Source organism: Gouania willdenowi, chromosome 1 (assembly GCF_900634775.1).
Source record: "Gouania willdenowi chromosome 1, fGouWil2.1, whole genome shotgun sequence".
NCBI lineage: Eukaryota > Metazoa > Chordata > Actinopteri > Blenniiformes > Gobiesocidae > Gouania > Gouania willdenowi.
In genome coordinates, this window is record NC_041044.1 from 2999067 (window position 1) to 3071155 (window position 72089).

Consider the following 72089-nt stretch of genomic DNA (forward strand, 5'->3'; position numbering starts at 1 on the left):
TAAGGCCTCAGTAACCACAAACAAAATAACATCCCAAAGCTTCACACTGCAGAGGGGAACCAGACAAGGCTGTCCACTCTCACCTTTGCTTTTTGCAATATTCGTTGAACCTCTCGCAGCAGCTGTACGTCAGAACTCTGTTATTAAAGGAATCCACTCATCCACCTCAGAACATAAAATTAATCTTTATGCGGATGATATTTTACTCTATTTGGAAGAACCCCAATCCTCTTTAGAGGAAGTATTTAATCTAATAAACAGCTTCTCTAAATTATCAGACTATTCCATTAACTGGACAAAATCATCAATCCTCCCTTTGACAAAAAATTCATGGAATCCTGCAAACCAAAATCCACAACACCCCTCCACCACAAATACAATTAGATACTGTATCTAGGCTTAAATATATCACCAAACTTAAATGAATTAATTAAACTAAATCATGATCCAATGTTGGACAAAGTCACAGAAGATCTGCGGCGATGGAACAATCTCCCCATCTCACTACTTGGCAGGATAGCCTCAGTTAAAATGAAAATTTTACCAAAAATAAACTACCTGTTCTCAATGATACCACTAAAACCACCAAAACAATGGTTTCAAAGATTAGATTCTGCAACTACAAAATTCTATGCTAGAAATAAAAAACCTAAAATAAGCCTTTCAACCCTTCAAAAAAACAAAGACGAGGGTGGTTTAGAAGCCCCTAATTTCATGCATTATTACTTAGCAAACCAAATACTATATTTAACAGAATGGCTAAAACCAAAAGAATACTACAACACCTGGCTAGAAATAGAACAGTTAGACTGCAAACACATTAAACTCTCTGATCTCCCTTTTATCACTGCGACCATCAAACATCACAACTGCTTTAAAAACCCACTAATTGCCTCCACACTGACTGCATAGTGGAAAGCCCTGGACATCACAAATGTTTAATTAAAAACTAGTATACTGTCTCCAATCTGGCACAACCCCGACTTTAAAAATAAAAAAACACCACTTTATCTGAAGACATGGGAAGAGAGTGGAATCACTCATCTCCAAGACCTCTTTGAAAATGACAAGCTTAGGACATATAATAATCTAACCCAAGCATTCGGTATAAATACATGTAAATGTAACTTTCTACAGTACTTACAAGTAACAGAAACAATAAAGAAAACTACTCCACTAGACTTAACTACTTTACAACCTCCAGAACTGGCTATATATATGAAAAAAATCTCAACAAAATCAAAAAAACTCTCAAAAATATACAGAGCTCTCTCGATCACCAACTGTAATTACTTACCAATCGCTAAGTGGGAGGCCGAACTCTCAATCACCCCGAGCATTGATTTCTGGACAGAAATTTGTCGTAATACTTTTAAGATGACGAAAAACACAAACCTTCAGCTAATTCAATACAAGGTCCTCCACAAATCCCACATTACCCAACAGAAAATGCATAAAATGGGCTTCTCCTCAACAGACATCTGCTCTCAGTGCACCCAGAATACAGCGGATTCCTATTTACACGCCTTATGGCTTTGCTCCCCAGTGCAACACTTTTGGATTCTAATTACTGAAAAACTGTCCTCCATTTTGGACTGCAGAATTCCTTTATCTCTAAATCTTTGTCTGATAGGAGACCTGACAATGCTTCAACTTCCAGCAAACCGATCACAATCAGTCCTTGCGGCACTAGCCATAGCAAAAAAAACAATATTACTAAATTGGAAAGACAAAAAATCCTTAAACATAAACCAATGGCAAAATCTCCTCACAGAATTTATCTCCATGGAAAAGATGTCTGCTCTCAGAAAACAAAACAAAAATAATGTGCTTTGAGGAGCGTTGGACTCCTTTTTTAATTGCATTAAATCTAAATTTTTAAAGCCTGATGATCTAGCCTGCAAGCAACTGCCAGCACCACTTTTTACTAACGCACTAGTCCAACTGTAGGCCTGGGCCGCCTTGGGCCTCTGGGGTAGTCTTGGCCAGGTTGGCTGGGGAGGGTTGCCGGGGTGCCTGGCTGCCTCGGCGCGGGTGTGCATTCCTTCTGGGTGTTCACAGGGTCCCAGGGCTGTTCGATTTGGCGCTGTTGCCCCTTGCATGCGCATCTGGTTGGCCTCTGGGGCTGGAGCCCTGCGTGCTCCTCTGCCGCTCCTTCCCCTTGCTCCCTGTCCCCCTGTCTCGTCCTCCCCCCCCTCCTCCTTTGCTCTTGCGCCCGCCATCCTGTTGGGTTGGGTTTGGGGGGCTCCCGTTTGCCTGGGGGCTGGTGGGGGGGCTGTTGCTCCCGCCTGGGGGCGGGCGGTGCCGTGCCGGATGGGTTGGCTGGGGGTGGTCTCGTTGGGGGGCCTGGGGTGGTGGGGTCCGTGGCTCCGGTCCGGGGGGATCCGGGGTGGGGGTGGCTTTGGGGGTGGCTGCTGCCCGGGGTCGGCGATTGCCTCCTGGGTCGCTGGGTGGCGGGGTGTGGCTGTGGGTTGCTCCGTCGGCCCTTGCGGGTCCTCGGCTTGGCTCCCTGGGGCGCGCCTTCGCCAGGGATGTCGCTTGCGTGACGGGCCGGGCGGGGCCCCCCTCCGGTGTGGCCAGTACGGCTAGTGGTGTGGGGTGGGGGGTGCTATGGGGCCTCCCCGGGGGTCGTGTTGGGTGGGTGTGCGGGGGCGCGGCGCGTGGCTCTTGGCCTGGTGGATCTGCGTCGGGATTGGCTGGTCTGCTGGCTGGGCGCACCGGGCGCCGTGGGCGCCATTCCGGGGCGGGGGTGGATGCGTGGTCTGGGTGTCCGGGGGCGTGCTCTCCTGTCATCTGCCCGTGGACCGACCGCGGCTCGTGGCGGTGCTGCGCAGCCTTGGGTGGGGCGGGGCTGGTGGCCTGGGGCCCGCTGTCGTCCGGGGTGCGCTGGCGTCGGAGGGGTGTCTCGTGCCGGTGCGTGGGTCGTCGGGGGTCCCCTCCGTGGGGGAAGGGGGGCTCTACTGGCACCGTTGGTGTGGGATGGCGATACCGGGCTGGGGGTGCTTCGGTACCCTGCTTGGCGGTAGATGGTGTCCTCTTTCGTCGGGGGGGCCGGGGCCGCCTTCCGGTGGAGGGTGTTGTGTCGTGGCGCCGGGTGGGCCTGTGCTGGCCCTGGTGCGGGCACGGGCCTCCCCCCTGCTCGGCCGCTCTCCTTGGCGGCGGGGGGGCGTCGCTCTGGGCCGGCGTGCGGCGGGGGTCGCCCCCTGGGGCACCGGGGGACGGGGTTGGTGCCTGGCTGCGCCCGGGGGTGGGTGGTGCCGCCGTGCTCCGCGGGGCCGTCGCAGTCTGGGGGGTGCCGTGGGGGGGGTCTCCGGCTTTGCTGCTCCGGGGCCCACAGTGCCGCTTGCCCGTCTGCACCATCTACCATCTCGCGTGGCCCGCCATGCGGATGGGCCCGGCTCGCACCGGACAGGCCTCCTACATGTACACTTCACCTCACTCCCAGCTGGTCTGGCCCATTCACAATATGCACCACACACCCATACCCAACCCTTGGGGGGCTGGAGGGGGCCGCCACCTGTGTCACTATGTAGTGGCGTGGGGGCGGCACTCCCACCTCTAGTTACCCTACTAATCCCTCCAATTTTAATCACACCTCAACATGCCACCCCCCGGAGGGTGTATCCTCACTTACACCCTCCGGCCTATTACACCACATACACATATATCCACAGAGGCAGGATGGGGAGCACCACTCCCCTCCATCCCCCTTCTTTTAATTACACCCCATACATTCACTGAACACACACACTCACACAGGGGATAGGGAAGTGCCTCTCCATTGGGGAATGGAGAGGCACCATAACAAGGTGGTGGGTTGGTTCACATATTTGGGCCTCTCCGGTGGGGGCCTGGCCCCTCTGTTGGTGGCTGGGCCACTGCATAGAGTAAAAATACATCAGGATGGTGTGGTCGGGCGTGGCGGTGGGTCTCGGGGGGGTTTTGCTGGGGTCTCTATTTGCGGGGTCTTTACGGGCGGTGGGGTGGGGGGTCTGGGGGTTGGGGGTTGGATCGGTGGCGTGGTGCGCTGGGTCCTTGGCTCCTTGGGGCTTTCTCAGGTGTGTATTGGGGGGACGATGGTTGCCTCTCGGCTTGGGATCTTGGGGGCGTTCGGGGGGCTGCTTGGCCGTGGGGTGGTCGCCGGGGGCCCCTAGATTGCCCGCTCTTGCTGCTGGCCTGGCTGCTTCTTCGGGCCCGGGGGCGGCTCGTGGGTTTTGCAGTGGCGGTTCTTGGAAATACATTTGTCATGGATGCACTGGCCTCGGGCTGTGGGATAACACTCATACTGGGCTCAACCACAGACACGTTGTTCCCAAATACCTGTTTTATGGAATTTCCACTCACTTCTTCCTCTGTTCACAGCCACCACCATTATTCCTAAGCTGCACACTGGTTACCAAACTGGCTTGATAACTCAACAATAAGCACAATATACACAACCACAATTTCACATCGCATCACTTGAAACCTATCGACTACTCCCCACCGATTCCATTTCCTATCTTGTATCCCTCTTCCCAGTTAACTTCCCCACCCCTCTCCAACCCCTCACCTTGGTGTAACACTGCCCTCTCTTTTTTACACCCTCCCTTTAATAAAGTATTTCTTACCCTTCCCTAGGGAGAGCTGGTGATGGTCACAATTATGCAATGAAATAAATAAATTTATTTAATTGCAATAACAAAATATGCATTGCTGTTAAAAGATTGCACTTCTTGTAGTGTTAACCTTCGACAGAATGTGCAGACAAGATGAAAAAAAAAAAATTAAAAAGTGTTCATGAAATGTTTTAATAAATGTCAGCTTAATTCTATTTATTATTTATATGTTTGAAACTATTTTTGCTTAATGAATTGTTTAAATTAAATCTTAAGCTTGATTCAAAAAATGTATTCCTTATTAAATGTTTAATTAGCCTTTTTGTTTTAATTCATTTTATTGTTATTTTCTTTTTGGATTCTTGTTTTTTTCTCTTCCTTTCTTTTTGTTTTTCCTTTTTGTTTTATAAGGAGTTCATGAAAAAAATATTTTTTTTTTGTTTAATGAAAAAAGTGTTTGTGAAATGTTTGATCAAATGTTTGTTTTATTGAAAATAAAAATGTCAAAAATAAATGTTTGCTTAATATATAAGAATAAAGTGAATGATTAAATATTTGTTGGTATTAAAAAAGTGTTTATGAAATGTGAACCAGATAACATTGAATTAAAATATGGTTTGAACTTTTTACACCATCTTTTTTATGTTGTCCACCATTTTTTTTTAATGTTTTGTATTTAATGTATGTTTTTGGAGTTGAAGCTTTGTACGGTGACCTAAGGACCTTTAAAAGGCAACATTAAATAAAATGTAGAATTATATCATTTATATGGCTCATTTCTGCTGCGACCACCTCCAAAAGCTGCTGCAAAATTTCCCCATTACAGAAAATATTAGTGTCATCTGCATTTAACACAAATTAAAAAGGTTTGACACCCTACATTGATCGTTAACTCATTGAGTGCAATTCACGTCTATAGATGTGAAGTGTGTTTTTCGGCTGAGGTTGCTAGGAGACAGTGTGCTACATGTGTCAGTACTCAGAACAGACCAGGACAGGCAGAACATGGGTCCTCTATGTGATAATAAGAGAGAGTTTTTATTTATCTTGTAATGTAAAAGTAATAAGTATATAAAAATCCAACTGGATATCTACTGGTTTATAACAGAGAAACAGAGAAAACAGAGGTTAGATGAGAATGTTTATTGGTCTCGTAGAAACTGGGCCACAAACTGGAGGACAGCTCTCTGCTCATTCAGGTACGTCCGGGTCTCCCACAGCATGTTCACCAGGACCCCGTCGTCCACCTCGTTCAACATCACCTCCACAGACAGCTGAGGACTCAGTCTGACACACAATAATGCACTGGATTAACACACACACACTCCTCTGTGTTATTAACGGTTCATAACAACACAATAAAATCACACATGTTCAGTAGCGATGCAACATATTATCAGCACAACTCAAAAACACGCTAACAAGTGTCCAGAAATGGTGGAAAATGTGGTAAAATGGGATTTTAAAAACAAAAGAAATTGGTTAAAAGTTGCAAATTAGAAAAGGGAAAGAAAAATAGGTAAAAATAGCTCAAAGTGTTAATATTGGCTTAAAAGTGACAAAAAAATGGGGAAATGAAATTTATAAATCACTCAAAACATACATTTACAATCCCAATTCCCAATTGGGAAATCATGGCACCAGATTTAGAAAACACAAACTAATTATTTTTAAATAGCAAGGATTCAACCTTTTAAATAGTACACAAAGTGCTGTAAAATAAGTTTACTGGATGTAGACGTGATTTACGCTTGTGTTGAAAGGATCAGGCACTGACACTGGATAACAGTGGATATTATTCAGATGAATAAATAAATATGGTTATCACAGATTCATAGAACAATAGACCAGCATTTTACTGACTTTATAGATGGACCCTAAAAATCTCTCCCCTTTATTCAACCACCTTCAGGTACAGTGGGGGTCCCCGCTCTCTGGGACCTTTATTTTGGGGGTAAACCAGCCCTATTAAAAACAAACACACACCTTCTGTAGAGTGTGTCCGTCATCTCACAAAAGGCTCTGGCCCTGTCCACAGCGCATCCATCAGAGTCGGTACACTGAACACACACAACAGTAGGTTTAAGGGACACACACTCCATCATCATCGTCATCTTCATCATCATCACTGTACTCACACAGTCCATCAGTATCTTCAGCAGGTTATTGGCTGCTTTTAGACTCTTAGCGAGCTTCACAGGGTTGCAGGACTTGAACAATTCCAGTGAGGTCACCTCCACCTCAGGAGATTTACCTGGACACACACACACACAATCGTACGTACCAACATTTCCACGCTAAGTACTATATTGGTTTTATCAATTTATCAACAATTTATCAAGAAATGGTACAAACTGTGTCCACACAAACCCTGGTGGTAGAACAGTGAAACTACTAAGGGTGTGAGAAAAAAAATTTCACTGTCCAATTAATGTATCAATCCAAAAAAAAATTTAATAAAGAAAAAAAAAAACGTTAAATTGCGCTAACATTAGAACAGTTAAACTCCCAGTCACTAGGTGTCAGTGAACGCAACATCAGATCTTGTTGAACTACATCAATGCACAGCCCTAGAAACTACACATAAAGTGTTCAGTTTATTAGCAGTATGAAAAACCACATCTCACACATGTTCTCTGTTTCTTCTAATAAATGAAATATATCATTAATAATTTAGTGCACCATTTGAATAATTGGTGTAAAAGGTTATGAAACACAGCGTTGACAGGACAAGTTGATGGTGCTGAGTTGTTCAATGTGGGCTCTATTCTCCCATATGTGTCAGTCAGCAAAGCTTCTGTCTGCGTGCTATTCTTATCAAACTTAATTTGGTCACTGCGTGCCTTCATCCCAGTTACACACTCTGGGTGGAGTGACCATAAAATGTGGACGTTCCCATTCAAATCCGGCCTTACCCCTTATCTTTAACTTTTCATGTTTTTTGAGAGGAACCAAAAGCAGCACAAATTGTCAGTTTGACTGAAAAAGCTACTAAAAGATCTATAAAGCTACTAAAAGATCTATAAAGCTACTAAACAATCTATAGAGCTACTAAAAGATCTATAAAGCTACTAAAACATCTATAAAGCTACTAAACAATCTATAGAGCTACTAAAAGATCTATAAAGCTACTAAAACATCTATAAAGCTACTAAAACATCTATAAAGCTACTAAAACATCTATAAAGCTACTAAACGATCTATAAAGCTACTAAAAGATCTATATAGCTATTAAAAGATCTATAAAGCTATTAAAAGATCTATAAAGCTACTAAACGATCTATAAAGCTACTAAAAGATCTATATAGCTATTAAAAGATCTATAAAGCTACTAAACGATCTATAAAGCTATTAAAAGATCTATAAAGCTGCTAAAAGATCTATAAAGCTGCTAAAAGATCTATAAAGCTACTAATCTACAGATCTAAAAATCAGGCTGAATGTTTCACTCCAAGAGAAAACAATGGGATGTTTACAGGAAGTGGGGCCGTGTGACATCATCAATCATGTGATTACAGGATGAAGGAACAGAGGCTCTAAAACTGTGAAGTAGTCCCATTTTTAAAAGTTAATAAAATGAATATGATGCATAATAATGTTTTGTTAGTTGTAGATTTACTAATAAGTACATTTCAAAGATTTAAGTCACATTTGTAAAAACTGTGGAGGATCCTTTAACCTCTAACCACACGTTTATTTCTCAGTAACAGGAACCAACTTATTGTTGTGAGTGAGTTGAAGGTTAGTGCTGCTGCTGTTTTCTACACATCATTAAAAGTCTTACCTGTCCCAAGGGACAACACCATCCCCAACTTCTTGGTGTCCTTGCCCTGAGGGAAAGATAAATTAAAAAAACAGCTCTAGTATTTATCAAACATACGTGAGCTTCACCTCAGCATTCAGAGTTTTGTTGTACTGATGGATTTCTGCCATGGCGTCCAGCGTGGGGTTATTGGCCAGCAGCCCGCCGTCCAGAAAACGTCCCATTGGTTGGAAGTAGGTGGGCGCGGCTCCACTGGCTCGAGCTGCTCTCCATACCAGCTGATCTGAGAGGAAAGGGAAAGAAGAAGGTGAGCTATAAGCAGAGGTGATGTGACGAAAAACAAATACTTTGTTGCTGTACTTAAGTAGTTGTTTTCTGATATCTGTACTTTACTTGAGTATTAATGTTTTTGGTGACTTTTTACTTTTACTCCTTATTTTTTTAAAAACAAATATATTCCTACTCCACTATTTTAAAAATGAGTTTGTTACTTTTAAGACCTTTGAAGATGACGTCATGACATAAAAAGATGCACAACTTTCAAGGCATGTGTGTGTGTGTGTTTGTCTGTTTGTGTACACAATAACTTAGTTATAAGTTATGAACGGATTTTGGTGAAATTTTCAGAAATGTTGATAATAGGTGAAGGAACAGCTGATTCACTTTTGGTGATGTCCTGCTACCAAAATAAAACATATATACCGTATTTTTCAGACTATAAGGCGCACTAAAAATCCTCTCAAAAATCAAAAGTGCCCCTTATAATCAGGTGCGCCTTATGTATGAAATTAATATGTCAAAATGTTTTAGTGCAACTATAGTAAACTATGAAGCTTCAAAGCTTGATGGATTTTTGGCACTTTAGGGCTACCGTAGTCAGGTGCCTCGTGGAGTGATATGTACCTGTATTGTTCTGTATTTTATGTGTTAAACCTGAACAATGTTGAGAGTTACTGTTAATGAGTTGAATAAAGTTTGACTTATCTGACCATTTTGTTTCGTTTAACGCGTCTTATTAATAATAATAATAATAATAATAATAATAATAATAATAATAACAACAACAACAACAAACCGGTGCACCTTATAATCCAAAAAATACGGTATTCCTTTCATTTTTCCATGCACACTGTGGAACTCCTGTTAAACATTGTTTTAGAACAGGGGTTCTCAACTGGTCTCACCCTGGGACCCACATTTTTCTACGGCCATTAAATCGCAACCCACGTTTTTCAAAAATAGGTGTTTTAAACACACATTCTCTTCTTTAAATCATAAATCTACATATTTTCCTGTGCAACGTGCACTTCACAGCATGCCCATCATAAGAAAAGTTTCTTTCAAAATAAAAGATATGTCCAACATGAGAGACTTTAAGTATTTATTTATTTTTGACCAGCTGTTCGCAACCCACCCAGTACAGGTCCGCGACCCACTTTTGGGTCCCGACCCACCAGTTGAGAATCACTGTTTTAGAACACTGATGACGATTTGGAACAGTGTCTCCGTGGATGCATACGGATCCGATCGTCCGTTTTCAAAAGTCTGCGCTAAACGAGTGCGGGTTAATTTGAGTATTGAAGACGAGTATAACTTTTCTTTAACCACCTCTGACTTTAATGATCTGAAGCTCAATTTGCAGCAGAACTCAGCACAGATTGATTATTCAGCCAAAAAGTGAACGGATTTGACATCATTTAATCGTCATTAGTCAATCATTATGGAGTCATGATGAAGACACATTTAATCAAGATTAACGCAGTGCTTCTCAAAGTGTGTGGTGCGCCCTCTGGTGGGGAATGGAGACATGACAGGTGGGGCGCCACCTATTTCAGGCTAATCTTCTTAAAGTCCTAGTGGCATGATAAAATAAGTTGATTTCAATAGACAATATAAAAATATAGAACCCAATGATCATTCTGATATGACATGTATGGTCAAATGTTTATAGTACAGGTGAGAAATGAAAATAAATCCAACATTTCTGAGCGTATGCTGCAGTCAGAAGTTAAATCAGCTTTGGCTTTTTCCACAGTGCAGTGATTCCCAACCTTTTTAAAAGTAGCACTAAAGTGACGAGTTGTGCCAGCTCAGATATTTAGATACTGTATTTATTTTTTTTTACTAGATTTATATTTGAGGGAGTAAAGTTATTGAAATTGTTATTTATTTAACTATTTAATGATTTCATTAATATAGTGTATTTTTTTCCAAACTAGATTTATATTTGAGGAAGTGAAAGCGTAGGATACAGTTGTTTAAGACTCCGTGTGGTGTTTTAATTTGAATAATAATACTAATCTAAAAAACTGCAAAAATATAATTTTAATGAGACACTTTTTTTTCCTTTGTAACAAGTGTAAGAGCAGAATAATAACAATCCCTCCAGTGTGTCTGCTCCAAAAAGATGCCATAAAAATGTGAATAAAATCAACTCATTTGTGATTAAATAAAGTGCCAAGTAGCAGCCGTTTATTCCGTTATGTGTTTCTATAGAATTGTAGATATCTGACACTTCATTACTTCATTACATAAATAATTCAATTCTCAGTAGTCATAATGTTAATTGTTAATATCTACAATTATTCTTACATTTCAGGTATCATGAAATGACCCTCCCGTAGGCCCTTACCCGCAGGAGGGATCATATGAGGCCGGTGCAATGTGGATCGGGCAGTCGTCCAGGGCGGGGGCCTTGGCGATCTGATCCCCGGCTACAGAAGCTAGCGTTAGGGACGTGGAATGTCACCTCTCTGGCGGGGAAGGAGCCTGAGCTTGTGTGCGAGGTGGAGAAGTTCGAACTAGATATAGTCGGTCTCACCTCGACACATAACAAGGGCTCTGGAACCAGCCTTCTCGACAGGGGTTGGACTCTCTTCTACTCTGGAGTCGCCAATGGTGAGAGGCGAAGGGCCGGGGTGGCTATACTTCTTGCCCCCCGACTTAGTGCCTGTACGTTGGAGTTTACCCTGGTAGACGAGAGGGTAGCCTCCCTCCGCCTTCGGGTGGGGGGACGGATCATGACTGTTGTTTGTGCCTATGGGCCAAACAGCAGCTCGGAGTATCCACCCTTCTTGGATTCCTTAGAGGGAGTACTGGAGAGCGCTCCTTCTGGGGATTCCCTCGTTCTGCTGGGGGACTTCAACGCTCACGTTGGCAGCGACAGTGAGATCTGGAGGGGCGTGATTGGGAGGAACGGCCCCCCTGATCGGAACCCGAGCGGTGTTTTGTTGTTGGACTTCTGTGCTCGTCACAGATTGTCCATAACAAACACCATGTTCAAGCATAAGGGTGTCCATATGTGCACTTGGCACCAGGACACCCTAGGCCGCAGTTCAATGATTGACTTCGTAGTCGTGTCATCGGACTTGCGGCCGCATGTCTTGGACACTCGGGTAAAGAGAGGGGCGGAGCTGTCAACTGATCACCACCTGGTGGTGAGTTGGCTCCGATGGCGGGCGAGGATGCCGGTTAGACCTGGCAGACCCAAACGTATAGTGAGGGTCTGCTGGGAACGCCTGGCAGAGTCTCCCGTCAGAAGGAGCTTCAACTCCCACCTCCGGAAAAACTTCAACCATGTCTCGGAGGAGGCAGGGGACATTGAGTCCAAGTGGGCCATGTTCTGTGCCTCTGTTGCTGAGGCGGCTGATCGGTGCTGTGGCCGCAAGGTAGTCGGTGCCTGTCGTGGCGGCAATACCCGGACCCGTTGGTGGACACCGGGGGTGAGGGATGCCGTGAAGCTGAAGAAGGAGTCCTACCGGGCCTTTTTGGCCTGTGGGACTCCGGAGACAGCAGACAGGTACCGACGGGCCAAGCGAAGTGCAGCCACGGCGGTCACCGAAGCAAAAGCCCGGACATGGGAGGAGTTTGGTGAGGCCATGGAGAACGACTTCCGGACGGCTTCAAAGAGATTCTGGACCACTATCCGGCATCTCAGGAGGGGAAAGCAGTGCACCGTCAACACTATGTATGGTGCGGATGGTGCGCTGCTGACCTCGACTCGAGACATTGTGGATCGGTGGGGGGAATACTTCGAAGACCTCCTCAATCACACGCCTTCCAATCAGGAAGCAGGGCCCAGGGACCCGAGAGTGGGCTCTCCTATCTCTGGGGCTGAGGTTGCCGAGGTGGTTAAAAAGCTCCTCAGTGGCAGGGCTCCGGGGGTGGATGAGATCCGCCCGGAGATTCTCAAGGCCCTGGATGTTGTGGGGCTGTCATGGCTGACACGACTCTGCAACATCGTGTGGACATCGGGGGCAGTGCCTCTGGATTGGCAGACCACAAGTAAAAAGTGTGTAAATGTGTGATACTGTCCCAAAACATGCATGAGAAGCATTTTCGTGTTATGTCGGGGCCCAATTAAAAATAAAAAGAGTTATAAAAACAAACCCAAAAACGGGTCAGATAGATTTTCCCATTTCCAAAGGTAAACTCGCGATCGCGAGGAGCTCGTATTGAACATCCACCGTTAATGAAAACCCAGTGAAATGGACGAGAAAGCAGCCACGTGACACTACATGTGATGATGTGCAGCAGCGTTGTGCATGTTGAAGAACCTTGTGGAATGGTGAGAGGTCTGAACGTGTCACTGGTGGAGTACGGGGGCTCATAGTTCCTGAAGATGTGCAGCTCGCCTGGATGTCGGTCTGCGAGAACACTGGTCACCATCACCCTGAACAAATAGAAAGCAAACATAGAAATACAACAAACAGCAGTACTGTCGCTTTGTATGTGAAAACATGTGTGGTCACAAGCATTAGCAGGGTTCTCACCAGGACGTTTTCACGGTGTAGGGGGAGCACATGTTGTAGTGGGGTCAGGGGGCAACCCCCGCCCCATAGAAAATTTTGACATTTATAATCCTCTTAAACACTATTTGCTACATTTTGAGGGCGTTATTCCTTTTGTGGCCGCTAGACATACTTGAGGGGGCCGTAACATAATTGGGGGCTCCACGCTGTGATGTTGGTCCCCTACGCTGTGTTTCAACCAGCATAGGGGCCGACATCACAGCGTAGGGGCCCCTACACTGTGATGTCGACTGCGCTGGCGAGAACCCTGATTAGGTTCAGATGTTTCAATGCAGTGTAACACCTGGGGTGTGAAACATCAGTCATCTTGGTATCTTCTCCAAATTCTTTCTTCAGGAATTTCTCTAGTGGCTTGTCTTCGTACGGCCTCCACCCTTTGAACACCTGCTCTTTCATCCTGAAGTACAGGTCGTGCAGGTCCTTTAAAGGCTTACCTGCAGACACAGGAACAACTCAACATTAGCTTAATTTAAAGGGATCTTTCACTGTTTCTACAAATGTGCCCTAAAATTTTTGAAATGTCCTTATTAGTGGTATCTATGCCTTAAAAAAATGCATTATTTTGGACCACATACATTTTAATAACTTTTAAAAAAGGGACTACTTTACAGTTTTAGAGCCTGTGTTCCTCCATCTTGAACTCAAGTGACTGATGATGTCACACGGCCCCACTGCCCATAAACATCCCGTCTGATTTTTATATGATTTAGCATCTTTTGAAATAATTTAGCAGCTTTTTACATCCTTTAGCAGCTTTTTCATTGAAAATGACAACTTGTGCTGCTTTTGGTTTCTCTAAAAAAAAAAAATCAGGAAAATTTAAAAATGCCTATGTAAACCTCTATTGTTTAGCGAAGGAAGACAAAAATAATTGTGACTACAATTGCAATTAATTGCGTTTTGAACCTGTAATTCCCCGCCAGTCCATGTGAGGGCGTGCTTGACGCCAGACGTACTTGACGCACACGCGGGAACACAAGTGAAGCAGGGCTCTGACGACAACGACAAAACAAACGAGAAGCGGTACACTGACAGGATGAAGAGGGAAAAAAACGGTAATGGAGTAATAGAGCGACTTTAAGTTGGTTAATGACTACAAAGACGCCAAATGCACAATATGTGGAAGCATTTTAAAGAACAACAACTCCACAACTTAGTTGAATTACCACCTAAAGATGTCACATTCAGCCGTGCTACAAGCAGCGAGTGGTTCTTCTCATCCAACAATCACCACAGTGTTGGGACGAATGGTATGTGATTCCACGAAAGCAGAGGTCATTACCCAGCGGATATGTAACATGGTTACTACAGACATGCTGTCGATAAACGTTGTTGACTGACAGGGATTTCGAGAGGTAATGAACTAAATCAAGACAGGGTACAATATCCACTCTAGAACAACCATAAAAATCCACATGGAAGCAAGCTACGCGAGGAAGAACGCAGCGATGAAAAGACAACTTGCAACCACGAATGTGGCCCTCACAACAGACTGTTGGACTTCCTTGTATACAGAAAGCTACATCACAGTTACATTCCACTACATTAAACCAAACTGACAGGTAATGTCAGCAGTCCTACTCACAGACAGCATGTCAGTGAGGCATACTACTGACAGTTTAGCTGACAAATTAAACCAGGCTGTGGAAACATGGGGTGTGTAGTTGCTCGTGTACATGACAATGCATGGAATATCGTCTCGGCAAACAGTCCCACACGAGTCAATTGGCGCTCAGTTCCTTGTTTCGGCCACATTCTGCAGCTGGCCATTAACAAGGGTTTCGCAACCTACATTAACCGAGTCAAACAAAGCACTCATAAACTCATCCAATCCTGTAAAACCAGGTGGAATTCAGTCATTGAAAAGTTTTACAGACTAATGGAGCAGCGGTGTCGGCTGTACTATCAGACCACACAGTGACCAAACTCACAGATGCCAGGATGCTGGAGCTGAGGGAAAAATATTGGCAATTGATGGAGGATTTGGCGCCAGTGCTGGAAACACTCAAGTGTGCAACGACCATCATGTCTACTGAGGTGTTCATATCAGACACGTATCCCATCACCTTCAGCCTGATCAACGTGCATCTCAAGACAGACGATGGAGACGCCAGCAAAGTGGGGGAATTAAAATCCAGAGTGTGTACTTCACTGGGCGAAAGGATGAATGTAAGCTACATCCATTAATTTAATTATTGTAAATATTTTTAACTGCTTGCATTGCACACAAAGTACATTGTTTGACAACTGTAGTTTTTACCTGCTTCTACTATCTTATCTAATTAATATAAATAATTAATATCAAGCAATCTATTAATGATGAATAGTGGTTTATTCATTAAATGATAAAATACTGAACCTATTACAAACAAATTATGATTAAAAACAATATCACATTTAAATCCAATTTATTATCTTTTTCTTCACAGATTGCTTCTGATGACATGACGTCAACACCACCAATGCTAGCCACCATGCTGGATCCTAGGCACAAGCACCCCACCAAGGAGGATCACAGCTCATGCCAATGCTTGAAGTGCTGGCAGAAGCAGAAGCCAGATGTGGCAGCTCCACATCAGCAGATGCCGCTGGATACCAGCAAGAGGTGGTCGGTGCAGTGCCAGTCCAGGGAGCTGTGCTTCAGAGACACAGTGCTTATGCTTTACTCATGGGTGAAAACTATACCACCAGAAGCACTGATGACGTAGTAACAGAAGTAGACAGATTTCTGAAGTATCCGCCACCACCCCTTGATTCTATCCCTGCAGCATGGTGGAAAGTCAATGAAGGAAGGTCTCAAACTGGCAAACTTGGCAAGAAAGTACTTGACCATACTAGGGGTGTGAAAAAAAAAAAAATCAATTCTATGATATATCGCAATTTTTTGGGTGCTGATTTTAAATAAATTTTTTTCTATTTAAAAAAACAATTTTTTTTTAATTTAATTTAATTTATTTTTTGATATTGAATCAAAATTTTTGTGTATTTGTGCAATGTTTCAGTGGTGGTTACAATTCTTTCTATGTGTTGCAATGGTTATTTGATGAACTTGATTTTATGATGGCAGTGTGTAATACCTGCAATATTTATGTATGTACAGGAATTTTATTTTCATATAATCTGTTCAGATCAGTGCTTATTTTGTGCATTATCAGTAACTCAGGGTGATTAATCCTTAATGTTCTCACTTACAGCTGTTACAATGCCGTCATTATGTTGCCATGATAACTTTGAGACTTCTACACAGTAGTTTCAGTGAAAAGAAACTTGTTCCACTTTATTTTATGATGGCAATGTGTAACAGGGTATTTTCCTTTTTTCAGTGAAAATTTGCAAAAACACTATTAATAAATAATAAATAGGATGTTTTGAAGCAAATAGTTTTGACTCACTTTGTCTGAATGATCAATATCTTCTGATGAACATATACAGCAACTTGATTTTTCATCTCAACGATTAATTTTGATATTAACTGGGTAGAACATCAACATATATCGTGATATATCGTATCGTGATACGTATAGTATTGCAACATCCTTGAAAATACTCACCACTAGGCCATACCAGGCACGTCAGTTCCTTCTGAGCGTGTATTCTCAACAGCTGGTCTAAGTGTTAACAGGAGTCAGTGATGTATTGCGTAGTTTTTTGGCAGTTTAAATTGGGTTTCATGAGGTTTAGGAGCTGTTTAATGCAGCCAAGACGGGAGGAGGAGGGCGGTGCGCCTAATAAGCGCTCCCCAGAAACACGTATTCCCCATAAAAAATGTTCCTTTCTTCTCACACTGACGCATTTCATGCCGATTCTGTCCATTTGATTTAGTCCGTGATTCCATTATCGTGGATTTTATAGGGCCCTATACTTAATATGTGTTATAGGAAGGATAAAAAATAAATAAATAAATATTGATGTTTGGTGCCAGTGAATAGATAACGTATCACTAGACGAAACATTGCAATATATCATTGTATCAAGATATTGTCACACTCCAAGTTTAAGGGAGAGTAAAGGTCCCTTAGAGGAGCTCTTCTTCTCCGCTTCATTGTCTACTACCAAACCGCAGAGTCATTTCAAAATGGTGGAACACAGACCCTGAAACGGTAAAGTAGTCCCATTTTGACACAGATCTCTAGGTTTTAGAATCAGAATCATCTTTATTCGCCAAGTGTATGTTGTACACACGAGGAATTTGACTCGGTCAACTGTGCACTCTCCAAAAGTGAAACATTCAATAATAAACAATCGTAAAAACCCTTTAAATAAAAGAAGAGGAAAAGGTGTACAACGAACAATAAATAAACTAACCGTGGATGATACAAAGAGCCAGGATGCCCCCGGTGCTGGTGCCGGCTACCCAGTCGAAGAGTTCTCGAATAGGCTGACCTGCTTCTTGCTCCAGGGCGATTAACATCTGGATCAGCACGAGGCCTTTGATACCTCCCCCGTCGAGACACAGAAGTTTGTCCATCCTTTAGGACAGGAAGAGACAAAAAAAACAGCTATAAGCAGACTGACACTAGTTGTCTCTACCATGAGCTAATACAGGCTGTAATATACTCGGGAGCCATTGTCATATAGAAAAAAGCCAATAAGGCTGGTGTCAACTTACAGACACTTTCAGCTGATGATCTGACAGGTAGCATATAAGAATACCAAATGTCATCAACAAAAAAAGCCATGTCAAACCCAGGACCAAGTCGACACGACAGAAACTGACTGAGAATATAATGGTTTTCTTTATTTTTCTGCTAAAACTTCTGGTTGAAGTTATGAAGAATTCACTCATGCTTTAAATAACAATATAAGAAGTTTTAAAACAGGAAGTGTTTAAAATCAGCTTGTTATAGGGGGAATCCCTGCTCAGCCTTGTTCGGGGCGTAGGAACTTCCACAGCTGAATAACATACCAGCATTCATTCATCAACTATTCACACACTTCTGTTGTTGTTTCGGTCAATCAGCTGCTTGTTGAAGTGCAACACATAGATACTCAAGCAGCTATTCTGATTTGTCGCTGTAGAAAATGCTTTTCCAGGGAACCGTGTGGGTTTTTATAAACAAGTTGGACAAGTCTGAAGACATTACTCAGAACTGGTCTGTGGCTTTTATCAGTACATCACTATGGCAGAACCTGTTCACAAAGACGGATGCTTCCCACTGTGCCAACATTCAGAACTTTGCCTTGGTTCATTCGTAAAACAGCAACAGCGTCATTTGTGACCGGGGTCAGCTGTTAAAGGGATTCTCCACTGTTTTTACAAGTTTGGTCTAAAATCTTTGAAATGTCCTTATTAGTAGATCTATGCCTAACAAAACACATTATTTTGCATAATATTTATTTAGTTGCCTTTTAAAAAAATGGGACAACTTAACAGTTTTAGAGCCTGTGTTCCACCATATTGAAATCATGTGATTGATGATGTCACACGGCCCCACTGCCTGTAAACATCCCATTGTTTTCTATTGGAGTGAAACATTCAGCCTGAATTTTATATCATTTAGTAGCTTTTTAGACAATTTAGCAGCTTTTTAGAATATTTAGCAGCATTTTTAGATCATTTAGCAGCTTTTTAGGTTATATAGAAGCTTTTTATATCATTTAGCAGCTTTTAGGTTATTTAGAAGCTTTTATATCATTTTAGCAGGATTTTTAAATCATTCAGTATCTTTTTAGATAATTTAGCAGCTTTTTAGGTTATTTAGAAGCTTTTTATATGATTTAGCCGCATTTTTAAATCATTCAGTATCTTTTTAGATCATTTAGCAGCTTTTTAGATCCGTTAGTAGCTATATAGGTCATTTAGCAGCTTTTAAGGTCATTTAGCAGCTTTTTAGGGCTGTAGTCAACCAAGAAAATGGTTGGTCGACCAAGCCTTTGGCACACGTAGCGATTAGTCGACCGAAAAATAAGGAAAATGAATGAGCAGCTGCAGAGGAGGACGATAAATATTTTGTTTTGGCTTTTTGTGGTGCTGATTTGCTTTTAAACACGGACCATTTATGATATGAACCTTATTCAAGTTTTGACCAGAACCGGACAAAGCAAAACTGAAACCTCGAGGTCCGACAGACATTAGGTATTTATATACGTGCCCGACCTGGAACCGACAATTAAAACCTATTTTTTCCTCATACAAATGACTTTGTTTTAGTGGTAAACCTGCTTTTATTAATAATAATTGTTGATGTCAACATCAGATCAGCGCACGGGGGAAACAAACACACGTCAAAGACAGGTGCGCAGTGGGTGCTGTGGCGCCAGAGACAGCAGTGGATGAATTTACATAATCTACGTATCAAATATAAGGATAATCCATGTTCTTGTGCAGAAAAAGGATTGATTCAACATGGATGCTTGTGCTTCAAGCCTGTCCTAATTTGTTCCTTCTCTGCTCCGATCAGAGCAGTCAGTGACAGCGCAACACTTTTTTTTTTTGCAGCCAGCACTCACTCACACAGCTGTTGCTGGACATAGAAGTGTATTGCATTGCATTTTTTGGTATTGAACCTGATACCTTGGTCGACCACGACGGCATCGGTCAATTAGTCGACTAAACAACCAAAGTTGGCAGGTTTTTAGTTCAATTAGCAGCTTTTTAGGTCATTTAGCCAGCTGTTGAAGAACTCCCACCATCCTCAGGGTTTGTGTGTCTTCAACGGTCTGTGATTTACTCTCTAACTTCAGCCACCAGAATGTGTCAGTGCATTGTTAAAGGAAGTGTAAAGGTCCCTTAGGGGTGCTTTTCTCGTTTGTTTTTCTCGTCCCGTGCCATCACAGATTTTTTTTAATTGTTTATATCCTCTTTCGGTAAACAAAAGAGGGTTACATCGACACCTTTTTTAGAGCAACCAAAAGCGGCACAAGTTGTCATTTTGACTAAAAAACCTGCTAAATGATTTAAAAACCTGCTAAATGTTCTAAAAAAGTTGCTAAATGATCTAAAAATCAGACTGAATGCTTCACTCCAATAGCTGAATAAAACGTGAGATGGGTTTAGACATACTGATGATGTGTTGTTGCAATAGTATAGGATAGGATTAATATTGCAACAACACATCATCAGTCGGGTAAAACTAACCTGCCTCACGACGGTCTAATCCCAGCTCACGTTCCATGTTCGTGGATGAACAATCCAACGCTTGGTGAATTCTGCTTCACAATGATAGGAAGAGTCGACATCGAAGGATCAAAAAGCGACGTCATTATGACGCTATTGGCCTTACCAGCCTGTCATTGCCCGATCCCGTTAGATCTCGGAAGCTAAGCAGGTCCAGACCTTCAATCCAATAGCTGAATTGGAGTTTACGAGCAGTGGGGCCGTGTGACATCATCAATCACATGATTTAAAGATGGAGGAACACAGGCTGTAAAACTGTAAAGTAGTCTTATTTTTAAAAGGCAAAAACCACTATTTTCTCAGAAAATTAAGGTTTCTGTCTTCTCATGGTCACATGTTCCTTGAGCAACAAAAATAGTTCTGACAGAATGTTTGGATGTTGTAAAATGTCATTTTTTTCCACTCAAATACTACAGGAAACCATTTATGAGCTGATGAAACTCATAACGTTCATGTTCATTTGGATTGTGACCCTGTAAACACTTTAAAAATGTCAGTAGTTAGGAACTGTTTTAAGTATTTTTGTTGTTTGGTTTAAAAACAATAGTCATTAATAAATATGACATGTTTTATTTAATGACGTAAGTATTTTTATTGAATGATCAGAGATGTTCCATCATTTTCAGCTTCGTCTTATGTCTGCGTTCACTATGTGATGAAGAGTCTGCAGAAAAGGTCTGTTTGTTGATTCCACCACAGAAAACTCGATGATCTTTTGTAATTAGGTGTGATGGAAAATATCAATATCAGTATCGAACAAACAAGTTGTAAAATAATAGCGTATCATGTTATCGGCCAAAAATCCAATACCGTGCATCCCTGCTTTCAGAGTTATTCTTCTGAGCTTTGCAGCAGAACTCATTTGTAAACAGAAACAGAAATAAAACAAACCCACACTTACTTTGTCTGGCCGTCCACTTGTAAACGTCCAGGTCCCGTGGTACCAGCACTAGCACCAGGAGCCTCCACATGCGTGAGATCCTCAAAACCTGAAAATCAGGAGCCATGATCGACACGTTTCTAAAAGCCAAACGACATCTGCAGTAAAACCAAAGCTCTTTACTCAGGTTTGAATGTTTCTCAGTATGAGATGAACAGATACAGCTTAATAATGTTACCTCTAATCAACATTGATCTCACAGCACTTTATCAAAAACTACAGGAAACCATTTATGAGCTGATGAAACTCATAACGTTCATGTTCATTTGGATTGTGACCCTGTAAACACTGTGTAAAATGGTTATGATGATGGAAAAATCAAGTTAAAACCTCAGGACATGAATGAACATGACCCATGGTGGGAAACAATCATGTTACCTATGCCTTGAGGTTTGGTCGTGGAGGACGTTGGAGGAGGGCTTCCAGGGGAGGCTGGGGAGATGGGTTGCACTCCTACACTAGAGAGCATGTCCAGGAGCATCTCTCTTTTAGGGCCTTCAATGCAAACACCAGGTTAGTCGTGCACAGACAACGTGAACAGCACAGGCACAGGATGAGTGAGTAACAAAACAAACTGTTCATGCTTTTTCACCAGTAAATCTGTATTTCATCCAAGTTGTTCTCATAAATCCTCTGAAAGGGATTTACTCAGAAACGAATGTCCAAGGTAGAGATTACTGCTCAAAAGTTTCTTTCTAATCTCCACCATCAACAAACGGTTTGTTGAAAAAAAGTAATGTGACTTGCACTTTGGAAATGTTGATCACAATAGCTACTGTGAGATATGGAGGCACAAAAAAGAATGCACAGTCGGCGCAAGAACATTTTTTTTAAGGGATCCTCTACTTTTTTTTTTACAAATGTGGCTTAAAATCTTTGAAATGTACTTATTAGTAGATCTACTGTATGTATAACTAAACACATTATTATGCACCATGTTCATTTATTAACTTCTAAAAATCGGACTACTTTATAGTTTTAGAGCCTGTGTTCCTCCATCTTGAAATCACATGATTGATGATGTCACACGACCCCACTGCCTGAACATTCCATCATTTTCTACTGGAGTGAAATATTCAGCCTGATTTTTAGATCGCTCAAAAACTTTCACCATGTCTTCTTATTACTATAGACATTTTTTGGTTCTTTTTTTCAGACATTAAATTTTTGCTCTTTACCTTTTTTGCTTGACAGCTTTGGAAATGTCTCTCGCCTTCCTCAGAAGTGTCTCACTGACAGTCTGTGACGTGTGTCACGGCAAATTTACTGTTGACCTCATTTGGAGACATGATTTATTGCTCAGGTGAGTGATGGAGTCCAGTCGGAGCATTGATGATTTTATAAAAAAGATTTTATTCTAAACTAAATGAAAAAGTACAAAGTGGGACAAAAATTGGTAACCGCCCCGGGTGGACGATTCAAGGACAGAGTGGGGAAAAGACAAATCTGACACATCACGTATATCCCTCTCCGTTGCCCCCCTGTATGTATGAGTAAATATACAGTGAATTATTAAACATAACTGATAATTTCGCCCCGACACGTGTCAGCCAGCAGATCTTAAAGGTCCCATGTCATGCTATTTTTCACTCAACTCCATTTGTTCTAAGAACTCTAAAAACATAGTATTTGAAGTTTGTTTTCCCAAACTCGCCTTTTTTCCAGAGATTTAGCCTCTGAAAAGTCACTTTCTGAGCAACTCTACAAAAAGGCTGATTTGCGGCCTACGCAATTTCATCAGTGGGCGTGTCTATAGATGGGATACTGACTTCCCCTCCCCGCATGGTGATGTAGGGCCACAGAACAGCCCGCCCTCCTTCCACCCACTCCGTAGCCGAGTTCATTCTGCTTTATAAACACAATACAGAGCATGGGGGCGGGGCGTTCACCAGTACATACATAGACTGTAGAAAATACATACATAGCACTGCGTGAAGGACGCTGACATGCTCACCTTTTGTGGGCGTGTCTGTTAACATGTCAATCACGGCAGAGAGCTTCCTGGAAGGCGCGGCTTCTCCAGCTCAGTGCATGTGTATGAAGCCCAAATAGCACTTTTGATGATGTTTAAAGCAAGAAAAGTATATTTAGCTTAACATGAGCCCTTTAACAGTCGACACGTGCGGCACACTCAGCAGAGCTGTCAGATCCACCGGGTCCGTCACGCCCACGCCAACCGGCATGTCCTGGCGGGCCTAACGGATCCGACCGCCCTGCCGTGCGGGCCTCGACCCCCGCCAACTATTTTTTCTGGGTGTACCAGGCGTGTGAGAGCATATAGCCCCCCTCGTCTCTGTTCATGGCCTTCTTCGCATGCTTCCTGATTTCTATGGCCTCCTTTATCCAACGTTTGTCTGGGTGTGCCGCACGTGCCGGCTGTTAAGATCTGCTGGCTGACACGTCACACAACGCTGTCAGTGAGATGCTTCCAAGGAAGGCGAGAGACATTGCCGAAACTGTCCATGCAAAAAAGGTAAAGAGCAACATCCACTCTTAAATTTAACGTCTGAAAAAAGAACAAAAAAATCATTTAGCAGCTTTTTCAGTCAAAATTACAACTTGTTGTGCTTTTGGCTGCTCAAAATAATCAGGAAAAGTTAAAGTTGCAGATGTAAACCTCTTTTGGTTACCGAAAGGGGGGTAAAAAACAGTTGTGACCAAAAATGATCTCTGACTGCAGGGGGCGACAGTTCCAATTCTGTGGTTTGGTAGTAAACAATGAAAGGCAGAGAAGAAAGAGCTCTCCTAAAGACGGGGTTTTTCAACCTAGGGGTCAGGAATCCTATTTGGGATCACAAGACACTGGGAGGAGTCTCTAGATGCTTTCAAGAAACTATGAGTATTTTCTGAACAACTTGAGTTCATTTTTGCTTATGTTTACCCTTTTTCTGTAACCACACTAAACTTTCCATATTTTAAATAGGTACTAAACTTCCTGGAAAACAGTGGTTATTATAATAATATAATAATGTCTTTACTTTATATAGCACTTTTTGAAAAACTCAAAGACACGTTAACAATGAAAGTACGAATAAAAGAAAAGAGTACATGTAAAAATTAAAGTTTTAGATGAGTTTTGAGGTGTAATTTGAAGTCCAGAGTGGTAGTATTTTTTATATCTTGCGGTACTGAATTCCGGAATTGGGGGGGGGGCTGCAGAGAAGATCTGTACCCCAGGTGAGCCAGTGTAGTAATATTATTCAGCTAAATAAATAAATGTGGTTATCACAGATTCATAGAACAATGGACCATCATTTTACTGACTTTATGAATTGGTCCAAAAAATCTCTCCCCTTTATTCCCTCTTATAGATGGTCCTGTCTCCACATGACTGTTCTTCAATGTTCATGTCTGTGTTCAACCACCTTCAGCTAGAGTGGGGTCCCCACTCTCTTACTCTACCTTAAACAGTGCTTGGCTGAAGTTAGTGAGTATTCACAGAATGTTGAAGACACACAAAACCTTTCTATCCCCAGGGTTTTGTTTGTCTTCAACAGTTGCTGTATAATAATTGTGTTTTGTTTCAGTGGAGGATCCCTTTAAGTTTTCTCTTCATTCTTTCTGTGAATTATTGTGTTTCTTTGCAAAGAATGACCGTGATTCATTTGATGCATTTTGTTCTTCTTAGTTTGTGTTCCCTGTGATATGACCTTGATCCGATATCCGTCATTTTTGGTGTTTCTGTGGAAACTATAATATCAACATGGCCATTGTTTTGAAATACAGCTACAGTTTAAAAAATTTACCTAGCAAACCAAATTCTATATTAACAAGAATGGTTAAAACCAAAAGAATAACCACAACACCTGGCTAGAAATAGAACAGCTAGACTGCAAACATATTAAACTCTCTGATCTCCCTTTTATCACTATGACCCTGAAACATCATAACTGCTTTAAAAACCCACTGATTGCCTCCACCCTGACTGCGTGGTGGAAAGCCCTGGACATAACAAATGTTCAATTAAAAACTAACATGCTGTCTCCAATCTGGCACAACCCTGACTTTAGAAACAAAAAAACACCACTCTATCTAAAAACATGGGAAGATAGCGGAATTATTCATCTCCAAGACCTCTTCGAAAATGATAAGCTCAGGACATATAACAATCTAACCCAAGCATTCGATATAAATAAAAGTAACTTTCTACAGTACTTACAAGTAACAGAGACAATAAAGAAAACTACTCCACTAGACTTAACTTCTTTACAACCTCCAGAACTGGCTATATATATGAAAAAAATTTCAACAAAATCAAAAAAACTCTCAAAAATATACAGAGCGCTCTCGAACACTAACTGTAATTACTTACCAATCGCGAAGTGGGAGGCTGAACTCTCAATCACCCCGAGCACTGATTTCTGGACAGAAATTTGTTGTAATACTTTTAAGATGACAAAAAACACAAACCTTCAGCTAATTCAATACAAGGTCCTCCACAGATCCCACATTACCCAACAGAAAATGCATAAAATGGGCTTCTCAGCAACAGACATCTGCTCTCAGTGCACCCAGAATACAGCGGATTCCTATCTACATGCCTTATGGCTTTGCTCCCCAGTTCAACACTTTTGGATTCTAATCACTGAAAAACTGTCCTCCATTTTGGACTGCAGGATTCCTTTATCTCCAAATCTTTGTTTGATTGGAGACCTGACAATGCTTCAACTTCCAGCAAACCAATCACAATCAATCCTTGCGGCACTAGCCATAGCAAAAAAAACAATATTACTAAATTGGAAAGACAAAAAATCCTTAAACATAAACCAATGGCAAAATCTCCTCACAGAATTTATTTCCATGGAAAAGATGTCTGCTCTCAAAAAACAAAAAAAACAATGTGCTTTGAGGAGCGTTGGACTCCTTTTTTAATTGCATTAAATCTAAATTTTTAAAAGCCTGATGATCTAGCCTGCAAGCGACTGCCAGCACCACTCTTTACTAACGCACTAGCCCAACTGTAGGCCTGGGCCGCCTTGGGCCTCTGGGTGGTCTTGGCCGGGATGGCTGGTGGGTTGCCGGGGGGGTGTCTTGTTGCCTCGGCACGGGTGTGCATTCTTTCTGGGTGTTCACGAGGTCCCGGGGCTGTTTGATTTGGCGCTGTTGCCCCTTGCATACGCATCTGGTTGGTCTCTGGGGCTGGGGCCCTGCGTGCTCCCCTGCCGCTCCTTCCTCCTGCTCCCTGTCTCGTCCTCCCCCCTCCTCCTCCTTTGCTCTTGCGCCCGCCATCCTGTTGGGTTGGGTGTGGGGGGCTCCCGTTGGTCTGGGGCACTGATGGGGGGGCTGTGGCTCCCGCCTGGGGGCGGGCGGTGCCGTGCCGGGTGGGTTGGCTGGGGGGTGGTCTCGTTGGGGGCCTGGGGTGGTGGGGTCCTTGGCTCCGGTCCGGGGGGATCCGGGGTGGGGGTAGCTTTGGGGGTGGCTGCTGCCCGGGGTCGGCGATTGCCTCCTGGGTCGCTGGGTGGCGGGGGGTGGCTGTGGGTTGCTCCGTCGGCCCTTGCGGGTCCTCGGCTTGGCTCCCTAGGGCGCGCCCTTGCCAGGGATGTCGCTTGCGCGACGAGCCAGGCGGGGCCCCCTCCGGGGCTTTTGTTTGGCCGCAATGGTTGGGGTGTGGCCGTTACGGCTAGGGGTGTGGGGTGGGGGGTGCTATGGGGCCTCCCCGGGGGTCGTGTTGGGTGGGTGTGCGGGGGCGCGGCGCGTGGCTCTTGGCCTGGTGGATCTGCGTCGGGATTGGCTGGTCTGCTGGCTGGGTGCACCGGGCGCCGTGGGCGCCATTCCGGGGTGGGGGCGTCCCGGGGGTGGATCCGTGGTCTGGGTGTCCGGGGGCGTGCTCTCCTGTCATCTGCCCGGGGACCGGCCGCGGCGCGTGGCGGCGCTGCGCAGCCTTGGGCGGGGCGGGGCTGGTGGCCTGGGGCCCGCTGTCGTCCGGGGGGTGCTGGCGTCGGGGGGGGGTGTCTCGTGCCGGTGCGTGGGTCGTCGGGGATCGCCTCCGTGGGGGGGGGGGCTCTACTGGCGCCGTTGGTGTGGGATGGCGGTACCGGGCTGGGGGTGCTTCGGTACTCGGGCTTGCCGGTCCGTGGCTGGCGGGGTGGCCCTGCTTGGCGGTAGATGGTGTACTCTTTCGTCGGGGGGGCCGGGGCCGCCTCCCGGTGGAGAGTTTATATCGTGGCGCCGGGGGGCCTGTGCTGGCCTGGTGCGGGCACGGGCCTTCCCCCTGCTTGGCCGCCCTCCTTGGCGGGGGGGGGCGTCGCTCTGGGCCGGCGTGCGGCGGGGGTCGCCCCCTGGAGGCGGCGGGCGGGGGGGCACCGGGGGGGGATGGGGTTGGTGCCTGGCTGCGCCCCGGGTGGGGGGTGCCGCCGTGCTCCGCGGGGCCGTCGCGGTCTGGGGGGGTGCCGTGGGGGGGTTCTCCGGCTTTGCTGCTCCGGGGCCCGCAGTGCCGCTTGCCCGTCTGCACCATCTACCCTCTCGCGTGGCCCGCCTCGCACCAGACAGGCCTCCTACATGTACACTTCACCTCACTCCCAGCTGGTCTGGCTCACTCACATAATGCACCACACACCCATACCCAACCCTTGGGGGGCTGGATGGTGGGACTGGGGGTGGAGGGGGCCGCCACCTGTGTCACTATGTAGTGGCGTGGGGGCGGCACTCCCACCTCTAGTTACCATACTAATCCCTCCAATTTTAATCGCACTTCAACATGCCACCCCCCGGAGGGTGTACTCACCTACACCCTCCGGCCTATTACACCACATACACATATATCCACAGAGGCAGGATGGGGAGCACCGCTCCCCTCCTTCCCCCTTCTTTTAATTACACCCCAATACATTCACTAAACACACATTCACACAGGGGATAGGAAGTGCCTCTCCATTGGGGAATGGAGAGGCACCATAACAGGGTGGTGGGTTGGTTCACATATTTGGGCCTCTCCGGTGGGGGCCTGGCTCCTCTGTTGGTGGCTGGGCCACTGCTTAGAGTAAAAATACATCAGGATGGTGCGTCGGGCGTGGCGGTGGGTCTCGGGGGGGCTTTGCTGGGGTCTCTCCTTGCGGGGTCTTTCGGGCGGTGTCGGCCTGGTGGGGCGCGGGGGTGCTTCCTCCCCTTGGGTGTGGCTGGGTGCTTGTTTCGTCTCCTGGTGGCCTTGGGGGCGGGCCCCGCGGTGTGCGGGCCCGGGGCGGCCTGCCTCGCCGGTTTGGGGGGTGGGTGTGCTGGGGGTGTGCTGGTGTCCCGCCGGGGTTGGGGCGGGGTTGCTTGGCGCCTGGGGATGATGCTGTTTACTGGGGGGCGGCGCTAGCTGTTCCGGAGTTGCGGTCGGTGCTGGCCGCCTGGTGGGTCTATCCTGCCGTTTGCGGACTGGTGGGTGGGTCCGGGGCATCTTTGGCTGGGGGCTGCTGTCCCGCACTTGATGTGTGCCATTGGGGTGCCTCCGTCCCCGCGGTGGGGATCGCCGGTTGCTCGCGGGCCGGCGGGGGGCGCTGCTCCGTGGCTGGCGCTGTCCGGGGGGGGCGGCGGGCCCTGGGCTGCTGGCCGTGGGCTGTCCGGGGCTGTGCGGTCCTGCTGGGCCATGGCCGGGTCCCGGGCGGGGGTGGGGGATGCGTCCCGGGGGGCTTGGCCGGGGGCTTGCCCTTGGGGGGTCCTGGTCCTGGGGGTGCTCCTGGGGCCCGGGGTGCTTGGCCTGCTGGCCGGGCCGGTCCTGGCGGGGGTCTTTCGGGGCGGGTGGCGCGGTGCCGCCCCCTTGCGTACCTACTGGTACGGCCCCTGCTTGGGCAGTGCCCCGTGAGGTAGGGTGTCGGGGGCCGGAATAGGGGGCCACATCCCGGCGGGGCGGTCTGGCTTGGCCCTTGGAGGGGGCCCTGGCTTTAAAAAAAAAAAAAAAACTGAAGCTCGTGGCGCGGGAGGCATCAGTGAAGGGTGATCTGGGGCGCCGTGGGGGGCTAGGTTGGGGTGCCTGGGGGCCGGCGGGGAGACTCCCAGCGGCCCCCTGGTGCCTTATGCGGCTTGGGGTGTGGTCGTCCTCCCTGGGCGGGCTGCTCCTGGTGCTGCATCTGTTCCGGGTCCTTCTGGCCTGGGGTCGGGCCCCTGCTGGCTCTGGGCTCGCCGGCGGGTGCCCACTGGCTGCCTGTTCGGCGCGGTTCTGGTCGTCTGCTGGGCGTGGGCTTCGGCTCCTCCGCTGGGGCCTCGGGCAGGGAGTTCTCTGGGCCCTCCCCTCGGGGGGTTGGGCGCGGGGGGGGGTGGGGGGGTGGGGGGGTCGATGGGGTGGGGGGTCTGGGGGTTGGGGGTGGGATCGGTGGCGTGGTGCGCTGGGTCCTTGGCTCCTTGGGGCTTTCTCGGGTGTGTAAGGGGGGGCGATGGCTGCCTCTCGGCTTGGGATCTTGGGGGCGTTCGGGGGACTGCTTGGCCGTGGGGTGGTCGCCGGGGGCCCTTAGGCTGCCTGCTCTTGCTGCTGGCCTGACTGCTTCTTCGGGCCCGGGGGCGGCTCGTGGGTTTTGCAGTGGCGGTTCTTGGAAATACATTTGTCATGGATGCACTGGCCTTGGGCTGTGGGATAACACTCATACTGGGCTCAACCTTAGACACGTTGTTCCCAAATACCTGTTTTATGGAATTTCCACTCACCTCTTCCTCTGTTCACAGCCACCACCATTATTCCTAAACCACACACTGGTCACCAAACTGGCTTGACAACACGACAATAAACACAATATACACAACCACAATTTCACATCGCATCACTTAAAACTATTCCCCACCCATTCCATATCCTATCTTGTATCCCTCTTCCCTGTTAACTTCCCCACCCCCCTCCAACCCCTCACCTTGGTGTAACACTGCCCTCTCTTTTTTACATCCTCCCTTTAATAAAGTATTTCTTACCCTTCCCTAGGGAGGGCTGGTGACGGTCACAATTATGCAATGAAATAAATAAATTTATTTAATTGCAATAAAATATGCATTGCTGTCAAAAGATTGCACTTCTTGTAGTGTTAACCTTCGACAGCATGTGCAGACAAGGTAAAAAAAAAAAAAAAAAAAAAAAAAAAAATTTGATTTTTGTGGTTTAATTATTCACGGTGTAGCCAGGTTTCACAGAACAGAGGGAAACATTCAGGCACACTTTCTTCTAATGTTGACTGAATAAAATATTAGTTTCAGAAGAAGAAAACTATTGGTTATTTGCATAACCCAGGTTCTCTAAGTAATATGAGTAAGATGTCTTACTATGGGATATACGACTCTGCGTCATATCGCTGAAGACTCATTATGCCAATCCTGATTGGCTGGTGAAAAGTATTAATCTGCCGCAGGTAGTCCCTCCTACTATAAGTGGAGTGGGCTGATGATACTACGTCATTCAAATAAGCAAACCTCTTCTCACTCACCCAGCAAAAAAGGTTGTCTGGTGAGACATCTCACTCAAATTACTCAGAAAACCAGGGTTATGCAAATAATCTATAGTTCTCTTTCATAACATTTGTTTAGATGTCTCACTATGGGACATGGTAGCTCCCACATTGCAGACAAGCTCATCATGCGTTACACCAGCCCGCAGGGCAAGCACTGTTTCGATCAAGACAGGAGAACCGCCCATGCCATGCACAGAGCGGAAAGATCCAGCAGGTAAAACAGGACCAAAGTGAGGGACGAGGACCAACTCGCCGCAGCACAAATATCCTCAACAGACACTCCCCTGAACAAGGCCCAGGATGTGGCTAATACCCGAGTCGAATGTGCACGCAAGCCAACAGGCGGCTGCAGACCCTGACTCGTATAAGCCAAAGCAATGCCTTGACCACCCAGTGTGACAGACGTTGCTTAGTAACGGGACAAAGAGCTGACGCCAAAGCCAGTAACAAGACTGCCTTCAGGGACACAAACTTCAAGTTTGCACATCCCATTGGCTCAAAAGGAGGCAGTTTAAGTCCCTCCAGAACCACAGCCAAATCCCACGAAGGCACCAGTGGCCTCGACACAGGGAGGAGCCTGCATGCTCCTTTTATAAAAAAATGATCAGCGGATACTGACACGCAGTTTTATCCCCAAAGCCCACAGGGCCTTGGCCGTCTGTTTGTCAATCAGCTCCTGCAGAAATGATAAAATCACTCCCACAGTGTCATGTTTTCAATAAAAACATCTGAGATGATTCTTCGTTGGCAAACTCCACCATTTAATGTGAACAGGAACAGCTCATAACATTATTCTTCTACGACACATACTCCTCTGTGTCTATGCAATATAACTGTAGACACCAGTATAACTCAGGACTCGGTTGGCACCTCAAGGATGGGAGAGCTAATGGCTCCTATTACCACACTGAAAGGGGGTGTGTCCCATCTGGTGACACCAGCCTTCAAACACCCTCCACTTACAGTCCAGACAGAGACCTAGTGGAGACAGCCTGAGTGCTCTGTATGATGGAAATCACACGCTGTGAGAGTCCCGCGGCTGACAGATTGCGCCACTCAGGGCCCAAGCCCATAGCGCTAAGCCCTCTGGGTGAGGATGGAAGACTGAGCCTCCACCTGTAACAGCAGGTCTCTTCGCAGTGGGAGTTGACAGAGATGAGCGCACAGCAGCCGGTAAACCTCCACAGGGCATGGCAGGCCAATGCAGAGCTACCAGGATCAGAGTATGGCCGGCTGCCTCATAAAGGGCCCAGATCTGTTCCACAACCTCCGGATGTAGCATCCACTCCCCGTAAATTGGCGCCCCCTGGACAGCAGGTCTGTGCCTGCATTCAGGGCTCATGGGATGTGTCGCTCTCAGCGAAAGGAGGCGACTACAACTCCACAGGATCAGCCTGCATGCCAGCAGGTGCAACTGAAAGGAGCACAATTCGCCCCGATGGTTGATGTACGCTACTGCGGTCATAATGTTTGTCCTCACAGGACATGGTGGCCCGTGAGGAACGGAAGGAAATGCCTCTGAGAGTAATTAATGTGGGAGCGCTGGAGGCTCACATCACAGTGATCTCTTACAAACTGCCCCTCGTGCACTGCCTCTACCCATGACGGTGCCCATAGGCATTAGGGATGCACTGAAATGAAAATTTGTGGTCGAAGCCAAAAAAAAATATCAATGATTGGCCGAATACCAAATATCGAATACGGTTGTTAAGTTTTTCCCTATTTTTTTTAATAGTGCATAAATAGCCTAGAATACATTTTTAGATTTTTTAAAGAAAGTAAATGTTTATTGAATACTCTGACATTTTTTAGATATTCCAGTAGCCTTTCTTTTAAAAAAAAAAAAATCACAAACTTATAACAGGTTCGCCAATGCGCCAAACCACAAGAGCGGAGTACACTCTGCATGAACAAATAGTTACTACTACAGTGTATGTTCACCGTGGAGGAGCGGCACTGACAGCAGGCAAATTCTGTATTTAGTTTTATAGGTAGCCATCACTCTTTTGCTAGCGAGACAAACAATGGCGGACTTTCGCAAAAGTTTTCATCAGGTTAAGGGTCGAGTCCATGGGTGGAGTTACCAGCATTTGTGAGGTCACAAATGTGTAAAATTTGAAACGGAGCATTTTTCTCTGTGTTGTAAGACTTACACAGACCACAAATAAACGACCGGATGGATTTATTTCATATTTTGTGTGAAGTGTGGACACTCAAGTTACCTCATTTGTGTAACTGCGAAAGTGGATTTTTCATATGTCCCCTTTAAACAGCACATCCTGAGGACCTTGGAACGCCTTGCGGCGAGCAGGTGGAGACAGATTGTGGACTTCCTGGGTAGGCAGAGGCAGAGAGCCTAGTCAGCCTTCTTGGCCTTGCAGCGCCTTTGCATAGAGACCAGCGCGGAGCAGAAGATCCCCTCTTGAATGACGGGCATGTGCAGGATGTCACCACTCTTGTTCTCTGAAAGGTTTGTCAGGTCAAGCCTGTGGGCCTGCTTGTGGAGGATTATGGTCCCCATCGCTCTCCCAGAGGGCTGGACCGCACAACACTGGACACAGAGGCACAGGTCAGTGACTACCGACATCTCCTCCCTCCTGGCTGGGTCCGCAACGCAAGGTTGTTGCAGAGCTCCATCTGGTATGCCATGAGCAGCAACAACACGTTCAGTGCTCTGGCCGAGAGCGCCGCAGCCTTGTAGAAGCTCTCCGTCAGGGCTGACTGTAAGTTGTCAGACTTGGTGGGCAGACGTTTGTAGAAGCAGGTGTGCTGCTACCAGTGATTTCACCGGAGCAGCTACGGGAAGCAGGGTCGTCTTGGTCATGATGACAGGCCAAGGGATGGCCAATCGGGCAGCGGCACGTGCACACATCCAGCATGTCCAAGCCGAGGAGAAGCTGGTATGCTTCCCTCAGCTCCCTCCATGGAGGCAGAGGGACGGGCTTTGCAGCCTGATCAGGGGTGACGAAAATGTCGTCCTCCACTTTGTCCTCTGAATGAGAAGTTCAGAAGTGACGTCATTGTCGTCCCCACAGTCCAAGTCCAGAATGTCCTCCCCGGGTGGAGGAACAAAGGCAAGCTTGGACTGGGAACCCCAGGAACCACCTCAGGCTCCATCTCAGCCGCGACGGCCTTGGTGCCGTGAGGGGGAAGATAGGGTCCCTGCTCCGACAAGCTAACTTGGTGTACCAGCCGAATACGAAGGCTCTTCACTGTGAAGACGGCACAGTGGCGGCAGGAACCAGGGGCGTTCAGGGCCTGCTGGGAGTGTTCCAACCCGAGGCTCCCTGAGCAGACCTGGTGTGCGTCTCGAGCAAGAGCTCGCCTTCAAGCCTCCAGACCACGTGGTGTGTAGGGCCTTGTCCACCATCTCCTTCTCTGTAGTGTGTGCAATGAGGAAGAAGTAACCAAGTCACTAACTGGTGTGTTGCGTCCGGTGCTCGACAGCCGTGGTGTGGCGTCGAGTGAAGCGGTGAGCCGAAAACTGGCGTTTCAGCGGTCGGCCCTCGACGGCAGGGCGTTGAAACAGTGTTAAACCGAGCGTGGAGAGCAAGGAAAACACTAGTCGACCTGGTGTGGTCGAGAGCAGAGAAAAAGCTTCAACAGCAGCGTCCAGCGACGGAATCCAGAAAAGGGTCCACCTGTGGACGGTTAAGCAGCTGCGATGCGAGATAGCTCTTAGTGAGAAGAGGTTTTTCAATGGCACTGTGTTCTCCTCCCCCTCTACTTATAGTAGGAGGGACTACCTGCGGCAGATGAATACATTTCACCAGCCAATCAGGATTGGCATAATGAGATTGGGCTTCTGAGATATGACGCGGAGGCATATATCCCACAGTGAGACATCTGAACTAATGTTATGAAAGAGAACAGATTTCACATGCATTACTCAAGCATGCAAACAAGCTGATACTCGGTCACTAATTTATTATTATCCTTTCCATGCAAACTTGTTTTCTTTCACTTCTCAGCTAACTGAGTTCCACTAATACATTTTTAAACTTGCAAGAACAGGTAACTAACTGTAATTGAAGAACCAATATCAAAAACAAGTGGTATGTTAATCTGTCAAATTAATTTTTTCAAAAAAGTGTAACTTTTACTTCGACAACAGATTCTGATTCTGTTGTTCTTAAATTCTTAAAAAAAAGGTAACCACATACACATATAATAGTCCACATTTAATGTTGACTATTATATATCAGATCGCTTTCGTATAAATCCCTCTTAGTGAGTGATATAACGGACCATTAATTAGGTGTATTATGCCTCATGGAGACTTGGTGCAAAAATGAAGATTGTATTGCTCTTAATGAAGCAACCCTCCCAATTATGGTTATCACCATATTCCCCGTGAGTCGTCGGAGAGGAGTGGCAGCAGTTTTTCACTCAAGCTTATCAGTTACCCCAAAAACAAAACTTAACCAAAATTCATTCGAAAGCCTCTCACTTGAAATTTGTAATCCCAAAAACAAGATGAAAAATCCACTTTACTGGTTATAATTTACTGTCCTCCTGATCCATATTCAGAGTGTGTTTTTGGAGCCTTTTTGTATATTTTTGTGCATTTCTGTTTTCTGTACTTTTTGTATCAATAATGTTTAGTTTTTTTTTTATTTTACTCATTTAGTATTTTTACTATAAATACCTTAGATACGGTGAGGGCGTGTTTTGAGATCCGCGGAAGTATGTGAAACTTCCGGAAACTCTTCCGTTGTCGCAACTCGGCACTGTGTGCGTTTAGCATGTACATCCAAGGTGCACATTTGGTTATATAGCACGCGGTGAACATATCAGCGTTTATAATGCCGTATCCACGGAGAAATGTGTATTTTTGCCGTTAACTTTCAACACAGCCGCGACCATTGCCATCAGTAACTTCCGTGTCTCGTCCGTTCGGTCTAAACAGCGAATGGTCAAACTAACATGAAAATAAACATTCTGAAACAATTACCAAATAAGGAAGTCAAGAAGTCCACAGAAGCTCAAAACTTGTGAAAGAGCCTTAAACTATCTTCTTCTCTCTCACTCGTTTGTCTGCACACAGGTCTGGTACTACTCCAGGTCTATAGCGAGCGATTGGTTCTGGCTGCACACGTGACTCTAGCTCGCCACTACACTGCACTACATTATCATGTTTTTTAAGGAAGAAGCGGTAGGAGGTACATGGCTTCAGGTTTATTGTATGAAGGGTACAGGACTGTGAAAGGTTTGGGAACCACTGCTTCAAACCAATGATCAGGTGCTTTCTTTAACTTCTTTGCACTGATACCTTTGCTGGTTTGGGCAGCGATGAGTCCAGGTGTTTCTCCAAGGTTGTTGGGAATCTCCACATCAGCCCCAAAAACAATCAGTGCCTTAATAAGATCCATGTGATCCATCTACAGACAAACAGACCAAAATAAGCAGCGCCTTCAGCCCAATGAACCAATGGACCAATGACCAGGTCCATTCTTAGTGTGTACCTTCATGGCTAAGTGCAGTGCGGTGTTCCCGTCCTGGTCCTTCAGGTTAGCATCAGCTCCATGAGTGAGCAGCACCATAGCAACTTTAGAGCGGCCTTGCTTTGTTAGGATGTGAAAAGGGCTTTCTCCAGTCTTATTAAGGACGTTTACTGAGCAATCGTGTTCCAGCAGCAGGCGACACATCTGGCACAAAAAGCGTAAGACGGCCACTTGTGAGACAAATATAAGCCACATGTCTAATTGTTTGTGAGCCTCAAAACAAAAATACTCAAAAAGACAGAAAGATACACAAAATGACAAAACAAAATATACAGTAAAGATTGACAAACAAACAACAAAATACACAATATTACAGCAAAAACACACATTACGACAAAAAAAAAACAAATTACTCCAAAAATACTTAAAAAAAACAGGAAAATACACAAAATGACTGAAAAATACACAAGACAACAGTAAAAAGAAACAAAATGACAACAAAAACACATTTCGACAACAAAAATAAACAAAATCACTACAAAAACACTCAAAAAATCTGAAAAATGCACAAAATGACAATATTGAAATCGTTGACCCCTATGCCAAGTTGTGAGCACAAGGCCTGGATGTAGGGAGGAAAGAGCAAAGGGGCGGGATCAATGGTGTCTCATCTTTACAAAAACAGAGAACCTGTGTTTGCAGGCACAGTGCATGGGCGTGTCCCCGTGGCAATCTCTGATGTCAGTACGAACTTGGCTTTCATCCAACAGCTGTTTAACACTGGCCAGGTCTCCTCGCTCACAGGCCAGTTGGAGCGGAGTCTGGCCCACCTCATTCTGAGAGTTGATGTGACTGAAAGAAAAAACAGGGTTTGTTTAGTCTGAGATGATTCCTACCAGAGTTGGGGGTCATTTACAATTACGTCTTCAATTATCCATCTTCAATTACGATTTCCAGCATTTTTCCCAATTACAATTCAAATTAAAAATCAAAATCAATTAAAATTACATGCTCAATCACTAAAGTTCAATTACGTCTTCACCTATCCATGTTCAATGACAACTCAATTACGATTAAAATCAAAGCTACAAGCAGCAGGAAGTGGTGCACGTTGAGGTGTGTTGCTTGTTGGGGTGTGGCAGTAATTTGAAAGCGTTGAGACGTAGCTGACCATTTTCAAGGATTATCACAAACTTTCCTGCAATGTTCTGTGCAAATATAATGTCTATGATTTCCTTTTACCAATAGGTGGCGCTATGACTATGAATGATGGATGGGTTAAACCAGGGGTCCCCAATCCTGGTCCTCAAGGGCCACTATCCAGCATGTTTTAGATGTTTCCCTCTTCCAACACACCTGATTCAAATGATGAACTCATCATCAAGCTCTGTAGAAGCCTGATAACAATCCTGGTCATTTCAATCAGGTGTGTTGGAAGAGGGAAATATCTAAAACATGCTGGATAGTGGCCCTTGAGGACCAGGATTGGCCACCCCTGGGTTAAACCATAACTATTTTTTTGGCAAACAAATGAAAGCTGCTATAATTACAGTAATTAAAATCTACTTAGCTCTACAAACCCTTAAAAACTTCCATAAGCGTAGCACATCATTTAAGTGAACAGGCTGCTAAGAGGAATATTTACATCTACAAAGATTCACAATCAAATAAACATGTACGTTCAGGGGCGGATCTACCGGGGTGGCAAATGTCACCCCACAACAAAGCCTTGCCACCCCTGCTGCCACCCTAATTTGTACACACAGGCACGGTACTACGAGGCCGCGGTCCACCAACCGGTAATGCCCCGCTGTCGCTTCCTGACTGTGGAGCCAACGTTCTAAAACACCAACAAGAAGACGCGTAAGATCGCACGACTGATTATCAATAAGCTGCGCTAAGTATCGATTTTTTTTTTTCCAAAATCTTTTCTTTTTTTTTCACTAAAATGTGCAGGTACGTCTTCATATAAATGTTGTCACTGTTTGTTGAAGGAGCCAATATATTGTTTACTGGAATAGAGCACTATAATGGTGTCACTGGTAAGAAAGACCCTATGTTTTGTTTACAGAAAGCACTACTGGAGATACTTATTCATTTACATTGGTATGTTGACACTTATTTACAGAAATGTTGCACTAAAATAGTGTCACTGTTCATAGGACACTTTTTCAATTTATTGTCTTTTCAAGAGATATAAAATAAAAATTGTATTTTTTCACTTCATCTTTTTTCATGTCATAGATTATCATAGATTGATTTCTGACCAATATATCGCTAATCGTAGTATCGTCACATCGTGAGCGGTGTATCGCGTATCGTATCGTGAGGTACCCAGAGGTTGCCACCCCTAATCAAAATAACAATTAAACAGTGTGGTTATTTTTGTTTTACACAAATTCATCATATGCCTTTTAAAATAAGTTTTTATACTTAGTTATATAACAGTGTGGCATCATTAACATGTCAATGACACTTTTTCTCCATCTGGTTACAGTTTGTTACAGTGAAAACAACTGTTTTAAAGCCATATTTTGTAAAATTGAAACATTTTGCACCGTAGTAATTTAAACTAACTACTAGACACTTTTTTATCATTCACACAATTCCAAGTCTTACACTTTGTTAAATGTTACAGAATGGTTCTTCAATGCAATGAATGTGATAATTATCCTGTTTATTTTCATGGACTGAAGCTGTGTTTCTGTGTGGATGTTACTCCAGTAAATATTAACAGTGTCGAGCTATTGTCTAGGACGTTCATGTCTATTCACGTCTGTGCTTCTATAAATCAATGTCAGTCAAAGAAAACATGGTGAAGCTACTTTGTGAATCTCACAGAAATGAAGAGGAAATAATCATTGTACTTGTTAAGCAGCACTGATATGTGTCCATGTTTACAGAGAAGTTGATAATACTAGCACTGAAATGACTATTTTCAGCATACATTTTGTTTTTAATGATTTAGAGTTAATTTGCAAAAACATTAACAATATTTTGTTGAAGCAATATTTACAGTGCATACAGAAAGTATTCACAGCGCTTCGCTTTTCCCACATTTCATCATGTTACAGCCTTATTCCAAAAGGGATTAAATAATATTGTCTGTCCGATCCCACTCTTTTCATGTAAATCAATAACCAACAGAATGCTATTTTAAAGTGTTTATCATTTAAAAGGTGCTTGAAATACTAGAAAACATCACAAAGCTTAGTTCAAGGTACTGAATGTTAACCATATGATAAGGAAAATCCCTTAACCCGAATTTTGACATTCAGGTTTATTAGAGTACTAACTATGCTATTTTTCAGCCGTGTCTGGTATCTAACTGTTTCATTATAGATGATATATTAAGATATGATGTTGAAAAGATGTTTTGAAATATCTGGAATTAATTATTAGGCATTCTTTTACAGTATGTTTAGGAACTCCCTCTGTTGTCTATGTCATTCCACTACACACCCACACCCACAAGCTGAAAACAGAGACATTGACCAATCACCGATATGATCTCAGAATGATCAACCAAGACACCTCCTCCAAAAGGCATCCCCAAATTCTTTTAAATAAAGACGCGCTGCCCGAAACTTTAGTTTTTGGGACGCTGGCATTTCATACTCAACGCGTTTCCCTTCCCCACCTTTTCACTTATTTCATTTTATTTTTAGTTGAAACAGTTAGATTTTTGGAATGAACAGCTGCTTGGTTCGGACGAATCCAGCACCTAGTGACGTGCGTAAACAGCCGAAAGAAGCCCGGCCTGCGACCCATTGGGGTAAGCCACGAGCCATTCTCTAACCCAGCTGTGAAGGCCAGAACCGCCTGGAACGGCTGAAGGGGCTCTACTCTGTTGAAACGCAACAGAACTCAACGGTGGCACGTCCTGCTGCATTGCTTCAAACAGCACCTCCAGGTCCAACCCTGACATCATCTTCAAGGTACTTGAATGAACTTTCATCAGCAACTTCATCCACAATAGATCACATCCATACTTCCATAACTACAAACTACACACACTCACAACATGCTCCACACACAGTTCATCTCATTCATGTTTGTTCGTCTCCCCTGTCTGTCTTCCTCTCTTTGTTATGAGCTCTCTTTATGATTTTATTCTTTGATTTTATAATCTTATTATTCGAATATGTATCCTGCATTTTTATTCAATATTTAGTAGACTAGCATTCTCCTAGAATAGTGATTTCACTTTATTACATATAATCCTTACTTTTATTAGCCTAGAAATGCATTTTATCATGATTTAATTATCCCATTTCAATTGATATTTTGACTGTGTTAATTGTTGACTTTTGAATTAAAGGTTAAACATAATCTTTGATTCCTCTGATTCATTAAAGCTTGTGATTATGGTGTATATTTGCTGTTAGAATTCACTTTCCCCTGGTTTCACATTGATGAGTCTAGTCTAAAAACGTAGACATATTTCTCCTGTTAAAAGGAGTGGCACCCCGCAAAATTTGAAGTAATATTAATAATCATAATTAATATTCTTAGTTATATAACCCATGAATAATAACTCATCCTCCTACACTTTGGCAGCAATTACGGCCTCAAGTCTTTTGGAATATGAAGCCACAAGCTTGGTACATCTATCTATGGCCACTTTGGCCCATTCCTCTTTACAGAACCTCTGGAGCTCCATCAAGTTGGATGGGGAGCGTCGGTGCACAGACATTTTCAGATCCCTCCAGAGATGCTCAATGGGATTCAAGTCTGGGCTCTGGCTGGGCCACTCTAGGACATTCACAGCGTTGAATAGGCTTGGGCAAATGTCATTTGTGTGAAATTTGAGGCTGATTGAACTTTTTGTGTCAGTTATGGATTTCTTTAAATTGTGGCGTGCTTCAGAAATTAGCATTGCAAATTTGTGGTGGGGCCACGACCAAACCGTTAAAAGATATGCAAATCATTTTGATGATTTTTAATCTTCAGTTGGTCCTAAGTGTTCTGGCCGAGTTTGAAACAAATCGGAAGAAGTCCTTCAGACTAGTTTGCGCAATGCGTTTCGCCATTTTTTATCTTTGACTCAAGATGTCTCTGCCTTCCTGTTTGATTTTCAGCATGGTTCATCGGGTAACTTTTTGTTCATCTTGGGGTCAAGAATACATGTTGCAAATTTCATGTGAATTGGGCCAACCTGCCAGTCGTTTGGCTTCATAGTATTTTTGGCGTCTTTTACAGTTTTTTTCATTGCGCCAAAATAAAAAAGCAAGAACAATAGGTTCCTACGGCCAGTATGGCCTTCGGATCCTAATTATCTGAACTCAATTACAATTCAATTATTAAAACAGATTTATTTTTTTTGAGTAGGATGAATCCGTTTTTTTTTTTTTTTTTTTTTTTTATTATTGACACATTGCAAGTTCACAAATCAGTAAAACAACATAAAGGGAACAACGAACAAAGTCAGGGAAAAAAAATCACTAGAAAAGAATAAAATAAATACAGGCATCAGTCACTTGGAGGCACAGGAAACAGTTCTTCATACAGAAGCAATAATTTCACCTTTTTTTGTTTATTCAAATAATAACTAAACTCAGTTAAGACAAGATGAAAAATCGGAAGGGATTTTGAGAATTTTGCCATTAATAATATGAGATTAATGATGAAAGTAATTGATTTATTTGTTCTTTCAAAGATAAAAATAACATATTTTGAGCTGCAGAACAGCTCAATGTTGACAGATAGTCATGGTACCACAGTATAAGTTGAAAGCTGGTTAGAATCTCCAGGAGTGACTGCACAAAGTGCTTTTAAAAATGACTAAAGTGGGTCTAATATCCTAAAAAAAACACCCAGTAAATACTGACCAGCAGGTGTCCTCAGTGAGCAACATTTGCAACTAAGGTGACTAATAATGATAATAAAAAAAAAAATAAAATAAAAATAGGCTTTCACTATATACAGTACTATATGTAGCCTATATTGTGCTCTGCACAGTTTGTTTAGCTACACACATACACGGCGCCCCAGCGCCGGACGCCATCGCGCCTCCGCCCAGGACAAGCAGCCCAACTATACCGCGTGATCAAAGCTAAGCTTGTCTGCTACGGGTGGACAATTTTATGAAATAATTCATTAGCAGTATCATTGCAGTCCAAACAAATCTGATGTCGTACACCACTGAATCAAGCAGCAGCCATGTTGAAAGTCTCAGCTCTGTCTGTCCCTGAACTGCAGATATTTGAGCCACACACACACACACACACACACACACACACAAACACACACACACACACACACACACAACACACACACACACCACACACACACACACACACACACACACACACACACACTTTCTAGACAGATTACGTGATCACAATTATAATGACCTCAACCCTGTTTCCTTCCATACTCAGTAACTTTCGTCTCACCTCTGAAAAGACGTATATTTGAGAAACTTTCTGAGGCCCGTTTTCACGGCGATGTGGGCACAGCTCCAGTCCGGGTGGCTACGGATGCAGTTGACGATGGCCTGAATGCTCTCAGCCTTCAGAGGAAGTGTGTCGTAGAAGGGCTGGAGTTTGAGGGCGTACTGAGAAAACTAGTTCATGGCGTCGTCCTCGGAGACGACCTGAAACAGCCTGAACAGAAACGTCTCTATGACACGGTGGTCTACATTAAAAACATCTACAATCACTTTAAAGAGCATTTCTTCTTCAAAACACTGGGATTATTTTACACTAATAGTAGGCAACATGGGAAAAAATTAATATCACAAGTTTTTTCATTCAGATCATTTAGAATATTTTATTTTATTTACCAGTAAAACAAACCAATTCACATACTTAAAATCATCGCCCAAAATGGAAAAAATGAATACAAGGTGATTTAAGTCAGGGTAATTTTCAAACATTTAAAAAAAATGTATGTAAGCAATTCATCAAACTGCTTCCAAGTACAATTAACATCAAACAAAAAGGTTGACAAGTTATTTTAGTCACACAGTCTTTTTACTCTGTTTAACTAAATTGGTGTAGCATTAGCAACACTTGCTACATACCATGGCAGCAGATCAGTCTAGTGATTTCCATTTGTTTTTGAGGTAACACACTCATGTTAATAAAATCCTATTTAAAGCAGTGTTATTTTAAACCCATCATTTCCCACAGTTTGGACAATCATATTGTTTAAAAGATAAAAATGTTACTGCTTTGGTTACATCAGGCCTGGGTGATGTGGACCAATATTCATATTTCAATATTTTTCCTCAAAATGGCGATAGGCAACTTAAACTTGACTTATTTATATTTTTCAATATAGTTTTGCAAAAAAAACAATAATGGGTCAAAAGCAGTGGATAAAAATGTCACAAAAACCCTTTTATTATTAACTCGCAGCACAATATCAACAGTTTGTACCACTTTTGACTTTTTCCTTCATTAAGACTGAAATGTGAAATTAAATTCTGTTGTGTTGTGAAACCACATTCAGGACGTTATCCCTTTAAGAAGTGTGTAAAAACCTTTGAATTGGCTGTGTGTGGGCCACAGACATACAGTACCCTCCAAAAGTACTAGAATAAAACATGACAATACTGCTGACTCAAGCTGACTCATGTTTTCACAGAGTTTTACAGGCACAGCAAAGTTAAACAGGCACTGGTGGCTCTGTATTTAGGAGTCAGTGATGATTTGCGCAATTTTTTTGTGTGGCTATTTTTGACAGTGATTTAGGCGTTGTTTAATGCAGCCAGGACAAGAGAGTGGAGGGTGGTGCACCTAATGCGCGCTCCCCAGAACATTTCCCCATAAAAAACATTCCTTGCCTCACGATGACGGTGTTTCATGTTGATTCTGTCCATTTCCGCATTTAACCGTTTTCATTGGTCGATTCCGTGATTCCGTCAGCGATTCCGTTAGTGCAGATTTTATAGGGCCCTAGTAGTGTGTTCAGCTGCAGCTGAGCGGAAGGGCTGCACGTGTATCTGTTTTTTGTCTGCAGCAGCGAATAAGGTTGTTGAAACAGGCGAGGAGATGAACCATTAATATATAGCGATGAACACGGCGCTGTTAGTATCGATCTTTTTGCAAGTGAGTATCGTATCCGACACTCACTTTTTTGTATCAATACTTTATTCAGTGCCCGTTCAGGGCACGTCCCTCCGGAAGGAGGCCCCGGGGAAGACCCAGGACACGCTGGAGAGACTATGTCTCTCGGCTGGCCTGGGAACGTCTCGGGGTCCCCCCGGAAGAGCTGGAGGAAGTGGCCGGGGAGAGGGAAGTCTGGGCCTCCCTACTGAGGATGCTGCCCCCGCGACCCGGAAACGGCTAAGCGGAAGAAGATGGATGGATGGATGGACTTTATTCAGTATCGAGTCTTTTGACAACACTAGTTGGAACTGTCGCCCCCTGCGGTCACAAATCTGTTTCTGGGTTAAAACTGTTTTTATCCTATTTTGGTAAACAAGAGGTTTACATCAACATCTTTAACTTTTCATGTTTTTTTTAGAGCCACCAAAAGCAGCACAAGTTGTTATTTTGACTGATGTCAAAATCAGACTGAATGTTTCACTCCAATAGAAAAATATGGGATGTTTACATGCAGTGGGGCCGTGTGACATCATCAATCACGTGATTTCAACCTGGAGGAACACACGCTCTAAAACTGTAAAGTAGTCCCATTTTTAAAAATTAATCAAAAATGAATATGGTGGATAATAATGCATTTTGTTAGACATACAGTAGATCTTCGTATCAGTACAATTCAAAAATGTAGGCCACATTTGTAAAAACAGTGAAAGATCCCTTTAAGTCAAGCAAGTATTCAGTTTTTGAGGAATTCTGTTGATTCAGCAGCTCGGGTCAGTCCACTTTTAACTGGTTACATGATGAATTATCAATGAAGAAGGACTGTGGACTGTGACAGTTTCACTTTAATCTGATCCTCTATCATTATCCGTCTAAATGAAGCCTTTAGAAATCATTTTTACATTCTGAGTACCAACAGTGTGCATTAGCTTGAGCTCTACTTCTCCAACTGATCAGTTCATGTCTCCATTACTGACCTGAGGGTAATTGTTGGGGTGTTGGGACACATGAGTAGACAGTCCCATGACTGACACTGGCTGTTCTTGTACAGCACCACGCGGTTCTCCTCTCTGACCTTGACTTTGCCTCCTCCTTCGTAGTCAGACAGCGGCACGTCTCGGACCCTGTAAGGGTTGTTGGACACGGTGTCCAACAGGTTCTGCATCATGACCTGAAAAACAGAGAGACAAGGATGGGAGGGGGAGTGAACTATTAGGTCAGCACAATGTTTTAACAAAATATATAAAAACTCACCAAAACACAACATTGACAATCAGAAATTAAACAAAAGATCAGCGGTAGAGCTGGGTGATATGGATCAAAAGTCATATCTGAATATTTTTCCTCCAAATAGATACATATACGATATAAATCTCAATAATTGTATTTCAAATGATGTCTGACCAGAAATATAATTCAGGGTTAAAGGTCCAGTATTATGCTATTTTTCACCCATCACCAATTGTTCTAAGAACCACAACAACATAGTATTTGAGGTTTATTTTCACAAACTCGCCTGTTTTCTGGAGTTTTAGGCTCTGAAAAGTCACTTTCAGACCACTCCTAAAAACAGGCTGTTTTGGGGCCTTCATGCATATGCATGAGTGGGCGTGAACACACATGCGCAAATAACAACAAATTATTAAATACTGTATTTTCAAAGGAACAGAAAAAAAGTCTTGTTTATTCCTAATTAATTTATTTTTACACTTGCTATCCAATATTAAGTATAGTAAAGCTGCGGTGCCCAACCTTTTACACATTGTGGACTCATTATTACATCACAAAATTTTGGTGACCCCAGAGACATTTTTTCTTGAGAATTAGTTTAAGATCATGTTTGTTATACTGTTTGTTATACTACTTTACAAATAAAAAGTAGAGCGCAAACTGACAAGATGCGCCAGCTCAGATATTTTTATACAGCATTTTACTTTAAATATATATATATATATTTTTTTTGAGAAAGTGAAAGAATAGAATACAATTATTTGGGATTGTGTGTGTGTGCGTGTGGTGAAGAATAATAATTCAAAAACATACAATGAAACATCATTTTAATCAGTACTTCTCATTTATCAATTACGAAACATTTCAGGCGACCACGGTTGAAAAACACTGTAATAATAATGGTAGCTGTGGAATTAAAGTGCTGTATAATAACTGTCCTCTCACTGCTCTGACAATATATTCTGGAATTGCGTTTAATTTGTTTCTCTACAATCCAAACCAGATTTAATCATAAACTAGTCTAGATTTAGGTGAGCATGGTGATCACTTTAATCAATGACACATGAATTATTGATGGCATCACCATTCTAAGTGCCATGTTGTCATTATCACTGTTAAGATTGTATATATCTGCGCTCTTACTCTGTGTGGCTGTGTTGTAGAGGTTGGATGTTGTAGCGCATGTTCTCCCCTTGGGGCGCTGTGATGCTGTGTAGTGTTTGCCATGGGTACAGTGCCATGGGTATCTGTACCCATGGCACTGACCAGAAATCTCCACCAAAAATGTTTCTATCTCATAATTATGACTTTACTAACTCATAATTATGACTTCCTATCTCATAGTTATGACTTTCTTTCTCATAATTATGACTTTCTTTCTCAGAAATATGACTTTCTAACTCATAATTATGACTTTCCTTGGTGATTTTTTATTTTTTTTAGTGGCAGAAACGGGCTTCTATACAAACCAGATCCCGTGGGATTACCTTTCACAAGTAAGATTGAACAATACTTTTGGTTTATTTACCATTTATATAATGTTATGTCATCATAACTAATGTTATTTACATGTATAAGAGCAGGAAATCATACTCTCTATTGTCTCTTGCTGTTTTTTTCTTCTTCATATTTTGAAGGTTTCCCAGTCTTGAGAAGACTAATTCATCAGTGCTTTGTAGTGAGCAAAGAGGTGTATTTTTACTCTACATGCTAACAGAGATATGATTCATATGGAAAACAAAAGTTAGTATAACACTGCTAAATATTTATTTTTCTTTACCGTTAGTTCTTTCTGCATGTTTAGGAATTACGCTGCGTTCACACCGGATGCGACACGAAATGTTCGTCCGACCAGATTACAAAGTCAATTGATAGATGGGTCTCAAATGCGAAATCTTTCCTGTGTGGCGGTGCAGTCCGATCCGCGCGCCAAGAGCGTTGGCCGTTTTTTTTCATATTAGCACATTTGCTCGAGTTGAAAATATTGAACTCCTGCAACTGTTTCGCATGACCAAAGCCAATCAGAGTCTTTGTTGACGATGACATCAGGCCGTCAACACGCACACCGGTCTGTTCACCCATTCAACCAAATTAGGGGAGTTCCTCAGTAGAAATAAATGCAGGCCAGGTGCATTAGACACCTGTCCAAGATGCCGGCTGCGCGAATCATCAGCTCCAATCGGTCCATGAGGCGTCTATGTATATAATGTCTATGGTTTTCAACCTTTTCAGCCCAAAATAAAGATTCCAGAGACCATAGATATATATAAACACTAGATGAAGCAAGCAGGATTCGCCAGTGTAGCTCAACAGCGGCCATCTTACCTCAGACAACTGTTCTGATGCGCTCTACGGTAACTGTTGGAAGGTAAGTGATCAGCTTAAACAAAAATGGCAGTGGCTATCCGTACGATTGCCGAATCAATATGCCGACATTCTATCCTTATGCAGCGCCCCTATTTGGCCAGTTTAGGTCACGTGATAGGTCAGTCATTGGTCAGTTTAGGTCGCGTGACGAAACCTAACCCTTAACCTAAACTTAACCTTTAACCTAACCCTTAACCTAAAGCTAACCTTTAACCTAACCCTTAACCCTAACCCTTAGATGCTACGTACGTGTACTTTGGTAACCGTACCAGTAGCACCGGGGGTTGTTCGTACGGCAACCGTACAAATAGACACTTTCAACAAAAATACCCTTAACTCAATGAAATATTTAAAACAAATTTACAAATGGTTTGTTGAAACGGTACATGTTGAAATTGCCGCTTTTGCTCTCGAAAAATGACTTAATTAATGCGTATGAAGGGGGAGGGAGTTTTAACACAACACACATCTCCTCCCATCAGTCAGATCTCTCGTTAGAGCGCCTCTTTCCAATCAGTCAGTTAATTGATGTTAGCAGACAGACTATTGAATTAAATGTTGTTCTTGTTAGGGACTAGAGATGGGTATCATTAAAAATGTATCAATACTACTGCTCTTATTGATACCCTTATCTTAACTTTTTTTTTTTTTTTAAATCAATGGAAATTAAAAAAATAATAATAAAATGAACATCAATCTGTTTATTTTTGAAAATGTTAACAATATGGCACACAAAATAAATGAAAACCAGCAAATAAATAGTTCTAAACAAAACAAAGTGTACAATATAAATAAAATAAAAAATACAGTATATATATTTTTATTAACAAAACACTAAACCAACTATATGAACAATACAAATATTCAAATCAAGCTTATCAAACATAACTTGATGAAAAATTGTGCAAAAGGAGAATTAGAGCTGCACCGGCTCGTGAAAACATGGCTAACTATGTTGATTTACCTCTGGTTTGCCATATTAACTCGCAACGTTTTAGATGTATGATAATATATGATAACAAGTTACTACTCGAACTAAACGTGGCCGACAGCCGAGGCACTGTAACGACCGATGGCCGGGAAAAACTACGCCGAAATGAAAAAGCGGCCCCGGAAGCAGCGGGTTTTCCTGCCAGCATTCGCCGCCCCGAGAGCAGACAGAGGCGGCGCGACAACGTGGCAGCGTCGCTACCGCGGAGAACTATTGGCTAGGCTAACGTTGCTAAGCCAGGCAGCACGGCAGTATCAATGCTTGTCTGAGGCTTGAGGATTAACGCGACCATAAAATTACCGTTAAAAGAGCCAATAAGGATGTAGCTTGTTGGTCCGAGAGGACCAACAGACCATGGGGCCGTTTTAATACCGGGTTTCGGGCCCATCCTTATTCGTGACCAGTCACTTCGACAAAAAAATAAATAAACAACAACTCAACTCAAAATAGCCATTATATTTCTGTGTAGAAATGTTAACTTTAAGACTTTGAGTCGGTATCTGTGTCTAAATTTGCCAAAAAACATTGAATATGAGCAATAAAAGCCTTACCGTAGCGACAAGAAAAATGGCGACGTCAGAATAAAGTTGCGCACCTGCACGAGGCTTGAGTCTCCTCCTAGATGGAAATGATGGGTGTGGTCAAGTTTTACACTGAATAGTGTAAAAGATCCTACACTGAGATGAACCACGAGGCACAGCAGGTTTGCAGCCAGCACTCGTCTCTACTGGAGCAGATGGAGGCGGAGCGACAGACGCCACCGCGGAGGACTATAGACCTTGCTAAAAATAAATGAATTAAAAAAAAAAGTAAAATAAAATAGAATACAATTATACAAAAAAAAAAACATATCGGCTAAACCAGGCAGCACACAGTATCAATGCTTGAGGTTTGAGGATTAATGTGACCTTAAAATTACTGTTAACAGGAGCTTAAGGATGTCGTTGCCCAAATTGCCTTTGGAACGATATATCACATGACTATATTCTGATACATTTAGAAATTACCAGGAAATGAGGTCTAAAGGTCTCCGAGAGGCTCTTGACATCTGCTCATATAATATCCATGTCAAATTACAGCCCCATTAAAATAAATAAAATAAATAATAAATCGGAGCTCAAACATAATCAAAAACCAATGTCTTTGGGGTCACCAGAAATTCATGATATCAAAATGGGGTCACGTTCCAAAAAAGTTTGTGAACCACTCCACTGAATAATGTTTCTTTCCACTTATTTACAAAATGAGATTCTTTAAAATGTGTTATTATCACTAATTCATTCCATCATTATGATCTAAGGATGTTTTAAAATAGTTTTATGAGCAAAATGTTGTAGTTGGACAAAGGGGCGACTTAATTTAATTAAAGTAGTCCATATATATTTAGTATCCATGTAAATAATACAACGAGCACTGATCCATTATAAAATCTATATATTTCTAGACCTATATGATATTTATCCTTTATTCTCTATCTATCCTTTATTTATCTCTCCTCCTTTATATTTATCATTATTGTTATTATTATTATTGTTGTTGTTGCTGGTTTGTTTCTTTGCTTTTTGTTTCACGCACCGACTCCCAAGTCAAATTCCTTGTGCTGTCTTAAAATCTGTACTCGGCCAATAAAACATTTCTGAACATATGTTGTTCTATTCTTTATCTCATAATTACACAGATATAGATGCACTGAACGTGTACGTGTTTCACTGTAAGCCAGAGGCCGACTTCTTTTAATAAACACTGAACGTGTGTCATCCAGCCTATAAACACACATCATTCACTCACTGTGTTGTTTGCTCTGTAGAGAGAAATAAAACACTTTGTAAAATGTCTTTGGTTCCATGACTGGAACTGTTGGGTGAACAGAAAAGACTTTGTGCTTGTTTTCAGATTTAAAGCTTCATAAAGCCCCCCCCCCCCCCACACACACACACACACTATTCAGATTTCTCTTTAAACGTTTATTATAATGAGTGATTCTGTGCAGTCGGTTCACATGAGGACAGAACAGATAAACGATTTAATACCAATACCAAATAAATTTATTACCATTTAAATGTGTTAATATCAAACTGAAACCATTTGAGTATTTGTGTGGAATCTTCTGCACAAAGAACCAATCATCTGGACAAAGGACAATCATTAAACAGGGGAAGTGAATCAGAACCAGTGTCAGCCATGCAAGACATCAGTGGTGCCACTTCCTCCAACCCTCCAAAATAAAGGTCCCAGAGAGCGGGGACCCCCACTGTAGCTGAAGGTGGTTGAACACAGACATGAACATTGAAGAACAGTCATGTGGAGACAGGACCATCTATAAGGGGGAATAAAGGGGAGAGATTTTTGGGGTCCATCCATAAAGTCAGTAAAATGATGGTTTATTGTTCTATGAATCTGTGATAACCACATTTATTTATTCATCTGAATAATATCCACTGTTATCCAGGAGCGTTTATTATTATTATAGTCATCTTAAAGATGGAAATCCTTGTTTTATTCACAAATAAAATTAAAAGTACACCAAAAATGATGGAAAATGTGGTGAAATGGGATTTTAAAAAAAACACAGAAATGAGTTAAAAGTTGAAAATGAGAGTGGACAAAAACAGTCAGAAAAAGTGGTAAAAATGGTTGAAAGTGTCAAAATTGGCTTAAAAGTGGCAGATGTGGTGGAAGGGGGTTAATGTAATTTAAAAAGTAGGAACAATTAATTTAAACTGGTAAATAATAGGCATGACAAATGGTGAATGTGGTTAAATTGGCAAAAATAAGCATGAAATGACAATAATGGGTCAACATATGCGACATCAGGTGGGAAATGGTGGAAAGGGTTTATAAATGCTGAAAATGTCTTGAAATTGGAAGAAATGTGCAGAAAAGGCATTTAAATATGATGGCGAAGTGGCAGAAATTGGAGTAATGTAGCAAAAATACATAAAATGGAGCAAAAATATGACAAGTTTGGTGTAGTTGCAAAAAAAAAAAAAAAGGTTAAAAATAAGCAACAAATGGGCTCAAATTGTTCAAAAAATATTCTGTCATGGCAAATTTTATATTCATCATCATATCCTCAAATGTATGTTCATGTGTACAATTTGTCATGTTTTAATACATGACGACTCCATTAATCTTTACACTTTTGAACAGCTGAATCATGATTAAACAGTACAGATCGTATTATTCTCAGTGCAGCACAGTCTCTGCCAAGGCCAGAATATCTGCTCACATGCAGACACACACTGACGCACACACTTATCAAGACAGATAAAGACTGGAGCCAAACCTTCTCATAACATCTTCATCATCCTCCAACATTGCCACTATGGGCATCTGACTCCCTCCCTTTTGTCTCTCACTGTTGGGACCTTTTCTTATCTGTATAAAAAGCTTAAGCTTTGAAACTGTTGGGGCAGGGCGCGGCACTTCCTTCGGACGTCCGCCTGGACGGACGCTAATTTTGTTTCACTTTGTTCCATTTTGTACCTTTTTTCTTAGTTTAGAATAAACATTTTTTATATAAAATCATCAATGCTTCTCCTGGATTCCATCATTCAACCAGAGCAATGAATCATGTCTAAAATGAGGTCAACCGTAAATTCTGCCGTAACAATTGGCGATCACGAACAGGACCATCTTCTGTCCACCCCTCGGACAGAGACTGGAGCACGAACCATCGGTTGAACCTCAAACACCAATTCGGACTAAGGTAAAGCTGCCTTTATAAACATATATGTATAAATTTTCATTTACATATATATATATTCGCTCTGTGTTGATTTTTTTTTGGAACCAGTCAAGCATTGTATTGATTTTCAGCTTTGAGCTTTGATTTTGATCCTCAGCTGTTCTGTGTTTTGACGCAGTGAATAGCTATGAGAAGGGCTCAAATGGTTGAGGTTCTATGCTTTTTAATGCTGTAGGTTCTCTCTGGTTTTCTTCGGGCTCGGATATTTTGTTTAGGCATAAAATACGGCTGGTCATTATTTACTTTGGTTTTGTTCGGACACCCACAGACAGCCTGTGAGGTCCTGACCAGAGATAGACGGGCAACAAGGTTTCCAAAACATCCCAGCGGTGCCATGATCTGAGTTCACCTCTGTACCGAAAGCAAAATAGATTAAAACCCCGAATCTAACCTAAATTGTGTTTCTGTGAATCAAACAGATGAACAACCCAATAAACAAATAATATATGCATACGCATATACAATCTTGGTATGATGTGAACTCAGATCATGCTTTCAGGCGAGTTTTACTTTTTTTTTTTATCTTTGTTTTTATTTTGTTTAAACGTGGAATCAGATTTCTCCCTTTGGCTTGGCTTTAATGCTTTCATTTGGAAAGGGAGAGAAAGACAGAGAGCCAAACACACACACACGTCGCTGCTGTGTTTTTCTTTTTTTTTGGACGTGTGACCACACACACACACACACACACACACACACACACACACACACACACACACACACACACACACACACACACACACACACACACACACACACACACACACACACACACACACGTACAGAGAGAGAGAAAGGGACAGAGAGAGAGCACACACACAGGCACGCGCACGGGCGCACGCACACGCACAGCCACACCCATCCCAAGAGAGAGAGGTGGCGCCCCTCACTGGCCAGTTTAGTGCACTACACACTTGTGACACAACATTGTGATTTCTCACTTCTCCCCTGCCGATAGAATAGTGCCATTACACACAGACACTATTTTTATTTTTTTTATTTTAAATTTTATTTTGATTTCATGTTTGATGGGCAACACACACTCAAACACACACTATGATGAATACAGTATTTCATTTTATTTTATTTTAATATTACTGTTACCATCATTATCATTTTTTATTATTTAAATTGTTAGTTTCTGTTGGCTTTGTGGTTGTCCCCTGAAGAAACGACATCTTCAATGAAAGAATGAAATCACCTTCAACTCTTACGCTAATGGAATGTCAACATCATTCAAAGGACCAAGCATCAGAAGGAAAAGGACAATCAAAGGTGTGTGACCTTTCAGGACTCAAGGACTCAACTCCCATTCAGCAAAGCAATGCTGAAATAACTCGCTCAGTCCCAAGTCAACTCTTCATCGTCTATGAATGGGCCGCATGCCAATGCTGGATTAACACATCCTGCCCCATCATCAAAGACTGAGAACCTGTGGGCGTCGGAGTGGACACTCCCCCCACCAATGAGTTGCGAGTTAAACGCCACGACTACTGCCTGAATGATGGGCAGCAACTGCAGACTGGTCACACGTCTGCTGGAAATCTTCACCAAAAAGACACTGTTTCAAAAGCCACAAGGATACCAAGCCACAAGAAGTCCACCACAGCCTTTGGTGGTAGTGCGCACGCACACGCACAGGCACGCGCACGCACAGAGCTAAATCACTTTAGCCTTGAACTTTGGCATGGAGGGGGACAACTAGCAAATAGCCAACAAGCTTCTCCTTCGCACAATACTAACCCCTCTATCTTCTGACTGTGCACTAGATTATTTTGTTTTCATTTATTCTCTCACACGCAGACAGACCAGACATACAGTCACACACCCACATTCACAACTATGAGAAACACAGGACCACCAGAACTTCACACAGAACCCTTCTGTTTGCCACATGAGATCAAGTGTGCCCATCATTTATCTTTGCTTTTATTCATTATGTTGCTCATTTATTTACACTGCTTTGGCCTTTATGAGAAAACAACAAACAAAGGGGAAGAAAATAGTGTTACTAAAAGGTTGTTTTTGTTTGCTTTTCTTTCATTTATTTTCTTGATTGAGGGGAGGCCCCCCACAATGCAAGATATGGTTACATCCGCTGAAGACAGAGCCCTCTGTTGCCTCAGCTTTTGGAGCTGAAGTTTTAATTTTTATTGGCCATGATTTTTTTTGAGCTCACACGTTTTTCTCCTTTGTTATTTCTGAACGATTCTTCTTTTTCTCTTTTGTTTTTACTCAATTTCAGGAAAATTGAGACAGAGATTGAGGACTGCAGCCTCAACAAGTTTAAATTTTGACATTTTTTTGACCGATACCTTCGTAAACAATCTGTACCTTACCCTTTTTGAAGCTGCTTGCGACAGACAGCCTAGTTCAACATTCATTGTTTTCATTTTGCGCGCTCCCCCCTTAACCGCGTCGGACTGTCTGGCCGGCCCAAAGCCACTCGACAGCAGGGGGGGGGTACCAAATTTTTCCTGAGAAAAAATGTCCCATTAGTTGCTATGAGTACATAGGCAATTACTTTTCAAACAAGAAGTCCTGGTTTAATGTGCAGAAAAAGGATAGACCTTGCTAGGGAAAGCACTCTTAGGGGGATAGTGGTCCACCTGATTTGATACATGCTTGGTAACCGAAGACCGTTCTGAACAAATTTCTACGTTCCCTTAGAGTGAGGGTTATTAGAGGTTGCGTGCTCCGTTCAATCTTAAGAAGTGCCCAAAAGAAAGTCCTGACAGTCTGCGTTGGTTTATAATTCTCCTGCTAATTCGGAGGGTTTTTTTAATCTCCGGAGTAACGAGTGGTCGAGTTTGAAATTCTCCCTAGCTTTATATTTTAAATAAAGACACAGGTCGAGAGGTTACCCTTCCCCCATACTCCTCCCAACTTTATATTTTTCTTAAAGTCAGAAGTTGGAAGGTTCCTTGGAAATTCTCCCTAGCTTTATATTTTAAATAAAGACACAGGTCGAGAGGTTACCCTTCCCCCATACTCCTCCCAACTTTATATTTTTCTTAAAGTCAGAAGTTGGAAGGTTCCCTGGAAATTCTCCCTACTTTATATTTTCATAAGGCAAGGTTGAGAGGGTCTCCGGCTAATTCAGATATTTGTTTTAAGTTTCTGGAATTTGCAGCTGTTGAGAGTTTCCCGCGGTTTGGTACCGCGGTTGAGTTTGTTGTTAGGCATGGCCATGCGATTCCTGCCTGATCAGCAGATGAGCAGACTGTCAGTACTGCAAGGGACAATACTCTAAGTGTAGACTCCGCCAAGGCGGAAGTAAAAAGGAGCGTACCTCTTAGTAATCAGACGATACCAGTAAAAAGCAATTAATTAACACTAAAAGGTTGCCAAGCATGAGGGGGCAATAAGAGCTCATTGACCCCGAGAGACGAGGTGGACTGGCTATCGCCATTGGTGGGTTAGATGAGACCTATATTCCACTTAGACACTGCAGCAAAACCTTGTGAATGCATGGACGTGAAAATTGAGGCATGAACGTGTGCGGTGCATGAATGACTGAATGATGACACGTTACGTATGCCTGAGAGAACCGCGTTGTGAGTGCGAATGTGCCGTGGACGTGTCATTGAGTGATTGACCGATGAATGGCTGTTTGACTACACATGTTCCTCTGTTTCACCTTCCTTTCCTCCTGGGTTTTGATGCACTAGATCTTCTCCCTGTTTTTGCCAATTATGTAGTGGGGTGTTCAGAAAACACTGCTGCTTGTTAAAAATTAAGGTTTTAGGCCTTGGGCCTTCTAAAAAGTTACCAGGTTTTAAAGGTTTTTTCTGGGTGTTTAAAAACACCAAACGACGTTTTTTATATATGATACCACTTTCAGTGGAATGACTGGCTTTGACCTTGACTGACCTTACTGTTCATGTTCAGTGTCCATGTTTTTTGTTGTTATATGTGTATACTCGTTGTGGTGTGCACTTGTCTACGTCTTCGTCTTAGTTGTTGTTATTATGTAGCTTTTTCCAAAATACAGGTCGCTGTAAGGAGACGAATCAGATCCAACTAAAGAAAAGAGATATTTTAAATTATCCAGTTAAGTCTTAATGGTTTCCTCTCTTTCTGTTTCTGAGTGTTTCCTAACAGAATGCCACCGCCTTCTCGACTCCGATCCTGTCTCCTCCAGCCGCCATGCCTGGTCACTGCTTGTTATGATGAAGGATGAGAATTAAAGGGAAGTATTGTCCATAACTGTAACTGGGAAGCAAAGGGGAAATAGATTGAAATAGACACGTGACAATATGACATATTGTGGATGTTCTAACATAATATCTATTCCAGAGACTACAGCGACTTCCAATCCAACTGCAAAAGTGGGGACAGATCTTCAAATTTCCAAAAGGAGCATACAGTTGACCCTGGCTTTGACCTTTTAAGGCTGAGGAGGAGGAGGTCGAGGAGGTTGGAGGGCACAAAGGCAGGCGGACACGAGAGAGAGGAAAACGGAGACACATCCAAAATGATCAGATAAGTGATTTTCCAATGATATTTATCATATGGTTTTAAGAATCCAAATGTATTCTTATGTAAAAAAGGGAAGGGAGGGGCCAACGTCCCTCTGATTCTTGATTTATATTTTATCATAGGAAAATATACCTCAAACCCTCCAACTATTTTCTTCTTGTTCCACCAGCACTTAGCGTGCAAGACCATAAAACACCTTCACTGGGTTTAGACACTTTTAAGGGAAAAATTAAGTGTTCTCAACATTGGGTTGGTGGCCCAATCTGGGTCGCCTGAGATTTAAAAAAGGGTCCTCCTGAAATTCTTGATAATTGATTGAAATAAGTTTAAAGTTGAGTAACTTCCAAGCATTTAAGGAAGCTCTCCAAACCGTGCTGGGGCTCGTCACCCCTACGAATGGGATAAATACAGAGAGCAAAAGACAATATGATTGTTCGACTCAACTTAACTTTAATTCTCTCTAACCTTAAAGGGCCAATAATCTTGATAAACTCTGGTTCAGACACAGAATAGGAGACACTTTTGCCACCAATTGACCTTCAAAATTAAGTAAATTACATCTCAAATAATAATTATGAGGGAAAATAATGAAATAAATGAACTGACAAATTCAGCTCTATAAAAGAATTAGGCTATGTAATCAGGTGTGGAGTGTTAACATTATTCAGAATAAATAAAGGATAGAATAAGATTTCTCCTTCACAAATAAGAGATAGCAAAGAAAAAATGAAACAAACAATTTAAATAAATAAATAACATTATTTATTTATTTGGTTAAACTCATTTAGCTTTCTCACATCTCCATGTCTCCCAATTGTATGTATTCATCTTGAGAAGACATGTAATCACACTCCACACTTCTCCATCTGACTTGCATGTCCTTCTCCGTCCGACTTGCATGTCCTTGTAAACAGTGGTTCTCAAATTGTTGCTTCTCACCAGGTAAGTAGACGTACCACAGATAATCACTGCAACTCCAGCTATGCTTCTTCTTACTCCAGGAAAAGAAAATTGAATTAATACTTCCTGCTTTTCTTTCAGCCTCATATTTTCCCACTCGCGTGCGAATGGGCTACAGAGCTAGCATGGCTAAAAGCTCACTAACCCACACCTAACCATTGTGTGATTGTGCAGCAGCACCTTTTAGGATCTGAAAAGCTCTCAGATCCTGACCTCTGACCTGTCTCTGCCTTCCTGGCCATACTAACTATTCATTTAGTCAGTTAACTAAACCTAACACCCCTAAAACTTCTATTCTATTCTATTCTATTCTATTCTATTCTGTTCTGTTCTGTTTTGTTTTGGGTGAGTTTGGTTTTGGTGTGTTCCCCCCCCCCCCGTTTTTTTTTTTTTTTTTTCTGTCCAGGTACCAGCCTACCAGGTACCAGGTACCAGCTAAAGCCTCAGTAGTGGGATCGCGCCTGTGTTCAGGTACCAGCCAATCCCAAGAGTTCTGTTTCGGTGTTTTTCCCCCTCTTCTGTTCAGGTACCTTCCGATCCCAAGAGAGGTTGCCAGGTGTGTGGAGACTACCCTTCCTCAGACAACAACCAATCATCTACAACACCGACCGAAATGAACGACCCACACGGCAGTGAAGGTCGCAGAGCAGGCAACATGGATCCAAGATGATTGCCGAGACCAGCTGATGCTAAGACGGAGGCTGACCGAACAATGAAGGGGGAACCGACAAGGCTACTGAGACACACACACACAAGAAAACGCTCTAAAACAAGGGCCTAGCTTTGTTTATAAGCCACACCAAATGCTCATAGCTAGGTTGAGGGACAACAACCTCACACCTAGCTGCAGGAATACAGTCATAAACCCTTCTGCTACGATTGAGGAAAATACTCAAGGTTCTTCACTCATGATGCTATTGGTTACCCCAGTTACCACTGAACTCAGCCGATGAAGACGAGTGATGTCCTTGATGCAAATGATGATTTTTGCTTATCTAGATGCAATAAAGGATGATTTTTGATGATTCATGCCATTAATAATAATGATGAAGAAGTTTATTTCCACATTTTTCTTGATATATCTGTGCCTCACAAAAGAAGAATATATCCAATGTATGACAATAACGATGCTAATGGTTAACCCTGACAGACAGCAAAGGTGGAATATAATAATTTTGTTTCTTGATTTGGTCGTTGAGGCGACCAAAAGTGGGGAATGTCATGGCAAATTTTATATTCATCATCATATCCTCAAATGTATGTTCATGTGTACAATTTGTCATGTTTTAATACATGACGACTCCATTAATCTTTACACTTTTGAACAGCTGAATCATGATTAAACAGTACAGATCGTATTATTCTCAGTGCAGCACAGTCTCTGCCAAGGCCAGAATATCTGCTCACATGCAGACACACACTGACGCACACACTTATCAAGACAGATAAAGACTGGAGCCAAACCTTCTCATAACATCTTCATCATCCTCCAACATTGCCACTATGGGCATCTGACTCCCTCCCTTTTGTCTCTCACTGTTGGGACCTTTTCTTATCTGTATAAAAAGCTTAAGCTTTGAAACTGTTGGGGCAGGGCGCGGCACTTCCTTCGGACGTCCGCCTGGACGGACGCTAATTTTGTTTCACTTTGTTCCATTTTGTACCTTTTTTCTTAGTTTAGAATAAACATTTTTTATATAAAATCATCAATGCTTCTCCTGGATTCCATCATTCAACCAGAGCAATGAATCATGTCTAAAATGAGGTCAACCGTAAATTCTGCCGTAACAATTCTTAGTTTCTTGAAGGCATCTGGCGATCACATCCCAGTGTCTTGCGATCCCAAATGGGGTCCTGACCCCAAGGTTGAGAACTCCTGCAATAAAGAACCAACATTCTGTGACATTTAACAGTTTTCAAGACTTTTAAACAATAAACAAGTGTCTGGTATTTCTTAATTATTTTAATTTTTTAATCATTTTATTATTTTTATTCATAATTTTATTATTGTATTTTATTTCCTAACACTGTCAATCTTGCATATTTCCAAACTTGACAGAATGGTTGTCATGGCTACGTTGACCATATTTTGAGGACACTTGGGCCGACCTCAAAATACTCAAAGTACTCAACGTTTTCTTGAATCTGCCTCATACTAAATACATTAGAGTAGATAAATAAGTTGTTAATGTTCATAAGGTTTAAAAATCAATTTCTCTTTTGATAAGAAAGACTTAAAAACATCTGAAGTCAGTGGGTCAATCACCTTTATTATGATTATATTAATCTGTCCTTGAAAATTCTCATTTAAGCCATCTTAAAATCACTATCATTGAAACAATGAGAAACATCTCCTAGAAATCAAAACTATAATAAAAAAAAAACCTCAAGGCTTACAGAACATTAAATAATCATTACATACGCACATTGATAAATAAGTGTTACCTTAACTTACTATAGGATAAATCTCTCTGAACCTCTATGTTTTCCTGCTTATGTTTTTAATAAAATCCACTGATATTTGGTCTCTTTCAGTTTTTCTCTTCTCTCTGAAGATAGCACATCAATATACCACTGGTGTGTTCCTAGGTGTACAGCTTCAGCTACATGTAGTTCTGCTTTGACTTTTTATACAACCCACAAGAAGATGAGCTGCAAAAAAGTGGATCATCAACATCTGGAGAGATAAACCCTAAACCCTAACCCTGACATGAAGGAGTGATCAAATGCACAAGGGCGTCAGTGGAGCTGTAACTGTTCTGTTTGAATGGAATAATTACTCCCTTCCTGCCCCTCGTCCTGGTGTTTGGGAATGAAGAAAGAGACCAAACTCTCCCTCTGAGAACCCTGAGGAGAAAATGGATGTATCATGTCCTGACCACGACTACTGCTCCTGTGCTGCATTGGACTTATAGCCCTCAGTGTTATAGAGGAGGTCAGGGCGGAGAACGCTGCGCTCCAAAGACGGATGGAGGAGATGAATCAGGAACAAGTTTGACTTGGAAAGGTTTGCTGCTTCACATGAGGACATTAGGTTTTATACAAGGTAAGAAATGCTATCAAAACATAGCTGTAGCTCCTAAAGTAGCATTAGCGCCTAGCTAAACATAAAACAAGAGGAGCAACTCTGAATAAAATTATCCTCATTATGTATTTTTAAGCCAATTTTATGTGTTTTATTAAGTTGCTATTGTGGCCGTGTAAAATAATAACTTCTGTCACTGCTTCAGGCCAGACAATAAAGTCTATCTATCTATCTATCTATCTATCTATCTATCTATCTATATCTATATCTCTATCTATCTATCTATCTATCTATATCTATCTCTATCTCTATCTATCTCTATCTCTATCTATCTATCTATATCCATATCTCTATCTATCTATCTATCTATATCTATATCTCTATCTATCTATCTATATCTATCTCTATCTATCTATCTATATCTATCTCTATCTATCTATCTATCTATATCTATATCTATCTATCTATCTATATCTATCTCTATCTATCTATCTATCTATCTATCTATCTATCTATCTATCTATATCTATCAATCTATCATCTATCTACAGTTTGTCAGTGAAAGGTTAGTATATTATGCAAATGTCTAAGATGTCCTCTGTTATTTACTGCTATTGTTGAGTTGCGTGAGATTAATATGAAAACTATAGTCATTTGTCATAATACAGAACCGGAAGTTGTTTCACGGTCTTCACTCAAACACGGAAGTCAAGCGTGCATATACAGTAGCCCATAGAGCAAATATTAGCAGAGTTACGGTCTTTTAAAATAACTTGCTCTCCGAGATGCGTTCAGGGTCCTGAGAAACCAGGACATTTTCATCTATTCATAAAATCCAGAAATGACGTGAAAAGAGAAAATGTACAGCAGCTACATCCTTATCATGGCTAGTTTACAGTCTTTTAAAAAGTCCAAAATGGTAAAAAAGTGATTGAAACCTTTTTGTTCCCTTGATTTAAACATATCAATGTTATTTTTAGCCTCCTCTGGGAAAGTCTTGTTTTGTTCTTTTTTCCTCCATTAATTTGCTGGAAGCAACGTTAGCATTACCACAGCAATCCCAACACAAAGCTATAGCTGTTACATTTAAGGAAGGATTTGGCCACAGTTGACACATAGAAAAGGGCATTTTAAGAGACACAGAGTGCATATAAAGTTATTCCATCTGTGGATAAAAACATTTTATGAGCAGGGCGGGGGTTAACGGCTATTCCACAAATTATTTACAAAAGTAGGCATTTGGTGGGAAAGCACATTCATACATTCTGTCTAAATTAAATCCAGTGGATTTGACCTTTTAACTCAGACTACGTTCAACGTGCGACGTCTGCTAAAAAACTATTATGTTACACATGAATGTTTGCGGATTTATCCTGGATTAACATTTTAAACATGCTGGCTACCACCATTATTACAGTTTATATATCGCCATGGAGACACAAAACTTGCTTAAGTTAGCTTAGCACACAGTACAGGCTAGAGACCAGTGGTTCTCAAACTTTTTTGGCTCAACTTTCTCCGACGACAACATTTTCCTCAGAATACCAGTAATAGTGATAACATTTTTGAATAATATCATTTTGTAAAGAAGTGGAATTCAACAGTATTTTGTACCTTTTTTGCATCGTGACCCTATTTTGATATCAAAAACTTTCAGGCGGCCTCAAAGACACTTTTTTCTTCTAAGTAGTTTTTGATCATGTTTGTTTTATTGTGTTACAAATACAGAGCAGCTTGGATTAGTTACAAGTTGCACCAGCTCGGATATGAAGTGCATTTTATTTTACATAGATTTATATTTGAGAAAGTTAAACCATAGAATACATGTTGTTTTAAATTTAAAAAATATAGTTTTACATAGTTATTATACATTTTTATCAATTACTCTACATTACAGGCAACCCTATTTAAATTCCAGACAACCCCACATGTGTCCACGACCCCACGGTTGAAAAACACTGATTTAGTGGCTTCAGAAAATTTTTATTCCTATAGTTTTTATAATTTCCTGTCTTCTCCATTCTGGTGTATCTAAAGAAGGATATAAAAAGAGTGGGCAGTGTTATACCTAGGTGAAGGGGAAGGGAACAGGGGAGAGGGAGTCAGAGTAGGAAAATGGAAGGGGTGGGGAAGAGTTGACTGTTTTAAAGTGAGAGTGAAATGTGATGTTATAGTTGTGCATATTGGGCCTATTGTGTTGTGTAATCAGTTCAGCCAGTCTGGTGACAAGTGTGGAGAAAATGAAGGTGGTGACACAGCACCTAGCTTAGCTATTATGGGGGGTGCTGTGAACAGAGGGAAAGGGTGAGTGGTTTTTCCTAAAACTGGTATTTGGAATCAACGTGTCTAAGATTAAGCCCAGTACGAGCTTATCTCACAGTCCAAGGCCAGTGCAACCATGACCAATGTTTGTGCAAGAACCAAGCTCCAGGCCTCACCCTTCATTGATGTTGCCAGCACAATGAGCCTTAGTTATTGTCAAACAACTAAGGCTCACCCCCCCCAGGGGCCCCAGTCAGACCATCATTCTGGTATGTGGTGCGTACAGCCCAGAGGCGGCACAGGCCCACAAACCCAAGCCCAGCAGGGCCATATCCGCACACCCACCAAGACCGGCCTAGCTGGCAAGCCTAGCCAGCCAGACCCCCGAGGGCACCCACTTGGCACCAGAAACCCCCGAAGGCAAGGCCCCCAAGGGAGAACCTTCCCCCAGCCCATGAACCGGCAACCATCCAGCAGGGCCAGGCAGCCTCAGAAGGGGAAAGGAAAGCAGCCCAGGCCCCACCGCCCACAGGAAAACACGGTGCACTCCGGTTGGATGACTGTGACATCACGAAAAAGAGGAGTTGTCGATATTTATATAATCGCACGAGAATGTAGTTAAAGGTATGTGTTATAAACGCAACAATAAACAGGTCAGTGTTCCTAAGGAAGGAGAACAAGAAGGTTGGACTCTCTGGATTTTTCATAGCCACATTTTTTATCAACAGCCAACAGAGAAGAGATAAAACTGCACCAGTAAAACATGAACTAAATCAAAGTTGCTTCAGTTTAGTTACAGTATGAGAGGAAACAATATAGTGAATGTGATTTTGTTTTTACACATGATGATGTTTTGGTGATGTAGTTACTTGAAATATAATCTCAAGTATTTTATTTTGAAAAGTAACCGGATATTTTATTGCGGAGTATGTGGTTAACTTCCTGTTTAGCTTAATTTGCTCTGTGCGGATTGACGCGTCATGCTCCGGTGTCCACCAGAAATAGAAGTCCTGCGTATATCTGGCGGAGGACATCGGACTACCGCAGCTGGGAAAGAGCAGACGCATCGCAGTGGACCCGGTGGAAGTTAACGCATAGACTGGAGTGGAAGTCAATCAGCTCCGGTGACACAGCGGAGACGTAACGCAGCAGAGCCGCATTCAGTGGAAATTGGGGGTAAGCCTAGCATTAGCAAAAACCTTGTATTAGTGTTAGCCTAACAATAGCATTAACCTATCAATAGCATTTACCTAGCATTAACATTAGCTAATAATAGTTAAGCATTAGCAAGAACCTATCATTAACTCATTCAGTGCCAGCCATTTTCCATTTTTTGCTGTGAGCTGCTGGATACTTCTTATCCCTACATAGCGCCATAATCTCCCTCATCCCTGCTTCTCTCTTCTTAGCTAATGGTAGCATCAGTGGCTAATCTGTCATCTAAAGGTGCGCTGCTGCCACCTTTAAGACACCAGTTGTCACTACATCAACAGAGAAGCCTGATATTCACAGCAGAACTCCGTCACAGCGTATCCTAGCAACCTCCATGAAAAAATGCAATTGACGAGTTTTTTCGCCAATGGCACTGAGCGTTTGGAAATTACAAATGATCTCATCAATGGTACCGAGTGAGTTAACGTGCAGTGCCCATAGTATGTATATATTTAGCACTGTAATATAGGCTAGCATACATCTGCAGTTTGCTGAGAGAGAGAGAGAACTACAAATTAAGTTTCTTCTCTTGATTCTTGTTTTTTTATTTTGCCATTGAAAGAAGCCATTACGTCTCAAAATAACTTCACTAATCAATCGATCCAATTCATAACACGTGTTATGACAAAAAACTTCACAGAACGCAGGTAAAAGACCTTACTCTTTGTTATCTAATTATTTCACGACTTTGATGCTTTAGACTCACATTACATAAATCAATTCTGTCTTGTATTGTTGAGTATTAGAATATCAAAAGTTATGTCCAACCCTCCTCCTTTATCTGGACTTGGGACTCTGAGAGAAGCTATGACATCATCATCAGCAAAGGAACTTTGTTTTATTCATGACAACCTAGGACATCATTAACACATTTCTTAACATTGAGCTGTTGCAAAGTTGCATTTATTAACGATATCATTGCAGTCCACACAAATCCAACGTTGCACTAACCAAGCAGCAGCCATGTTGAAAGTCTCAGCTCTGTCTGTCCCTAAACCGCAGGATTCGTTGCTTTCATAGATAGATGTAACATCAGCATTACCTAGCAAAGGCATTAACGTAGCAATAACCTAGCATTAGCCTCGCAATAGCAATGATAATGCAGTAGAACAGGAAAAAAATGTATAACCAGTTAGAAGTCATTTAAATAGTAGTATGTGCTGAGCTGGCTCCCGGATATAGGTACATTTCCTGTTTCAAAATAAAAGCTTCCCAAATATACAGCTGTTGGTGTGGGTGTGTGTGTGTGTGTGTGTGCAAAAGAGCAGCAAAAGAGCAGAGCAGAGCGGAGCTCACAGAGGAATTTATTTACTAAACATGAACTTTTTCTTCTGAGAAATGATACGATACCTCAACATCAAACTCTATCATTTACCATCTGACTCTGGCTCTGAGGTAATCATCTACTGCTTTTTTATTTGCTGGCTCAACTGGAAAGCTAAGTAGCAGGCTAGCTAGCTACAAGTAGCAAGCTAACTAGCAGAAGAATGGCTCTTTCCACAACAGAATACAGCAGTCTTCTCCAAAAGATTACTGAACTGGAGACTACAGTGCGAGGAATACAAGTAAACATTGAGGTTAATGGACACTGTGGATATGATAATGATACGACTGTGCCGCTGTTTCAAAACAGCGGAGTGGATAAAGCTAACTCGCAACCAGCCCGTGCTAACAAAGCTATCAGGCCTAGGGAGGATCCTGTTCCCGTTGATAAGCCAACAGGTGCGAGTCCTCTTTGGAATACTCTGGGAGCTAAGCCTAAGAAAAAGTCATATCCACTTCAAAGGCTAACGGGCCGAGCAAAGCGCCCTGATATCAATAATGAGACGGACTGGCCTGCACTGGCTTCGCAGACTGCAGCCTCAACATCGACTCCCTTGTCTGCCCAGGCACAAAAGTGGACATCTGCTAAAGGCAGGAGTATCACCAAGTCACAAACCCAGTTTCATGTAGAACTGGGTAATCGATTCGCCCCACTGCTGAATGACCAAGGATCTGGCTCTAATGAGGTCAACACACAACCTTCTGGAACTGCGAAGACTGAAAGTGCTTCAGGAAAACAAAAGCGACATGGTAGGCCAAAGCAACAACCTCATACACTGATAGTGGGAAACGTTTCTGTTAAAGATGCTCAGAAGATGTTTAGCAGCAACGTGAAAGTGATCTGCTTACCTAATGACACAGTATCAGACCTGGCTGACAAAATCTTGCATATCGTTGCAGATTACCCACATTTGAAAAATGTTGTGATTCATTTTGGGTTAAATGATTTAGCCAAGGAGGAGTCTGAGGTGTTAAAGCAGGATTTCACCCATCTGCTAAAAACTGTGAGCTGTATACAGCCTAAAGTGTTCATCAGTGGCCCGATACCTCCAGTCCGCAAAGGAGATCTGAAATTCTCAAGGATTTACTCTTTGAATAAATTCTTCGGCTTGTGCTGCCCTTTCACTAAATTTTATAGAAAATTTTCCTATTTTTTGGGAACGTGGTCATCCTTTTAGAGCAGATGGACTGTGTCTAAACAAGGCTTGAGTAAAACTCTTCACATCCAACTTGTTTTACTTCACCAGTCACACTGCTATCAGTTCTAATAAAGACAGAGGACAACATGTACCATTGGAGAACAAAACAACAAGGAAAGAACATGGAGTTGATGAGCTTCCAGCAAGAAATAAAAATCGCCAAAATGAAGAGGTCAACCCAACCCCCACATCTCAGGACCCACCTGCTTCACCCCAAAATTCACCTACTTCCACCTCATCCAGCTTCTCTCCTACCCCTGCCTTCTTGGATTTAACTGCCCAGATGAACGAGCTGGTTCTGGCTGGCACAAGACTGACACCCCACCCTTTACCCCACCATGGTCAATCTGCACCACCCATCCCTCTTCGACGATACCAGGCTCAGGATCACTCTTCTCCTCAGGCCAGCTGTGTTCATCTTAGAGCGACACAGGTCTGATGTGTGCTGGGTCCGGACTGCAATAGCTCTATTTTTAGGAACAACCAGAAAAAGTCAGGGCCCTATGGAGTTAATGCAGCTTCTTTAATTCCTGTGGTGACAGGTAACACAGGTAAAATTGTGAAATTAAAGAAAAGCAAAAAGCTTTATAGAGATAAAAATTTGACTCCTATAACATGTCATCCAAAAAGTCCACCAGTGTCTCCAGTAAAGTCTTTAAAATTAGCTCTTCTTAATGTTAGATCTCTTGTTAACAAGTCACTAATAATTAATGATTTTATTTTGACACATCACTTGGACTTTTTATTTCTTAATGAAACATGGTTGAATGATGGTATCAGTAATACTATTCTCAATGAAAGTGCACCACAAGACTTTATTTATTTAAATAAGTGTCGTACTTGCACGAAAGGTGGTGGAGTTGCTGCCATTTTTAAATCAATATTTCAGTGCAAAGAAATAATATTTGGGGATTTTATCTCCTTTGAATATATGTCATTCTTACTGAAGGGTGATTCAAGAGTTCTGTTTTTAGTTGTTTATAGACCCCCAAAATATTCTGGAGAATTCATGGATGAGTTTGCTGAACTGCTGTCAGTTGTATGCACTGAATACAACATTTTAATAATAACAGGTGACTTAAATATTCATGTAGACAATAACATGGACAATACTGCCAAAGAACTGTATGCTTTAATGGATACTTTTGGTCTTACACAACATGTGACTGGTCCGACACACACTCAAGGTCACACTTTGGATCTGGTTATCTCTAAAGGTGTTGATATCTCTGCTGTTGATGTAAGAGACTTAGCTCTATCTGATCATTTCTGTGTTTTTTTTGACCTAGAGACTGTAACATCTGTTCCCCCTACTTCTGTGTGTTTAAAGAAAAGGTACATAAATGAGAACACAAGTGCACAGTTTATGGAAGCCATAGCAATGACACCAACATTGAGTGCTGAGACAGTTGATGATCTTCTGGATGAGTATAATAGAAACGTCTGTAATGTCATAGATGTGGTGGCTCCAATCAAAACTAAGAGAAAACCAAACACACAGAAAACACCTTGGAGGAGGACTGAGATAATGCAGAATTTGAAATCTGACTGTAGAAGAGCTGAGCGTAAATGGAGATCAACAAAACTCCAAATTCATCTAGAACTGTACAAAATAAGTCTGCGAAAATTCAATGATGGCTTGTTCAAAGCAAGGCAGCAATACTTTTCTGAAATTATTGCCAAAAATGTCAACAACTCTCGCACGTTGTTTTCTGTAATTGAAAAGCTCACAACCCCCCCAGATCAGATAGCCCCTGAATTACTGTCAGCTGGAAAATGCAATGAATTTGCTGTATATTTCAATGAAAAAATACAATCAATAAGGTCAAACATCAGAACAAACCAGCAAAATCACAAAAAGCTTGAACAACTTCAACCACTGAGGGATGAGTCAACTACAATGTCAGAGTTTATTACAGTGAACCCAAAAACAATAGAGGAGACTGTTCAGCAGCTGAATCCATCAACGTGTTGCCTTGACACAATACCCTCAAACTTCTTTAAAACTGTTGTAAAGTCAATTGTCACTGATTTGTGTCAGATAATTAACTGCTCATTCCAATCAGGCACCATACCTAAATCCCTGAAAGTAGCTGCTGTGAAACCTCTGTTAAAAAAGAGAACACTGGATGCCTCTATACTGGCTAACTATAGACCAATCAGAACCTTCCATTCATAGCCAAGATCATTGAGAAGGTGGTCTTCAACCAACTGAGTCAATTCTTAACATTCAACAAAATATTTGATAAATTTCAGTCAGGTTTTGGTTCTCATCACAGCACAGAAACTGCTCTGATCAAAGTGATCAATGACATAAGGTTGAACACTGATTCAGGAAAAGTATCTGTTCTCATTCTATTGGATCTAAGTGCTGCATTTGACACTGTAGATCATACAGTTTTGTTGCACAGATTGCAAACATGGGTTGGACTAAATGGAAAAGTAATGCAATGGTTTAAGTTCTACTTGGAGGAGCGAAGTTATTTTGTAAGCATTGGAAACTTTGAATCTGACAGATTACCAATGTCCTGTGGGGTTCCACAGGGATCTGTTCTTGGACCTCTTCTGTTTAGCCTTTACATGCTTCCTTTAGGACAAATTTTACAGAACTGTAAGGTTGATTATCAGAGCTATGCAGATGACACACAACTATATCTATCACTGAACCCAGATGACCATGGTCCCATTGAGGTGTTGTGTGACTGTTTAGAAAAAATAAACTGCTGAATGAGTGAAAACTTCCTTCAACTAAACCATGACAAGACGGAGGTGATTGTCTTTGGTAACAAGGAAAAGAGGACTGCTGTCAGCAATTATCTTGAGTCTCGATCTTTAAAAGCTAAAGACCAAGTCAAAAGCCTTGGTGTTCTGATTGACTCAGATCCTACATTCAGCAGTCAGATCAAATCTATCACAAAAACAGCCTTCTACCACCTAAAGAACATCTCCAGAGTGAAAGGTTTAATGGCTCAGAAAGATCAGGAGAAACTGGTCCATGCTTTTATCTCCAGCAGACTGGACTATTGTAATGGTCTTCTGACAGGAATCCCCCAAAAGAGCATCAAACATCTACAGCTGGTTCAGAACGCAGCAGCTCGGGTCTTAACCAGAACAAAGAGGTCAGAGCACATTACTCCAGTTTTAAAGTCTTTACACTGGCTCCCAGTCAGCCTCAGAATAGACTTTAAAGTTCTGCTGCTGGTGTATAAATCTGTGAATAGGTTTGGTCCAGAATACATCAGTGACATGTTAGTCAGATATGAACCCAGCAGGTCTCTGAGATCTATGGACACAGATCAGATAGTGGAGCCCAGAGTTCACAGTAAACATGGTGATGCTGTTTTTAGTTGTTATGCTGCAAAGAAGTGGAACAAACTGCCAGCGGAGCTGAAGTCAGCATCACATGTGAACATTTTTAAATCAAAGTTAAAGGCACTTTTTTATCTACTGCATATGATTGAGAGAGAGACTTTTTGTCATGTTGTTGATGTAATGATGATTTTACTGATGATTTTAATTGATTTTACTGATGATTTTAAATGTTCTTATTGATTTTAAACAATTGAATGTTTTATCATGTAAAGCACATTGAGTTGCCTTGAGTATGAAATGCGCTATATAAATAAATTTGCCTTGCCTTGCCTTGAATCATGGTTTGATCCCACTGTGAGTAAAGCTGGCAGGCAAACAGCATGGGATGGATTCATATGTTAAAAGCATGAACTGTGTCAGTCATTGGCGGATGTCAAAACAGGCATTAAAATCTTTCAAGTGAAGAAATGTAATAATTAAAAAAAGAAGACATTAATAGGGATGTAAATGCTGATATATATATATATATATATGCACAAAACCTAGTGCTCACGGCTCGTCACTGAAACCAGTGACGTGCCGTGAGCACTAGGTTTGGGTAGGCAGGGCGTTGCAAATCGAGACCACCAATAATAATTCCATATATTTCTGCTGGCAAGTGTTAATTCAATTCAATTCAACTTTATTTGTATAAAGCAATTTACAACAGTCATCTCAATGCGCTTATCAAAATATAAAATTCATAATAAGAAAGAAAAAACCCAACAAAATCCACATGAACAAGCATTTAGCCATCTAACAAAACATGAGCAATTATTTAATATAGCCTCCATACTCTCCCAACAAGATATATCTCATGACACGACAGCGCATCGTTGTTTGTGTTGGAAACAGAGAAAATGACAACAACTCAGAAAAGCCTCAGTGAGGAGCATTCACAAAGTCAATCCTTCCTTTCACTGTGAAAAATACCAACAATGTTCTGACCTTACCTTTGCTGAAGCTCTGGTAACTCAGGTGTTGGTCTCTCATCTTTTAAAAGCTGTCGTTTTTCCTCAAAACAAAGTTTCTCTATCGCCTAGCGCTGTCATCCTGCCTGTAGTGTTATCCCTCCCTCTAGCTAGAGAACATAGCAGCAGCGGCCACATGAAATTAATTCACTAATGTACTGTGAACTTACATATAGCATTTAGCATAGCTCGGTTACGTCCAAAGGCAGCGTAGAGAGCTGCCTTTTTACGTAAATGGTTGTCATCTTGGGAACTGACTGCGTATGTGCAAAAACACATAAAAACACGCTATGGGAACAGAGGTAGAACAGCCGTGTGCTTTTGGGAGGGGGCGTGCGAGACTGTACAGCCGTACCATGAAATAGCGCCGTTTAGTCATTTGGGCTATGAAATGCACAAAATGCTGACACTGTCAAACTTTGTACCCATAGCCGAAAACAAACAACATATTCAGACTCAGAAATAAAACGCGTCCGCTGGTGTCACATTTTCCATGAAATAAGCATTTAGTTTAGTTTTTGGCCTCTAGCGGACTCTACCCATGAGGGATGCACATATTCAGACCTTTCTGCTAATATTTATTACGTGTGGCACGATCCGAGCATTTCTGGAGTTTTCCTGTGTTTCGGTCTTTCACACTGCTCTCTCCCATAGGGTTAGGGTTAATACATGGAGGCGGTGCCTTCCTTCTCACTCGTGGGCGTGGTTCCAGCGCCTCTAACTGACACGCCCCCAGCGTTAGAGAGCAGAGGGAAGTGCTTGTTTTAACATGATTTTCAGACTTAATTTTATATACGTAACGATTGGTTTCATCTTTCAGATTTGGCTCAGTGG

The 72089-nt window shown here is 42.5% G+C and overlaps 1 pseudogene; it reads right to left on the reverse strand.

Annotated features, from left to right (window-relative positions):
- Positions 1-5740: 5740 nt before the first annotated feature.
- LOC114471670 (85/88 kDa calcium-independent phospholipase A2-like) lies at positions 5741-46463 on the reverse strand (annotated as a pseudogene).
- Between the last annotated feature and the right edge of the window lie 25626 nt (positions 46464-72089).